This window comes from Siphateles boraxobius, unplaced genomic scaffold (assembly GCF_051911475.1).
Source record: "Siphateles boraxobius isolate OS27281-9 unplaced genomic scaffold, OSU_SipBor_1 118, whole genome shotgun sequence".
Lineage (NCBI taxonomy): Eukaryota > Metazoa > Chordata > Actinopteri > Cypriniformes > Leuciscidae > Siphateles > Siphateles boraxobius.
The window spans coordinates 871995-944083 of record NW_027508720.1 but is presented as its reverse complement, the minus strand read 5'-3'; the positions used below and the strand labels follow the sequence as shown (position 1 = coordinate 944083).

The 72089-nt window shown below is 36.9% G+C and overlaps 1 protein-coding gene and 1 long non-coding RNA gene across 2 annotated transcripts; both read left to right on the top strand.

Moving 5' to 3' along the window:
• Positions 1-19247: 19247 nt before the first annotated feature.
• On the top strand, positions 19248-51703 carry LOC143711023 (uncharacterized). Its single transcript, XR_013194729.1, has 3 exons — positions 19248-19465; positions 44423-44513; positions 49921-51703. It is a non-coding gene; the product is annotated as an uncharacterized LOC143711023 (long non-coding RNA).
• On the top strand, positions 22391-24542 carry sox2 (SRY-box transcription factor 2). The gene has a single exon (XM_077202310.1). The coding sequence runs from the start codon at positions 22695-22697 to the stop codon at positions 23640-23642; it is 948 nt and encodes a 315-aa protein (XP_077058425.1). The 5' UTR covers positions 22391-22694; the 3' UTR covers positions 23643-24542.
• Positions 51704-72089: the final 20386 nt, after the last annotated feature.

The following is a 72089-nucleotide window of genomic DNA, read 5'->3' as shown; positions in this document are numbered from 1 at the left end:
TGTATATTTATTGTAACACTTTATTTTAGTTTGTCATTGTTACAATTAAGTTAGTAATAACTATAAATTATGCATAATTAGAAGCAACTAACCCTAAACCAAACCAAACCAAACCCTAACCCTATTGTAAGTACATGTAGTTACTTAATATTACTCAGTATTTAAATGTATAATTACTGTAACAAAGACACCTTAAAATAAAGTGTAACTTTTTTTAACTTCACACTAAAATAAATATTTGGTAAATATTGGAAGTTTTCATTAATTTTGTTGTTTCATGTGCTTAGTCTAAATGTAATTAATCATAATTATAATAACATTAACTAGAAAATGATTTAGTAGTTGCTGTTAATAATTGTATACTTAATACACGCTGTTCATTAGTTATTGCTTAGTACTTACATATGTAATTACAATGTAGTAAACACTAATTTAATATTTTCTTTAAAACAATACTCAAACATGTCTTATTTGAGAGCATGATATTCCAAAAAAGTTGCTGGGATCTAGCTTTTTCACTTGATATTGATTGAACTCATGTTGTTTATTAGTCATTAATCAGAATGTATAAAATCATTAAAGGATAAATAAGAATACACATATGTATTGAGATGTTTTCCTAACACTTTTGTAGTCTGATCTGATGCCATCCAGTGTCACTCTAATATTTTTGGAAATGGAAACAAAGTTGGTATTTATGAAATGGAAGGATTTTATTGTGCAGTGGTAATTGATACACATTTGTTTGCATGCCGAATGTAGGTGAGAGGTGCGAGTGTGTGTGTGTGTGTGTGTGTGTGTGTGAGAGTGTGTGTTGTGGGATTACAGGGATTCCTCTGATGGTGAGTCCCCAGGGTAAGAGGCAGCACACTAGCTGTGTGTTCCCATATAATGAGGGTCAACAACAGTTGTTTAATTTAGCTTCCACAAAAGGGAAAAGAAACCACTGAGCTTTTCAAATCACAAAGACCGTGACTGTCGCCCAAATCAAGATGTATGGATTTGATTCATGTCAAGTCGGAATTCTGGGAAATATCCAGCGGGTCGAGCTTTTCCCAGAGTCAAAACAAGTAAATGGGACTTTTATCAAATTTTTAACGGTTAATCAAATAATGATATGAAAAGGAGAATAATTTCTCTTACAGAATTTCCCATGTTTTGTGCTTTACTAAGTTTATCAGATATTATTTTTTAATGTTATGTTATTTATGGTATGTGATATATGTGTGCACATAATTATAGAAAGTGTTACAAACTGAAATGTCTGTCCTGCACAATATATAATACTCCTCAAAGAAAAGGTTCTGTGGGGTTCTATATAGAACACTAGGGTTCTTGACTCAATTTTAAAGAAAACTTAATACCAAAAGGCTCTATGTGAAATGTTTTAAATCATTGCATAATACTTTAATAGGTTTAACAGGTTATTTCTGTTTTTTTCTCTTCTGGTGATAAAGTGTTTGGGAGCTCTTTAATTCATCAAATTTAATTAGGATTAAAAATGAGTTGGAACAAAATTAATTAATTAAAACTAAATCCATAAAATGATCTATTTATTGAAAATGTTCTATTTATGAAGTGTATCTATGATGTTCTATTTAAGTGTATTTTAGGTTAAATATATAGGCTAACCCTTTTCTTGGTGCATGTCTACATTGGAAAAAATATATCCAAATAAATAAATAAGTAAATCCACCTAGACCTGGATATTAGTATTAGCATTCATTCATTCCTTCATACAAAGGATGCAAGACACAAGTATATATTGTTATACAGTAACAATACGAAGCTTTAGACTTTGTTGGTAGCATTTTTGTTTCATTGATGTCTAAGTAACACCCGAGTCTCAGCGTTGTCAGTTTAGCAGTTGAGTCTGTGTCTCTGCTGGTATTTATGTAAGGGGGGGGGGGGGGGGGGATGGGGGGTTTAGATGATGTATTTGTTTGTAGGGGGTTTCATGGGCTCTTTAGTGCTCGACTGAGAGGAAGACCTGCTGTAGTGATCTAGCCTGATGAAAAGTGAGGCTACCGCTGGGTGCTGAGAAAATGAGAGCCATTACTGGGCCAAAAACACTGTCATTTGGGTAAAGAATGAGCCAGCGAGGGTGCAGCCGGGCTGGGATACAGAGCTTGATGTTACAAAAGGGGGGCCAAGGGGGAGACGGCAATTTTACCTGGCAGGGCTTTGAGGTGCTTGCGGACCACAGATGAGACTGTAATCAGAAGGCAAAGGCCTTCTCGAGCTTTGTGCCGAGGTGCTCAGAACTGTAACGAAAATGAGTCTGCAAAGCGAAACCATGTCCAGAGACTCTAGAGTCAATATCAATGCAGAACTCAAAAGAGGGCCCACTTTGGCTAGGTTTGGACACCACAAGTACAACAGATCCTTATTAATCATCATATTTGCCATTAAAAATGTAATTTGATGCAATACATCATTTGAATATGTTTCATTATGATGATGATGATAATGATGATGATGATGATGATGATGATGATGATGATGATGATGATGATGATGATGATGATGAAATAATGGCTATACTGAATGAATTCTTACAGTTGTGACATCTTATTATTAATAATAATAATAATAATAATTGTAAAATAATATATATAGTAGTAGTAGTAGCAGCAGCAGCAGTATTATAATTATTATTATTATTACTACTACTACTACAGCAGCAGCAGCAGTATTATTATGATTATTATTATTAGTAGTAGTAGTAGTAGTAGTAGTAGCAGCAGCAGCAGTATTATAATTATTATTATTATTACTACTACTACTACAGCAGCAGCAGTATTATTATGATTATTATTATTAGTAGTAGTAGTAGTCATAGCAGCAGCAGCAGCAGAAGCAGCAGCAGTAGTAGTTGTATCAGTAGTAGCAGCAGCAGTAGGAGTATTAGTATTAGTAGTAGTAGTAGTAGCAGCAGCAGCAGTAGTAGTAGCAGCAGTAGTAGTTGTATCAGTAGTAGCAGCAGCAGCAGTATTAATATTAGTAGTAGTAGTATCAGCAGCAGCAGTAGTTTTATCAGTAGTAGTAGTAGCAGTAGCAGCAGCAGCTGTAGTTTAAGTAGTAGTAGCAGCAGCAGCAGCAGTATTAGTAGTAGTAGTAGTAGTAGTATCAGCAGCAGCAGTATTAGTATTAGTAGTAGTAGTATCATCATCATCAGCAGCAGCAGTATTAGTATTAGTAGAAGCAGTAGTAGCAGCAGCAGCAGCAGCTGTAGTTTAAGTAGTAGTAGTATCAGCAGCAGCAGTAGTTTTATCAGTAGTAGTAGTAGTAGTAGTAGTAGCAGCAGCAGCAGCTGTAGTTTAAGTAGTAGTAGCAGCAACCGCAACAGCAGCAGCTGTAGTATTACTAATAGTAGTAGTAGTGGCAGCAGCAGCTGTAGTTTAAGTAGTAGTAGCAGCAGCAACAGCTTTAGTTTAAGCAGTAGTAGTATCAGCAACAGCAGCTGTATTATTACTAATAATAGTAGCAGCAACAGCAGCTGTAGTATTATTATAAGTAGTAGTAGTATTAGCTGTATTATTATTATTATTATTAGTAGTAGTAGTAGTAGTAGTAGCAGCAGCAGTAGCAGCAGCAGCAGTAGTAGTAGTAGTAGTAGTAGTAGAAGAAGCAAAAGCAGCAGCAGCATTAGTAGTAGTAGTAGTAGTAGTAGTAGTAGAAGTAGCAGCAGCATTAGTAGTAGTAGTAGTAGTAGTAGTAGTAGTAGAAACAAAAGCAGCAGCATTAGTAGTAGTAGTAGTAGTAGTAGTAGAAGAAGAACAAAAAGCAGCTGCAGCATTAGTAGTAGTAGTAGTAGTAGTAGTAGAAGTAGTAAAATCAAAGGCAGCAGCAGCAGCATTAGTATTAGTAGTAGTATTAGTAGTAGTAGTTAGAGCAGCAGCAGCATTAGTAGTAGTAGTAGTAGTAGTAGTAGTAGTAGTAGAACCAAAGCAGCAACAGCAGCATTAGTGGTAGTAGTAGTAGTAGTAGTAGTAGTAGTAGTAGAACCAAAGCAGCAACAGCAGCATTAGTGGTAGTAGTAGTAGTAGTAGTAGTAGTAGTAGTAGTAGAACCAAAGCAGCAGCAGCATTAGTGGTAGTAGTAGTAGTATTAGTAGTATTAGTAGTAGAACCAAAGCAGCAGCAGCATTAGTGGTAGTAGTAGTAGTAGTATTAGTAGTAGAACCAAAGCAGCAGCAGCAACATTAGTGGTAGTAGTAGTAGTAGTAGTAGTAGTAGTAGTAGTAGAACCAAAGCAGCAGCAGCATTAGTGGTAGTAGTAGTAGTAGTAGTAGTAGTATTAGTAGTAGAACCAAAGCAGCAGCAGCATTAGTGGTAGTAGTAGTAGTAGTAGTAGTAGTATTAGTAGTAGAACCAAAGCAGCAGCAGCAACATTAGTGGTAGTAGTAGTAGTAGTAGTAGTAGTAGTAGTAGTAGTAGTAGTAGTAGAACCAAAGCAGCAGCAGCATTAGTGGTAGTAGTAGTAGTAGAAGCAGCAGCAGCAGCATTAGTGGTAGTAGTAGTAGTAGAAGCAGCAGCAGCAGCATTAGTGGTAGTAGTAGTTAGTAGTAGTAGAACCAAAGCAACAGCAGCAGCAGCAGCATTAGTAGTAGTAGTAGTAGTAGTAGAACCAAAGCAGCAGCTACATTAGTAGTAGTAGTAGTAGTAGTAGTAGTAGTAGTAGTAGTAGTAGAACCAAGCAGCAGCAACATTAGTAGTAGTAGTAGTAGTAGTAGTAGTAGAACCAAGCAGCAGCAACATTAGTAGTAGTAGTAGTAGTAGTAGTAGTAGTAGTAGTAGTAGTAGTAGTAGTAGTAGTAGAACCAAAGCAGCAGCAGCAGCAGCATTAGTAGTAGTAGTAGTAGCAGCAGCATTAGTAGTAGTAGTAGAAGCAAAATTAAAATGATTTATTATTATGGTAACGTTTTTGTTTTGGGTCCAATTCACACTATTAACTAGCTGCTTATTATCATGCTTATTACTAGGATATTGGCCGTTTATTAGTACTTATAAAGTTTTTATTATTCAATTTAAATTATTAATGTCTTATTCTTCATGACCATATTCTACATCCCTTAATCCACCCGATACCTAAACTTAACAACTACCTTACTAACTTTTAACAAGCAGTAATTAGGAGTTTATTGAGACAAGTCATAGAAGTCATGTTAATAGTTTCTTCAATAGTAAGATTAATAGTGAGCCTAATCTAAAGTGTGACCAGTATAGTTTTTTTTAATTATTTGAAAAAGTTTATTAAAGGCTTTTTATGCCCAAGCAGGAGTCCCTGGAATTTTTGTTGTTTCAAAATGTGTGGGATTGATGGTGTTCTGAGTGTTTTAGTACGTGTTCAATATGCAATACTAGCTCAAGTCTAAAGGATTCCCCCTTTTAGTGTCTGCCAAAACAAAAATCATATTTGATGAATTAGGGTCAGTATAAGCTATAGCAATACTGGCTTTTATTAAACATTTTGTTCTATAAAATACAAATACGGTTTATGCTCAATATAAATAATAGTGTGTAAAACTATCATTTTGTAGTTTCCTGTGAAACTCCAATCAAAGGTTGCCCATCATTTGTCACCCTCAAGTTTCAATTCTCCAACAATCTCATCTGTACGGAAAAGAAAAGGGATTTAATTCGAGCACTTTTCTAATTGATGGAGCTCATTTAGGCTGGTTGTGAACGACAGGAAACGCTCGCGAGTCGCACCACTTCTTGTTTACAGAGCTGAATCTCAAATCACTCTGCCTCCACATCTGTCATCTTTAGGGTTAAAGGACACAGATGGCAGACTCGCTGGCACTCAACCAAAGCGCACTGTGCCAACTGGATGCCAGGCAGTGAAGAGGGAAACTTCTCATCCCCCTGTTAACTGTCTCAGGTCTCGCTGACACCAGATGTCCCTCCAACGTTCTTGAGCGACAACTTATGTGGTGCAATCTTGGTTTTAATCACTCTCATTTATCTAAACGGGCGTCCAATAGCTTTGAATAGCAAATTAGGCGTTTCAGCGAAGGCTTGAATCGGGATAAATCATTTAAGGGTTTGACATCATCGCACATAAACTTTGTCTCGGCGGAAACGAAGCGAGCGTTTGACACTCAAGCTCTAATCACGCGGCTAAGTCCATTTGTTTTGGTGACTGGCCGAGCATTAGGACTCTTCTGGACTTCAGTCAAGTCGACGCTCATCGTTTTGATCTTCAATATTAAGTCTATTTAAGCGATAATTTAAGTTGGGGAGCGGCTGATAAACCGAATGGCCCTTCGTGTCCATCCAAACGCTGCAGTAAATGATATACCTCACGGTGTAAATATGCGGCTGGTATTGCGCTGAAATTTGAAAGCATATTAGTGTTATCCCTTCCCCTCAGGCAATTGGTCTTTTATGCCGTCAGATTCTCGCTTCTGATAATATTAAGTGGAATTTGGCTCGCGTATCTGCAAAAAATGGCTTTAACCGCTAACACATATGAATATGTTAATGTCGAGTGCATGGGAAATATGCCATTTTACAGAAAGAATGACTGATCCGTCCCAAAGATCTTTTTAGGTAAAATTAAAGCAGCCCTCATATTTAGCATCTATTTTGTCCTTTAGATGGAGGCATTTGAATATGACTAAATTACATTTTCTTTAATATCTCCTCTGGAAATTAGACCATCTGGCTTGGAGTCGTATTCGATTCTGAAGATGTTTTGAGATGCATTCGTTTTTAATGCATGACTTAAAGTAAAATATAATTCTGCTAGGTCTCTTTTCTGAGATTTGTTTCATGCTTTATGCTGTACACTCTTGAAAAGAATGGTTCTTTATTGGCATTAAGGCACTCTTAGAAAAAAAAAGGTTGAAAATTGTTGGTTTAACTTAAAAAAGTTGCCTTTACATTTTTAATTCAATGAAATAAAAAATTTGAGTTAATACAACAAATGAGATTGGTTTGATAGATAGAAGCTCAACATATTATCTCATCTGTTATCAATTAAGTTAATTTGACAAAAGATAAAAAGTTGTGATAACAAATCATGAAAATATTTTTTACAGTGATATATAAACCTTAAAGTGTTCTGTCCGTTTAACATGAAAGTATTGTGCAATCACTTATATTACTCCTTTTTGTGTTGTTTACAATTGAGACATGAACATGAGTTCCATATAGAACCTTTCCGAAGAAACTTTATCATCCATGGAATTTTTTATTTTTGTGTTTTGTTATCGTTTGAATTTTAGTTCAAGTTTTAGTAATTTTGTTGCATTGTTTTATTCATCTTTGTGCATAAATTTAAACTAAATGGAAATTAGAAATGTTGTTTTGGCAACTAGCTGAAATAAAATCAGTTTAAGTTTTCAGTAACAAAAGCTTTAGTTTGAAACTTTACCCCTATTAAGCAAACACACACACACACACACACACACACACACACACACACACACACACACACACACACACACACACACACACACACACACACACACACACACACACAAACACACACACACACACAAACACACACACACACACACACACACACACACACACACACACACATATATATATAGCTTCAACCCACTATTGTTTTTATGAAATGAAAGCAAATCTTCTCCTAATGCATGTCTATATATCTGTAAGTGCCTGAGACCATTTTTGGCAAATGCTGTCTGTGCTGTTTTACAGATTCGAAAATACAAATGATCGAAATTTAATTAGCAATATAAATGCCAGAAAGAGCACATTATGTGCAATTGTCTTGCTATCTTCCCAGAAATTAGTCTTTTTAAATGAATTTGCTGTATTAATCATCTCGAAAATATTTTTGATCACTGAATTAATAGTTTTCCCTCCTGTTTTTAGGTATTCATTGACATAGGTGATTGCCTCTTAATTACTACAACGGCCTCCTTCTATTCTGTCTTATTAATTCATGTTTCCTGGCACAGTCCCAAAAGGCAGTCTCGCCCTATATCTTCTAATTACTTCTGTAATTGAATTTGCCCCCTGTTTCTGGGCGATTTTTTTTTAAGGAACTGTTTGTTCGGCGCTTTATTGTGCCTTTGTGTTTCGGTCCTCGGCAGACAGAACATGTAGGGCCTCTTTTCTCTTTTCTCATTAATTTTCCAGAAGCCTGCCTTCAGTTATTTATTTATTATTACCTGCCGAGGCGGCCCCTAACCGTGTGAACGCCGGCGCAAACAGGGTGGAGGAAATTAATTAATTAGGATTGGTGAAACAATTACCTTGGGCCACTCTCTCTCTCAGTCAGTCAGTCATTTGCTGAAGCCTTCGCCGATTTGAGAAGTACTTTGAAGTGCCATTACAGATACGCCACGCGGGGTGAGACTGCGGCGGTGCGGGCGACGCGGTTTGACCGTGTTTTTAGAGTGAGCTGTTCACCACACTGTTGGTGTAGAGCATAAAGGGATATAGTTTAATCCATATGAGAGGATATATCTGGAAGGCATCTGAGACGCATCGAAGCCCGGGCATAAAAGTCACTCAAGTTAATGCAGAGATTAATGGCGTAATTGAATGCGATGGTGGCACGAGTCGTCTCGGCCCTTATCGGGGCCCATCGCAGTCGCTCGACTGACCGCCGATGGACCCTCAGGGCTCATTGTCCTCGTGTCAGAGGCCATTATCCGGCGGCAGCGGCGGAAAATTCTTCCCTCCGCTCTGACGGTGCATGTGTGTCTTTCAAAAACTTTCCCCCACTCGCCCATTGATTTATTTTTCCTTTTCGCCGCCTATCTCCCCTCCTTTTGTTTCCTTATCGTCGCTTCAGGTTATTATGTGCAAAGTATTGACAGCACTAGAAGGCCTGTGGTCGATGGCGGGCTAATGCATCCGTAATCCCGCCTTTGTCACGGCGAAATGTTTCGCGCGGGTCTCCGATGAGGAGAGAGGTGCAAAGCTGTTGATCCAGGTTTTATTTGTCACGAAGCCCATCCATCAATCAAACCCGAGACCATCTGACTGACTGAATGACACTCCGACTGGGCTGAGGAAATTTGATAACGCCGTATTGTCAGGCAGCTTCCCTGACTTTTTTTCCCCCCTCCCGATAAGAAATACATTTGACTGGAACAGATAAGCGCACAAGGGGTAAAGCCTTAAAGAGAGAGGGTGACACATATGCCATAAGAGGGGGGCTTTTCTTCCTTTAAGAGCCCTGGTGTAAATGATAGGTTTGGCAAACAGGACAAACACAGATTCAAAAGCCTGCAACATCCAAGTGCAATGGATATACCTAGATTATTTAAAAAGATCCCAGATAGTAACAATTCCCCATCTGTTTGTGCCATTATGGAAACGGCATGCTAGAGTACGCAGAGAGAAGCGTAATGCCGTGTTTTGCACACGGGTTTAGGGCTTCACTGCATTATCGCCATGCATTTAATGCACTGCTGGTCAATGTCACAGCATGCTTTATAATAAAGCAGTAAGCCAGTAAGACTTTCCCCCATTGTAAGCGCCTCACGGTAACCTAAATGTTTGCTTATTTAGAGAAAAGGAGGGATTAGTTAAAATAATTTGTGTGGTAATCAACATCGTCACAATTAAGCTTAGCTTGGACCAGAATATTCCTTTAAATTCTGCCAATTATTACTGTAAATTAGATTAACTGAATGCTTACATGAATGTTTACAGTTGTGGTCACTGGTGTACAATTGCTATTTTGATATTATGTTGAAAAGGCTAATCGAGAACTAACCATTTTGTATCAACTTTCACATTTACTTGGTTAGACCTCAAAGAGCCTCATTAATGAAACAAATTTACAATTGGATTTGCAATGATTTACACAAAAATAACTGGCCCTTTGGTGTGGTGTAATTCAGAAAATATCTTTATGTGGCCACTCGTAATATAATCAAAATATGTGTATTTTTAATCCATTTATTTCATTATTAAACAGATGACATACATATTAGCAGAGTTCTTGTTCCCGAACTCATCCGTTCCTGGCCATCTTCCCAACATTAACTGCAGAGGGACACTGACCCATAAAAATATTCTCCAGCAAAGGAGAAGAAAGCAAAGAAATTTCCAGAGGGCAAGAAAATGGACGTTATTGTGACCCGTACATTAACACACTGTATGATTAAGTAAGTTTTTGTGCTGTAATGACCAGAGGCTAAGGAGTCCGAAAAGAAAGGGAAAAAAAAAATCAATGTAAGACTGCAGCAGATTAGCTTGACAAATTACATGCGCTCGGCTGGCCCATTGTACAGTATGTCTCCTATATTCTTTAAGAAGACATCACAAAATGGAGCTGCCAAATGGCGTATGGACTCCCGAGATCATTTTTATTGATTTTGCACAAACATCAATGAAGGACTGTGGTGGTCGTGTGCTCCTCGTGTCTTGGATGTGCGACGGGACGGGGTCCAAATGCCGCTGCATCAATACTGGGTCAGGCGCTGTCATTGTTGCTGCCGATTCTTGAGATCTCCTCATCTAGAGGACAACAACAACTCTTCGGTGACAGAGTTTTGGCGAGACAAATAGTTCTGTTGTTGAAGAAGCCGCGAAAACAGACCTGGGTGTTGTGGCTTGGTTGTAATTATACAAAAATAGCATTTGTTTACGGGCTTATTCAGTGTAAAAATACTGTGTGTAGAGGATATTTGTCTTGCATTTGGTTCGAAAGTCTCTATAACTTCGCCATTTCTCAGAAACAGCAATGCGATTAAATAGAGATCAAATGGACATTTTTCTCCTGAGAAATAGACCCTATAATCTCACTTGAGTTTCAAAAGAGAGCCTAACAGTCTCTCAAACTGCATTCCCTTGCCAAAGATACCAACCAGGACATTTATTGGTCTGAAGATGACTTTCTCAGGATTCTCGACTGAGTCCTCAGTTGTGTGTCATTTAAGTTTCATCTTTGTCTCAGACTTATCCCGAGCAATAACAGAAGACAATATACTCCTAAAAATAAAGGTTCTTTATTGGTGTCAATGGATCCATGAAGAACCTTTAACATTCATGGAACCTTTTCATTACATAAAGGGTTCTTCAGATTATTTACAAGAAAGATCAGTTCACTGAAAGGTGTTATGTGGAAGCCAAAATGGTTATTTCTTGGCATCGCTGCCAAAACCCCTTTTTGGAATCTTTATTAATTTTTAGAAAATAGCATTTGGTTTTAATAGAATTAAAAGAGAAATGTTTAGGCTCTTATTGAGACCTTTGAATTTTGATTGCAGACTTTATTATATGAGCACAGTTTGAGACATCATTGAGATCTCCTCTGAAACTCTGGAAAAGACTCATTTTAAGATCTCATTTGTGATTTTTCTTACAGGAGCATTTGTAAAACCAAAATATCTGAGCTCTATATTCGTATTGTATGTCAACAATTGTCTCATGTGTCTATTTTGTTCAGGAGAAACATTTGTTGATACATCTAAAAAATCTTGATTAAAGAGCAATTAAATTTAGTCTATCATATGATAGAAGCAGATTGTTAAAAAATGGTAATATTGTCATTTGTCAAACAATCCCCTTTGACAACATCTTTGATTGTGTCTTAAAGAGAAAAACGCTAATCTTGTTTCTACTAAAACTATTTTTTTTGAGTCATCTCTTCATGCCAACGCACTCTCTCTCCAGTAGAGCTGTATTAATGCCATCTATCAGCGCATGAGCAGAGCATGTAACGTGATAAGAACTGGCAGCGTGATTCATTTGATTCTATTAGCATGTATCAGTGTGGCAGTGTTAAACGGAGCAGATGTTAACAGTGGGAGGTGATGGAACAGCTTACACACACACACACACAGATGCCGCAAACTGTTGCATGCACTTGTCAGCGAGTGTAAACGCGTGTGTGTGCTTTATGATGCCATTTAAAGGAGAGTGTGGCAACATAGACCGTTTCCCACAGCGGCCCCCACGTCTCGCTGTGTGTCAATGGACGTTCCTACACCTCAATAACTCACGTTTTCTTTGCTTTTCACACACAGGCAAACGCTTGCGATTTATCTTCCCGTGAGCCGGTGGCATTTATGGGCTAGTTGTGAAATTCTACAACTACAGTATAAACAAGTGGGAAAGAAAAGCCCAGGATGGAGAAATGCGTGTGGAGTCACGGCCAGTCCGTCTGAGCACGAGACCTCCCGGCAGTTCTGTCTTTAAGTGTGTGTACGTGAGTGAATATTACTCACGGGAGGCGCTCAAGTCTGACTCCATGCCTGGAGTTAATTGTGTCGTTTTTTTTTTTTTTTACTGTATGAAACTTTTAAAAATCCAATTAGGAGCTTGAGTTCATCAAGGAAGTCTATTTGGAGTTTTGGAAACTATATCTTGAATGTGTCCTAAAAACAGATTAAGCTTTGAAGTCATTTTATTTTATGATAATAATTATAGCCTTCATGTGAGCTTCTCTAAATACACACCTCCCCAGAGGAACATTTATTGCTCGGACGTTGCTCTTTCATTGCTTTCAAGACTTAATGGGGTTCTTAGTGTCGTTCATAGATGTTTTTTCCTAACATTCCTTAGGAATACAACTACAAAAGAGAAAACTGTTAACAAACCCATAGGAAAGAAAAACTATATCTCAATTGTTTCTCCTAGACAGCAATTGTATTCCTGTAAATGAAGAACAAATTAAGACTTTTGCTCTTAAGCTTCCTGCTATTTTGCACCTGAGTAAAAAGAACCCAGTAGTCTCATATGTTTCCTTTAGTTTAGGAATATATCTTTATAATATCTCAAACAAGTTTGCCAAAGATGTTCCAAAGAACTTTTTATTTCTAACATAAATTTCTATGTATGACTCATGAGGTTTTAACTTTGTCTAAACCATATCTCAGATTATATGCTCTTGAAAGAATTTAATGAGAAAAGTTTGAGTTTATTGAAAAACCAGACATTTTATATCAGAGTTTTGGATAACCTGAGTACAGTTTGCAATATTGTTGAGATCTTTTCTGAACATCAAAATTCTCATTTGTGATTTTTCTTTCATACCGGTTTTCTTTTCCATGTTCTATCCAAATATATATGGAAAATACTTTTCATATAAACTCTTAAAAATAAAGGCTGGTGGTTCCTTTAACGTCCATGGAATCTGTCCATTCCACAAATGTGGAAAAAGTTTCTTTAGATTATTAAAATGTTCTTCACACTAAGAAAAATTTTTTTTTAGGAACTGGTTCTTTGGGAAACCAAAAATGGTTCTTCTATTGCATCACTGCAAAAAACCCTTACTGGGACCTTTATTTTTAAGACTTTATATGATTGTTCTTCTGTATATTTATACATATAGTATGTGTTGTCTAAAAATCTGAAAAATGGTTCAGATGATGATGTTGTCTTATCTGACCACACCACTAAAATGTGTTTTCAATGTAATTTAGAACAGCCTAATAGCATCTCCAAAAACCATCCATTGTGTCTTTTTGTCTGAGATCTGGTGGGGGTGCGACACCACATTGATCTCCCTCTATTCACAAATGGCAGGCTTTTATTTTTGCTGGATTTCCCTTCGCTCGAGAAAAAGTCGACAAGATAGCTGTATTGATCCAGTGCACTGGACAGCCATCAAACCCAGTCTCTGCTCATCTCAGATGGTGGTCCAGAGCCAGTGGCCGTACAGATATCTCCGCACAACCTGCCAGTGCTGGAACACTTTGTGTTTCCTCTTCTGGGAACAAGCGGCCCATTCAAACACTTCAACGAGGCCAGAGACTGAGTGAATCACGTGTCCCCAAGTCCATTATGATGTGTGGAAACTCTCCAATTAACAGTTTGGGTCTGAGGGGAAGTTTGTAGGAGAATGCAGTGTTAGGAAGGTTATGGTAGGGTTGGTTCAAAGATAAATGCTGAATAAATATGGAGAATTACTTGTCCTGTACTCTTAACTCTGAAGGTCCCAAACAGAAGTTCCATATACAAGAACGTTTTAATCTTCAAACAATAATCAATAACTTTACATAACCAAATTGCTTAGGGAAGTTTGCAATCTTGAACTTTTTTTTCACAATCAAATATGAAAATCTATTGACATATTAAATGAAAATATTTCTGTTCAAAGAAACAGTGTGAACAAAAGACATGATCAAAGAGTAAGAGAACTCAAGGTGTCCTCAGCGTTTATGATTTTTTTTCTCTCTAAGCCTATATCTTATGATACTCATAAACATAAATGCGAGGGACACCTGCCGCCGCCCTTGTCACTGGAGTCTTAGAGGTATCATCCTGCGGTGTGTCCAGTTCCTCGTCTGGATTTGAAACAACTCTTCACACTTAATTACGGAGGATGAGCGAAATGCCTCATTTCTCTTTGTTATAGGCTAAGCTTCCAGTAATCCCAAACAAAAGGTCTGGCTCTGGAAGCTGTAGGATTTGCTGGTGGGATTATAGTCTCATGGATAATGATGTGCAGTCAGCGAAAGCAAAGCTTTATTTGAATTCAAATTGGCCGGTAAACAAAACCCATCGGTATGTCTGCTGTTGGAGTATCTGTCTAGTAAGCACTGTGTCAATGCATCAGCAACCCCGTGCAATTTATACGGATCTATTATTGCCGTTACAGTGAGCAAGTGTTCTGTTATCTATCCGTTCATTATGAGGGTTGCGGGAGCTCTGTTTCTGTACCTTTTCTCTGTGCTACAGAGCCCGTAACTGGCTTTTTGATAGCAACTCTTTCTTGTGTTGGTGTCTATAGTCTTTGATTAACAGGCATGTGGTTTCAGAGACTCTTTCAGAAGCGTCCACCAATTTTTGTTTTATTTTGAAATGTATTTCTTACTTCTGCTAAGTCAGTAATTATTGATGTTTTAGGCTAACAAACTCACTCACTACTATTGCTCATATTTAGGGTAAGGGATTTTGAACAACCCCCCGACTACAAGTATTAAACTTTGCCAAGTAACTTGTCCCGCAATTTGTGTGATGGACATAAATGATACCTTGATTTATGTGGCTTGTTGAGGAAAGGTACTGGTCTTAGAAAAGTCTGGTTTAAGGATGGACCTGAACTTAAGGGTTATCTCTTTTGATGTAAACTACTTTATAATCAACACCTGAAAATCCCCTAGCAAACATTGAGAACGCTGTCACAACCATATAGCAATGTCCCGAGGGTGGGAATCATCCAGAACATGTTACCATTTCCACAACAAGTTCAGTTTCCATTGGATTAGCTGTTTACACCTTTGATGTGCCTTTTTTGAAATAGACCACAACAAAGTCATCTAGAAACCACTCATAAATCCCTAAAAAAGCCCTAGAATCCACCATAAACACCCAAGCAATGAAACAGCAATGCCTTGTCAAGCATCTAGCATCATTGTAGCAAGTTCCATTGGTTTCTATTGGGTTAGTTGTTCACTCCTTGATGTGGCTTTTTTGACGTAGACCTAGCGACCATCCAAAACATCCTGAAAATGCAACACCATAGCAATGTCCTGGCAGCCATTCAGAACATTGGAGCATAATTGCTTCAATTTCCATCGGTTTCCAGTGGGTTAGTTGTTCGCACCTTGATGATAGTGTTGCATTTGTTGTGTTAAGACAATGAATGGCTATTCAGATATATCAGACTGGTTGGTAAATCCAGTGTATTATAAGGCACCGGAGTGTGTCAGCTTAGTGTCAGGGCACTCTATATTGCCAAGTCAGACACCTTTTAATTGAATTCAACTGGAGCGAGACAAGAGGGGTAAATATAAGCCATATGTTCTTTGCACCTTATTTGCTGTAGGTGGTGATTTCAGATAATGACTTCTGTGTTGTTCTGGAGGTTGGGCAAACTGTTTTCACTCGTTCGTTTCATGTTCCTGATGATGAGGCAAAGTCATTTAATTAAACATTTCAAAAGCAGGAAGACCTTGAGGTCCTAAGACAACTCAGAATACCTAGAAAAATTAATATGCACGCAGACCTGTTATTCACTGCTCTGCAAATGTCTTTGCACTCGTACTGTGAATCTGACCTTTGAGATCTTCCTTAATAAAGGTGTTCGATTTTTTTGTTCCTACTTAGAGCACATATCGAAATAAAGAACTTATAGCTCTAAAGCATCTCTCTATACTGGTAGCCTGAACCGTATCCACAGCCTATGATGTTATTCTGCCGATAACGGCGCCTGCATTTTCTCCTGACCGTATATGAATCTCAAAGCTTTCATCACTTGGTCTTGGCTCGTGCCTTTAACTCAAGGAAGTGCTTGTGATACTTTTGATACCGTGTTCTCCTGCTGTTAAACTGTTTTCAGGATGTTTAGTCTATGTAGCAGTTAGATCACACACAGAGAAGTGAGAATCTCAGTGAATGACATGTATTTTCTGTCATGTGAATGTAAAAACATTGCCGGCCTTTAGTTAAGCATGATGAGCTCCACCTTGATCATCTGGAAGAGTGTTGTCACCATGAAAGCGTGGAAACTCTGAAACATCCGTCATGTCTTAGGACTAACAAACCTGTCTTGGCTTTTTATTTAGAAAGGTGATGGATTGCCTCAAGTGAATTACGATCAATTTCCACAATTACTTATTCCATCATACATTATTTAAATGTATTCATTTAGCAGGCACTGTTTTATCCAAAGTGCATTCAAATGATATATTTTGCTTTTTGTATTTATTTTTATAAAGTTCTATTTTTCTAACCAATTATGACCCTTTAGGACCCTTATAATTTTTTTTTATTTGCATGCGTTAAAATAAATATCTTTGCCTTTTCATGACGATTTCCAGTTTCTCAAATGCCAAATTTCCATTTTTTTGTACTAAAAAAATACAACGACGATGTATTATTTAAATGATATACAATTTAGTATTTGTACACCATGGTTGTATTTCAAAGTTTTTTTGTTTTTTTTGCTGTAGTTTTTAAATAAAGTAAAAACAAATTCTAAAAATTTAACAGAAAAATGGTGCAGAAACAATTTTCACTCAGAAATTGCTAGTAAATTTCACAAACATTTACAAAAAAAAAGCCAAGTAACACTGAATTAGTAGAGACTGAAATAGTATTTTCATGTAAAATGTACTTTTTTAATATAGAATTCAAAATTACAAATATAAGTATTTGTTTACATTTTTTACAGTCTAGGCTTAATTTTCTTAATGAAAAATATAATTCCATGCACATTTATTGTGATCGTGTGCTGTAATGCAAGCTAGACCTTTTGAGATCCTACATTTCTGATATCTGTTTGCATGCACAGACCACACACAAATAAATGCATTTATTTCATCAATTTTATGCCTAGTATGTGAATTATGCAATCTACTCCAGTTTTCTTTTCAGATTAAGCAATTTGTGTAACATGGCCACAAGCTAATTTGATTACACAAATGTTATTATGGACCATTAATAGCACATGGGGAGTGTCTGGTGGTCTCGTCCCACTGGAGCTCAGTTCATTCAGCCCTTGCAGAAGTTCACACGGAGGTTCACTCGGGCTGTGACTGACAGGTCTCAACCCTGAAACGCTTCCCCTTGATTACAGATTCAGCGGGGCCCAAAAGGAAGAGCACAGGGGTCTAAAGTGTCATCCTCCCATTAAGCTCAGCTTGTGTAACCATAATGCGCACAAAATAGCAGTGAGAACACACTCATGCATATGGAAATGAACGGCCATTCATTCATACATCAGCGATGCAGACCGACTCCATCATTAGTATTCTACGATGGCAATGCAGAAGTGAACAGACGCAGAGATTCGTAAGTTTTGACTCATTTCCGCCATTTGTTTAATGGTTGTTGAAGACATCAGCCCGTCACTTTGATTGTAGCCATAAGATCAGTTTAATAAGGCAATCTGTGGCAAGCCAGTAAATCTGTTAATCCTATTACCAATTAAAAAAGGAGAGGGGAACAAAATTATTTGACAAAAAGGATGATCAACTATTGATTACTATTATATCTGTTCTCTTTTGCTGCACCTTTGCAGGATCATTAGTCAGGGTAGTATTTTGATTGAAGTCATTATTGCTTTTCTTTTGTAGCAGCACCGTAGAGATTAACACTGAACCATGTTGTATGAGCAGACAAAGCCTCCACAGTCAGTGCAGTGGATTACTGTCAGTGCGGAGGTATAGGAGGACGAGGCAGCCCATAATTCCTATAGAAAGGTAGACAAACACACAGCCACCAACCAACAACTTTCCCCGCAGAGGCCTTTTGTCTTCCCCTTGTTCCTTTCTACCCCAGCGCCCTGTCAAAACTGATAAAGAGCGCTGACCCGACCAGAGCCCAAGTGTGACACCGACACCGAATGTGGCCCGGATCATTGCTTCAAAGTGTCCTTTTCAATTTAAGCTTCTGTTGTCGGATATTTGAGATCTTATTATGTAATTGGACTGAGCAATTGCAAATTCATAAGTGCATTTAACTGCAAATACGTTCAAACCGAATACCGACAAATACTAGAGAATGCATGACCACTGTTGTGGAATTTGTCACTGTGTACTATTGATTTTCTGAACAGGAATTAGGATTATGTGAATCAGTAAAAGTGCTGGGTTATTTAGCTGTCATTGTTTTTGTCACAAGTATTACATCATGGCCTATTTAGAACTTTTACATTAAATACCTTCACTGTAACAAAATGCTGCATTCAATTTTTAAGTGCAATCAACTTGGATGTTTAAGTCACTTCAATTTAAATTACATTAAACTGGTTGAATCTTAGATAACTTGTAGAATAGGTGCGTAACTTATTTTGTTTAAAGCAATGAAAAAACAAATGTTGTCATAACTTATTGATCATGTATTTTTTTTACAGTGTTGATTGATTATGAAAAGGAAATATTATTATTATTATACATTACTGTATGTACAGAATGTATTTTTACAGTGGTTTCATGTTGCTGTTGTTGTGATAAATGTATGGAAGCAATGAATTTTCCCCGGCTATACATGAGATGGCAGTGTATTTTTCTGAAGTAAAATCTTTATCAAATAGCCATTCTTTGCGTTTGAAAAAAGCCAGCCATTACCTCACGACTGCTTTTGTTGGCCCTTTACAAGAGCGAACAAAAAACTGTTATTCAGGAGAAGGCTTTAGATTTTTATTGTTGGTGGAGCTCGCAGTGTTATTGTATTAAAAAGAGCCATCTGTGCCAGAAACAATGGCTTGAAATTATCTCTGAATACCCAGTGAAAAAAAAATATATAAAGCTTTCTCCTTCTCATTATGTTTTGGTGGGGGTTCTGTAGACTTGCTATAAGTGACTTTTGTTGTTCTTGATGCATTCTTCTTCTTTTTCAATCGGCCCCTTTTTCAGATGGTGTGGAGCTTTAGAGGGACTGAGGCGGGCGAGTGTAGCCGCTCTGCGAGCACTCTGGGCGGGCGAGCGTCGCGAGTGGACGCTGGTGGATCATGAGAGCGGGCGCTGGAGGAGAGCGCGCCGGGGAAGAGCGTCTGCTCGCCGGCTCGCGTCTGAGGATCCGCCCGGGACGCAAGCGGGACTGTGGATGTGTCAGTCAAACTGAGAAACTCTGTAAGTAACTCTGGTATTATGGTCTGTGTGTGTCTGTCTGCCGGGACAGGGTATTAATTAGCGATTCTAACGGCTTTAAATATCGTGTTATTATTTTAAAATGTTGATTTAATATAATATTAATTATTTATTCAAGCTATTTGTTTATATTGGCTACACACAGATGTCTACTTGTTGACTGTTCGCGGCGGTTTAGAAAACTTTTAGGGGGAAAAAACGTTTTTTAGATGGCTTTTAATTTTAAAATAAAAGTGAAATTAACACACACACACTCACAAATTGTTAGTATCTGCAAAATTATGTCATGAGAATTACAACAACAAAAAAATCTTAAGATTATGTTATAATCTGTTATCATCTGCCAAATTTATAAATTTCAAATAAGATCAAAATTTTTATGTGTTGATGAATTGTTTAATATCTTTTTTTTATGTTTTACGTTTATGATTTCGGTCCCCGTTTTTTTCTGAAATATTAAAACTGGATGCCGTTATCATGTTGATAGAAGAAGCCTATATAAAGTAGTGTGTTATTTGTCCAATTTTGATCTGCAGTCAGCGCGGCCCCTAGTGGAGAAAACACACACACACACACACACACACACACACACACACACACACACACACACACACACACACACACACACACTCTCTATCTCTCTCTCTCTCTCTCTCTCTCTCTCTCTCTCTCTCTCTCTCTCTTTTACTAATTAATATCTCATCATTTTAAGACTAAATGCTTGAATAAATCTAACTCTCCCTTTTCAAAGAATGTTTTGTGTTTGTTTCTGTGTACATATAAATGTATTAAGATGGACTTAATTTGTTGTGATGGGCCTATATTGAACGCAAACATAAAAAAAATAATTGGCCGAAACATTTTTGGTAGTTATTTTCATTCGTTTAGATCCCATGCGTTAGTTTAAATTGTTAGGATAAAAAATATGCAAGAAATTAGATCTTTTTTTAATACAGATTTTTCAAATCAGGGTTGACAGATTACGATTGTTCTATTTATTTTGCTTTTTAATATTTATTAATTTTTATTTATTTATTTATTGTCTTTATTTTAAAATAAAAACATCTCAGAACCAATCAATTGATATCATTAAACTATATTTTAACTAACATTAAGAGACTTGCCTTTTCACAACTATTGTGAAGAACTGTGACAATTAACAATTTAGCCAAAGCAGGAGCCACTCTGGGATGTTAGAGATTCCCCGCTGTTCTACACATTTCCATAAGCAGATTAAGGCACTCAAATGCAGATCGAGAGAGAGAGAGAGAGAGAGAGAGAGAGAGAGAGAGAGAGAGAGAGAGAGAGAGAGAGAGAGAGAGAGATGCATTAGAATGGCGCATCGTGTTCAGATTATCACGTTCTTAGAAGTTGAAGTTGAAATGGACTATTTGTTTATTTATTTATTTATTCATGCGTCCATTCTTCAAAAGTGCATTTCAGAATCGTTCGAATCGCACGTTAGGCTCATATATCTTTGTATTTTCTGTTGTGTTTGCTCTTTGTAATTTAGGCCAATTTGTATTCGCTGCAAATTATATTCGCGTAGTGTGGCCTTTATTTTTAATAAAACAAATTTATGGAAGAGTCTGCATAAATGTGGTGCTGGGAAATATTCTGAAAGTGTCTACGATGAGCCTTTTCATATAGAAATATCACCACAAGAGGACGCTATTGAAACATAATACGATCTGCCTTCGTGCATTGTAGAACAAAAAAAAATATATATATATATATATATATATATCATCCGGCGTGTTTTTTCTGACATTAAGCCTGTTTGGATATTAGTTCCACTTTTTCCGTGTTGTCGAGCAGCCTATAGTCAACTTCTGCTGAAGAATGAACGACTCTTAACTCTTGAAGAACAGTTATTAATAGTTATTATTCGGGTTTAATGAAAGTGTCTGATTATCAGGCTGTCCTGTTGGTGGATGTTATTTTGAAGGAGGTTCTGCTGAATAAACCCTCTCCCCTTGTCACTCTTCATGAAGTGGATCGTAATAACACAAATCCTCAGAACTCAGATGGTCAGTGTAGTCAGCTTTTGTAGTGCTTTTGTTCAGGGTGATGTAATGACAACAGCCCAGACAAAACTGCCTGTTCGTGATGATTGACGGCTCTCCATTTTATAATTCGCATTAAGCTTGAGCCAGTTGAAGTGTAGGCTACTTTATAAATAGCCTACAGAAGTTTTACCATATATCATGGATATTGTTTCAAAAAATGGGAAGAAATAAAATAACAGTTACAAGTTTAATAAATGCAGTTGTTTATTAAAGGTAGGCTACGAATAATAGGTCACAACCGCGAGTGATCACAAAATTAATTATAACTATAATATTAGAACGAAATGAAATTTAATTTGTTTTTAACATACTTCTACGCCTTTTAGTGTTTTACGAAATGTTCAAGCAAAACTTTTTAATATTATAAGACTTTACATGATGAACTTTCACTAAAAAAATGTTTATTTTACTTATTTGATTGTTTTTAACAGTCTGTTCATTTAGACGTTATTTTATGTATGCTATATTCTCAAAACAAAGCGACGAACCCAAAAAAGTTTTCACAGAAAAAACACAACTGCGTTCCAGTGTTTGATTTTAGGATCATCCGGCCTTGTAATATACTTTGATTAGAAAGTAGTTTGTGTGAAATATTCTCACTTTAGTTCTTTCTCTGATAAAACACACACACACACACACACACACACACACACACACACACACACACACACACACACACACACACACACACACACACACGCGCACAGTGTTCATTGGTGGAGAAGTGCTGCCTGTGGCTCAGCGCTGCACTGCTGACCGCGCGTAGCCCCGCCCCTTTATGCAAATCCAAGAGACACACAGTCTTGGCTGACGGAGCAGACGCGCTCTGATTGGTCAGCGACAAACCCATTTATATTCGCTGACAGTCGCTCTATGAATGGTTGTCTATTAACTTGTTCAAAAAGTATCAGGAGTTGACAAGGGCTCTGGCGAGGAGGGAAACCGAGTTTGTGTCGATTCCTCAAGACTGAGAAAAGAAGTTTGTGGAAACAAGCAGGACCTATAGCGCTTACTTCCTCAGCAAAGTTACCAGAACTGCTAAGGTAACTTCAGCAGCCTCCACTTTTTGGACTTTTTGTTTTGTTTTTATTTGTTGTTTTTTTAACTGCTGGTGGGGAAGACTTTCATAAACTCGTTTTTAAATGTACAACATGATGGAAACCGAGCTGAAGCCCCCGGCGCCTCAGCCCAACACGGGGGGCACGGGGAACACCAACTCCTCAGGAAACAACCAGAAAAACAGCCCGGACCGGGTCAAGAGACCCATGAACGCCTTCATGGTGTGGTCGCGGGGCCAGAGGAGGAAAATGGCACAGGAGAACCCCAAAATGCACAATTCGGAAATAAGCAAGCGACTCGGGGCCGAGTGGAAACTTCTGTCCGAGAGCGAGAAGCGGCCGTTCATCGACGAAGCCAAGCGCCTTCGGGCTCTCCACATGAAGGAACACCCGGATTACAAATACAGACCCCGGAGGAAAACCAAGACCCTCATGAAGAAGGACAAGTACACCCTGCCGGGCGGGCTCCTGGCGCCGGGCGGTAACGCCATGGGCGCCGGTGTGGGTGTAGGGCCCGGCTTGGGCGCAGGGGTCAACCAGAGGATGGACAGTTACGCGCACATGAACGGCTGGACCAACGGGGGCTACGGCATGATGCAGGAGCAGCTCGGTTACCCGCAGCACCCGGGGCTCAACGCGCACAACACGGCGCAGATGCAGTCCATGCACCGCTACGACATGAGCGCGCTCCAGTACAACTCCATGACCAACTCGCAGACCTACATGAACGGATCGCCCACCTACAGCATGTCCTACTCGCAGCAAAGCACGCCGGGAATGACGCTGAGCTCCATGGGCTCGGTGGTCAAGTCCGAGTCCAGTTCGAGTCCGCCGGTGGTCACGTCGTCCTCTCACTCCCGGGCCGGACAGTGTCAAACGGGGGACCTGCGGGACATGATCAGTATGTACCTGCCCGGGGCCGAGGTGCAGGAGCAGAGCGCGCAGAGCAGACTGCACATGTCCCAGCACTACCAGAGCGCGCCTGTGCCCGGCACGACGATTAACGGCACGATCCCACTATCGCACATGTAAAAAAACCGAACTTTTCTACACTGCTGGACTCCTTTGGACTATTTTTGTACAGAACACTTTTTTGGGGAGGGGAAAGTTGTATAGAGCTCAAGGAAAGAACACAAAACTTTTGCTTTCTATTTAAAAAGGAACGGTAGGAACTCCACACAGTTTGTCGTTCTGTTGTTCTTTTTTTCTTCTTTGCCTTTCTTTGCTTTATCTTTTTTGTTTTGTGTTTTTAATTCCAGAAGGTGTATGAGATTTGGAAAAGTAGAAAAACGGGGGGAGAGTGAGGCAAATGTTTTATTATTGCAGTCGACTTTTTTTGTACAGTATTTATCAAAGAAACATAATAACAACCAGATGTAATGTTTGTAAACAGCAGGAAGTTACGTTTTTATAAAAAGGCAATTGTGCAACAACAAAAAAAAAGAGGAAAATATGGCACAATAAATGATGTTTACTGCTTCAGTTTATGCTCCAAAAACTCTGCAAACGCTGAAATGAAAGAACGGGATAAAAAGAGTTTCTCATTGAAGGTACACAGTAATAAACCATTATGATTATTATTATATTATTCAGTTTTAAATGAGAGAACAAACAGAGGCACTCTCGCAGGTTAGACCTTTTATTTGATTTGATTATTTTCGGTCTCCCACTCTTCATCTGTTAGGTATATGAAGTTTGTGTTCTTTATTTTTCTCATGGTTTGTAAAATTTTCTGTACATTTTCTGTGATATTTTAAGTTTTTATTTTAAAACTTTCATTTTTCGTAGTTGTATAATGTGGCCTGTACGCAGTTGCCAACGCTCCATGTATATATTTTAACTAATAACATCATTATAACAGTTACAATCTGAGTTTTTTTTTTCAATATGCAGTTTGAAATGAATAAATTTTTGAAATTTGGATATTTGAAATTGTTTCTGGTTTTGATTTTATTTAACGTTTGGCTTGAATATCAGAATCCGATGTTTGCTTTTCTTATCTAATTATCCTACATTCCAAATTCACTGTCACTTATACGGTTTAATATGCATTCACAATCTCTAACTCAAACATAATTTTATGAATTAATTGTCTGAATAAGATGACACACTTACACATGGGTGCAGCTCTTTGAAAGTAAGTATATTGGATTTGAATGTGCAGAATTATGACAGCGTGTTTTTTGGTGTTTGATTCCAACAAATGCAATGTTAGATGCTATTTAAATGTAGTGAGGATTAAGTTAACACCGTCTCTATGTTTTTAGTGGAAACGAGGACTGTGAGCGACAGCACAGCGTTTAAGTTTCTTGCCTGTAAATCTCTGCGCTGCTCGGGGAGATAAAACGGCCCAAACGAAATGAAGACGCACGTCAAGGTAGTCACTTACTTTATAACTTTATTTCACATTTTTATAAGAGTGCTATAATTTATTATTATTATTATTATTATTATTATTATTATTATTATTATTTGCGCGCAGATTTTTTTAGAACGACAATAAGTTTTTCCATTTCATATTTTTAAATTTCATAATTTCAAAAATAATATTTAGACTTGCGTTTTTTGGATTGTGTTTTTCGATAGCAATTATATTGTTGATTATAAAACAATACAAATAAAAAAAAACTATTACCCCGTTATAATGTATTAGCCTATCCTATAACATACATGATGTTATATACATTTTTTGCATATTGATATACTGTGAAAAAGTAGGCTACAACTTGGTTGTTTAAGTCATTTCAACTTAAATTACATTAAAACTTAGTTGAATCTTGTATAACAAAAGAAGTTGAAAATTGCTTAACTTATTTTTTACTTTTGTAAAAACATATTTTGTCAACTTATTGATCATATATTTTTTTTACAGTGTAGTTTTTAAATTAATAAAAACGGTTCACATTCGAACGCTGAAAATTCGATTTGGGGTTTTGCAGAATGAAAATAGAATGACAGTAAAATATCAGGCGTCTCTCTGCTCACTTCACATGGCATTAATGTTCATGCATTAAACCAGGGTTAGTGTTTGACACAGTTTCGAGAACATGCTGCTTGTTGTTGTGTCAGTCTCGAATCCAGCTCGAGATGAGATGATGGAGATGAATGAAGTGTGTGTATATATTTCTCTGGTAGATGAGTGGTGTTTCTTGTCCACGGCACCGAGGCATCTCTTACAGCGGGTCTCGGGGGAGAACGGCTCACATTAAGCGCTGAATGAATATTTGACGAGGGCTCATTCCGACAAACGTGTCCCTGCCGGACTCTCAAAGGGTCAGGGTGCACTGCTTGAATCCATTATTTATACAAGCAGAGGAATTGGTTGTAATGGCTGAATCTGTTTGATAAACTGGGAATTTAAGTGAACTGGAAACGCGTCTAAAAAGGAGCGTTCCTAATGCTTCAGTGTGTAAAGAAACTGTTTTTTTTTCTTGAAATGTTGAGACTTAAGGTTCATTACACATATAGGCTACCTTCAAAACAGGGTTCTTATGTATCCTAGAAAACTCCAGTTTAACGATGGAAGTGATGTACTATTGTAGAACCGATATTTGTAACCACAGATTGACAGCTGAAAAATACTGATTAAAATAACTGTTATGAATGATTTTTGATGATAGACATCTTAATACACTTATGGGGAAAAACAGAATGCTTTTATGAAAAACAATATGAACTGCAGCGGTTGGGGGGATTAGCTATATTGATACAGGCTATCAAATAATAGGTTGAGACATGTAATGAGACGAATAAATAATGGCATCTTATTTTTGTAGTTCTGTTGGGAATGCGTGGTGGATTCTGTTTAAGAATAATAGCATGAAAAGAGTTGCTTTGGCTCTCGTGTGTGAGATTTTATTGCCTAGTTATATTACAAAAAATCATTGTAAGTGCTTTTGTTGAAATCGCTCGTTTATCGGTAGGTATATTATATGGGAAGATGGGGAAACTGCTGTTGTGGAGAAGCAGATATAGCCTATATCTGTAGAGCAACAGGTGGTAAGCGCGCGCTCGAGGACTTTACTCAAAACTCTCATCTCTGAGAAACCTTTTCACGGGAACATCTGCAGTCTGAGCTTTTTAAAGATTTTATCTCAGGTGACAGACAGTAACACGGAATATTTTTGAAAATACGGATTTAGGCCTAATAGAGCACCTCATCCCTTCAAATGCAATTTTATGATGTTTTGTCTCGGCAAAACAAGTCTTGACGATGCCAATTTCATTATAATATGAGCAAATATAAGTTGAATAGAGGATTACATATATGTGGGCGATTGAGCAATGGGAAAAGCCAAAGAATAAACCTCTATACTACTACACTGTAAAAAAAAACATATTGTTGGTTTAACTTAAAAAAAAGTAAGTTACCCGGTTGCCTTAACATTTTGAGTTCATTTAAATAAATAAAAAATAGAGTTAATACGACAAAGAGATTGGTTTAATAAATAGAAACTCAAAATATGAGGTTATCTGAACCACATTAATTATCTTAGTTGATTTGACAGAAGATAAAAAGTAATGATAAATATTGTTTTCAGTAGGCCTATACTAATAGTACTACGAATACATATGCAATAGATTGTGATTATTATTAATAATAGCTATTTGTTGTTGTTGGTTATTATTAGTATAATAATAGTATAAAAATATGCTATCAGTATATAACAGTTCATTAATCATTAATTGATTTGATTAAAATGTCGGCTTCATAAAAACATTGTTATTATTATTAGGCCAAATCATTATTACTCGGTTATTTTTAGGTTATTCTCATTATTTTAATTCTACAAAGAATAATGTAATGCATCACATGCATAAATGACTTAAATTGTAAACATCTATAGCGTGTGTCTTTGTGTTTGTAATGTGTTGTCTGTTGGCGCTGAGAGTGAATGGGTGGAGAAAGGCGCAAACTATTTGGAGAAAGTAATAAGTTGTTTCTTGTGGCCGTGTTTGCGGGAGGGGGGCCAGTGATGGAGGGGGACTGCGCTGAATTGAGGACTGTCAGAGATGTCTCTCATTGGGTGAATGATCCAGTGCAGGTGCAGGGAAACAGGGGGATGGGGGTCTCAATGAGACCACACACTGTCAGCCAGCACCACAGCAGTCTCGCGCCGCGACCCGACCCGAACCGAACCGATCCTGAACAAACACCGCGGCGCATTATTATTTTTATGCATTTCATTTATTTTCATGAATCCAACAAGTGCGTTTATATGAACAGTATGAAAGCAGATGTTTTCCATGGCATTGCTTGTTTGTGTTGATATTCGTTAATTGTTCTGTCCAATGGAAGCATTTGAGACATCACTAAAGAAGTTATATTTTAAAGATAGCGATCGTTTGTTTACGCGGGCGCGTGACATTAGGCTACTTACAGTCTGAAAACGGGTGGATTAAAACAAACCCGTTGTTTAATACCACTGTGCATTCTGTCATAGTTTTACCCATGATCCTGCTGAAGACTTTGGCACTCAACTCCAATTCAACTTCCGACAACTGCTTGTCATCATATTCACGCATGCCAGTCCTTTTTTTTAAAACTGTCAGAGTCTTTGTTGTGCAAAGTTACATTTTAGTAGAGCCTTCTTGTTTGCAGATGCTAATAAGACTTTTTCTCAAGAACCCTGTTTATCCCATAACATACTGTTCAAAGACACTAAAGTGCACAGACCTTTTTTTATTGTTTGCATGCAATTATATGTTCATATATGTAATTGTGTGTATGGTGCGTGTTTATACTACATCAGCAGCTTTGATTTGCTACATTTGTCAAACCTGAAAAGTATTGTGATGCGGTCTTGAACATAAACTATTTGTTTTTTTTTACAAATGCACACGTGATTAATGACAGGATAATTGGTGCTTTCCCTCGACATCAATGTAAATCATCATCTCTATTAAAATATGGATTGGGTCTTTGCAGAAGAATCCAGCCTCATGGTGGAGAGATCTTTAGAGTCAGAAAATGTAGTTTTATCATCATTACATTTTGTATATGCCAGACAATGAAAATCTTTCAGTGTGCATTTGGACAGTTGTTCTGATTTGTCATTGCCTTGATCTTCATGCACGATTTCAAATGAAGTTTCAGATATTCAAATTCAACAATTCAAATGCAATAATTATAGCCTATAGTTTACGCGCGTTTTTTTATGCTGATAACGGATCGAACAGTTCAGATCAATCTTCAAGCAGATCACATGTGTCAGTGTGCAACAGATGACACCAGTCCGCGTGTTTCTGTCCTGTATCATTATGCGGGGCAACATGCTTGACCATATGCAAAGCTGAGGTGCGAGTATTTCATCCCACGCGAGGAACAATCTGTGCTTTTATACAGCAGATCAGTCACAGCAATGCGGATCCTTTTAATGCACCACTGAGTCTCATAGTCTGGGATTGACGGGAGATGGGGACACGGCACTAATATTAAGCTGGAGGAAAGTGTTTGTTAAAATTTATTGAAATAAAAATTTAAACCAATTTTGGCTCATTTGTGCGTGCTGTATCAAAATTGCAGGCTTTAAAAACTAGCGATTTTCGTTCGTTCGGATTTATGGTTTAAAACTAGCCTACTTGTTTTGTTCGCAGCAGCAAAAGCTATATGCGACACTTTCAATTAACACAAATAAAATACTTTTAGTTTTGGAAAGATCTTTAAAACTCAGTAAAAAATATCCGGAATAAGATGATCACTACGATTTTAATGTGGATCGAGCTGCGGAAACACATCAACTGCTTTTCCTGAAGTTTTTCTTTATTCCTCTTCAAATATAACAACATATTCAGAATCAGAATCAGAATCAGAATCAGAAAGAGCTTTATTGCCAAGTGTGCTTGCACACACAAGGAATTTGTTTTGGTACTGAGGCTTCCAGTGGACATATACAAATACAACATGAAACATAATACTACAAATTATAAGAATAAAAAATAAAAATATAAATATATGAGAATAAAACTATCACAGTTGGGTTTAGTCAGAATAGACATTTTCAGATTTACCGATTATGAACCTATTTACAGTGTTTTGAATATTATAAATAAATAAATCTACATATAAGTATCACCTGAGTTGTGGGATATTGCACTAAACAGTGGGAGTATTGCACTTACAGGCATATATAACAACATATTCAAAATCTGTTCGTTCTTATTCCCATTTCCGGAAATGTCACCAGGTGAATGTGTGTATCTATGACGCACTTTTTGCATGGATGATCTCCAGCATGTGAAATCATTTTTTTTCCTGGTTTCCCAGCATTAGGTTTGGGGGCTGTTAGGAGGTGGTCATTAGCTGACCCTCAGAAACAGCAGAGCATTGTTCTCCTCATTCCGCCAATTTCAAGCTTCACTTGTACATAGCATATATGTTGATTAATGACACTAAAAGCAATTGGGTCATCCTACTTAAAAAGATCGTATTCATCATCATTTACACTATTTAAATCTGTTATTTGTTGGTAAAGTGTGTCATTAGGCTTGATTTAGACAAGAAGTTCCACAAGCTGAAGATATCAAGGGGCTAAAATGGATTGATGAAATCGGCGATTGGACAAGGATAGGACTTTTTTGGGTGGGTGGGGGTGATATTCTCAGGCACTCGTTTCTCTTCTCAGTTTTGGATCAAGCAGAGGTATGTGTGCTTACAGAAGAAAGGGTTTGTCTGGACGTTGAATGGCCCCCTCAACCGGCCCATTATGTTTCTCTGGTCACCCCTGTGTCATCTGAATGGAACGCGTGGGCTTGTTGACAACTAATTTTCTCAAAATGTTCACATCTGTGGCTCTTCCTGCCCTAGAGGTGTCTGCATGACGCGGACTCCCCAACACTTTCACTTTTATCACTTTTAATCGGAGCCGTTAAATCGAATCGAATAGGCGGGAAATTCGATTCTAATTCGTAAGCCTTTACAAGAGCTCGTTATTTAAGGATCACATTGTTCGAACGTTAAGTCCACAAAACACAATTTAAACGCTATATTTAAATATTATTTATATTATTTATCACAACTTAAATTTCAACATTAGAATAAGAAATAATGTGTTGTTTCAACTTTAAAAAGTAAAAAGTAGGCTACATTCGTGCTTGACTTAAAATATTACGTTAAGTTAACTTTGGTTTAGTTAAGTTAAGCCTATTTAATTTAAATCTCATCAACTTTTAAGTTGTTATAACTAATTGCAGCAAGTAGTAGCCTACTTTTCGAATGGAAAAAGTGCATTTATTATTCCGTTTGTCAGTTTTAATATTAGGATGACATATTACAATACGTAGTAGTCCTCAAAAAAGCCAGTAGAGAGTACAGAGCTTAAAGAACAGAAAACAAAAACACGCTTCTCATTTTAGGTCACCCCATATCTTGCATGAGTCTAATTAATTCTCAAGTATGGTTAGTGGGTCTAAAATCTTTGAATGGCCCCTGTGCTCTCGTCAGAGACCCTGCTGGAATGTAAAGTTTTTTTTCTATCTTTCGTTCAGTCTCAAAGAGCTACTCCAGCGTTCCTTGCAAGTGACAGAATGTCATGCTTTACATAGGACACACGTTTGGAGCAAAAAAATAAATAAAATAAATGACAGTTTGAAATTATGCATATTATTTTTAGCGCACGAGATTTCGTTCATGTGTCAAACGTCATGAAACGAATATGCTAAGAGAGCTGCCAAATATGTCAAGTGGTGTAACCGTCAAGCAAAAAGTACTACAATAACCAAACTAAAAATTTCCTTGCACCTTGAAAACACGTTTTTTTTATTTTTACAAATAACGTGTTTTGAATATCGACTCATCTGACATGAGCGAAAAGTGATATGCTAGTCATAAATAATGCAAGTTGGTTATAGCCTATACCACATTAAATGATTTAAGAAAAATTAGAACAACATTTTTACACATAATTTTTCTTCTTCTTTTAATAAGACTTTCCCCCTCTCTTCTGTGGAGAGTTGCATCCCCGATTCATCCTATGATTTAATTGCCACAACAATATCAGTGTAAATCCTCACCAGGCATTATAGAAGACGTGTAGGCTAGCTATTCAAGCTATTTTTTAGCGCATGCAGGCCTACATCTAATAAATAAAGTTTCTGACAACTACCGGATTTAAGGAGATTCTGGACCCGTAAATGTACGTTTAAATGGTTTCCATAAATGAGCACAGCCTAAAATCTGCCCAATAGGCTGGTGTGATGAAACGCGTGATGCGAGTTAAAAGAGGGTGTTGTTGCCTATATGCAGTGAAACGGGAGCTGCTGAAGTGTGTGTTGCCCGGTCAGGCCATTTGATTGTAAATAAGAGAGTTCACACGCCGATCGAGTGACTAGAGGGAACAGGCAAACCATTTGAATCAGGTGCCTATCTCCCTATCGAGGAGATCAGAGCTCAGCCAAATGACATCTCCCTCTGAAAAGCCAATCTAGTCGCAGGATGAGATTTCACTGTCTTTGCGCTCAACCCGCCCAATTAACATAAGAAACACAGCGAGTCCCATTAAAACATGCAACAGTTGGTGGGCAGTTATGGCATTATCTGCCAACAACCCAAGTGCTGGGTTCCCTCTGAGCATTTGTGTCCTAACAAAGCCTGAATTACCACTTTATTTTCTATTGAGTTATTGGTAGAACTTGCATGTTACACACACTGCTCATGTAGGCTATATATAATTAATTACTTTATCAATAGCAATAACAGTGTGTAATTACAAGGTTTTCAAGACATAATGATAGACTTATATATATATATATATATATATATATATATATATATATATATATATATATGTATGGTGAAGACTTAACAATAAGGTTAATTAATTAATGTATTAAGTAACATTAACTAACAATGAGCAATACATTTGTTACAGTATCTATTAATCTTTGTTAATGTTAGTTGATAAAAATACAGCTGTTCATTGTTTGAACATGTTAGTTCACAGCGCATTAACCAATTTAACAAATACAACCTTTGATTAATATTAACTATTTATAAATGCTGAAGTGGTATTGTTCCTTTTTTTTAGTTCATGTTAACTAGGTAGTTAACTAATGTTAACTAATGTACCTTATATTAACACTAACATATTTGCAGGTCAATCTAGATAGCAGAGCTTTTTGTATTGATTATGTGTCAGAGTAATCTTCGTTCTATTGCTTTCTATAGAATATGACATGACATTATCATCTTTTTGAAATTGCACCTGTCAACATATTATGAAGTTCATAACTCAAAAGATGAATGTGTAATGACAGCTTGTGCTGTACAGTTTTACTATATGATCTGATCTCACATCATCTGATAATGATTCTAAATATGTGAAGCGACTGGTCAAGTCTAATGCGTGATCAATAATTGTGTATTTGTAGAGCTTCATAAGAGGCGAGACATTAATAAACGCATTTGGGTTATTGAATGGCCATGCATGGGATAAGGAAACGGGACATGTACAGACACTTTTATTAATCTCATGTTTTCAATAACACCTGGTTGAATCTTGGTAAGTTCTCAAGCAACCAGTGTTGAAATAAAGCTCAGTGTGACAGCTGAAATGTGATCTGAATGGTCAGATTTTTAGTGACTGATTTACCAAATTAGCAAAAAAAAATGTATTTCATACATTGTTTCTTAATGATAGGATGTTTTACATCACCTTTGATGCGTTCAGCCTCTTTTATTCAACTTTTGTATCATCGCTCGGCAGATTATAGTAAAGTTTGCGCCCCTTTTCAGCCTAAGCAGGATAAGCTTGGAGTGGCCTGTCACCGTGGAAACTGCCAGAACAATTCAGTTGAAGTTTGAAGAGGTCAGCTTGCAGGGTCAACAACCCCAGCCTCTGCCTGTGCCAACTTCTGTTGAGCCTGGGACTTTTCGGGGGAGCGCTAGCTCAACCTAACCCTGGGTGGTAGGCAATTCTAAGACTGATATAAATTTTTTGAGTCAGTTTGCGGACTAGGCTCTCCAGGTGGCCTGTGAAATCGATTTTAACCCCGTGACCCTGTCTTGGAGAAGCACGGTTGACAACCTGGGTGAGAATGTAGCTGGGCCTGACAGATTTGCAGCTCTGAGAGTAAAGAGAGAGCGAGGGGTGGAGGAAGGGCCGAGCATCTCTTCAGCGCTTTAGAAGTGGTCATTAAAACCTTATTAAAAGTTGGGATGGTTGGGAGAAGAGCTGGTGGACATGTGTACGGCCTTACAAACTTCACTGACTCTGTCTTCACTGTCGGTAAACTTCAGTTCTGAAAAGCACAACAAGCTGTTCAAATGCCAAAGATCTGATGAGTTACTCTGAAGTTGATGTTTAGTTGTTGTTGTGAAATGTGGATAAAGGGAGTTTGTAACTGTGGCGCTTAAAGGATTATGTTAAAAAAAACTTTAAAAACACTCAGTTTCAGTAGTACAGGAACAAGATGTGAAACAATTTAGTGTGAAAAAACAACCCTTTCTAACCTTTTATGTGAAACTTTATATCCAGCTTTACAACTTTCTATGACAACATAAAGCCTAAAACCCTAAAAATGACCATACAAAATACGAGTGACTTTACAAACCCAACTCATGCACATGTTTTAACAGGAAAAAAAAGAAACTATTTATATATATATATTTTCGAAAATTATTAATGAAAGTGCTTCCCAGTAACTGGGAACCTTCTTTAAGAAAGCGAAGGATGAGTCTGAATCATTTCCGTAGTAATCAATGTTATCTTGAATCCAAAATATTTCTTTAAGTTTGTATAATGACAGAAAATGTGTCATGTAAAGAACTAACGATTTAACGAGGTGCCGATTTCGTGTATGAATTCATACCATGTGATACAATGTGATTCGTACAGAACTGTATGATTTTTAGGAAAAAAACGTAAGGCCCACCCCTAAACCTAACCATAGTAAAATGTTACGTAAATCACATAACATGTTATGCTATATATGTTATATTTTATGTTATGTTAAATGTTGTTATGTTACATTTTATGTTGTTACGTTATGTTACATTATGTTATGTTGTTATTTTATGTTGTGTTATGTTGTGTTGTGTTATAACATAACAACATATAACATAACAACTAAGTAAATGTGTTATGTTATATAACATAACATAACACAACATATAAAATAAAAACATAACAAATCATTTAACATAACATAACAACATAACATAACATAGCATAACAAAATAACACAACTCATAACATAACATAATATAACATAACATAACAACACAACATGACATAACATAACACGACACGACACGACACATAACACAACATAACAACACAACATGGCATAACATAACACGACACATAACAACATAACATAACATAGCATAACAAAATAACACAACTCATAACATAACATAACATAATATAACATAACATAACAACACAACATGACATAACATAACACGACACGACACATAACACAACATAACAACACAACACAACACATAACATAACACGACACATAATATAACATAACATAGCATAACATAAATAACACAACATAACAACATAACATAACATAACACAACATAACAACATAACATAACAACACAACATGGCATAACATAACACGACATATAACAACATAACAGCATACCATAAAATAACACAACACATAACAACACAACATAACATAACATAACATAACACAACACAACACAACACAACACAACACAACACAACATAACATAACATAACATAACATAACATAACATAACATAACATAACATAACATAATACCAGAACATGGCATAACATAAATAACACAACATAACAACATAACATAACAACACAACATGGCATAACATAACACGACATATAACAACATAACAGCATACCATAAAATAACACAACACATAACAACACAACATAACATAACATAACATAACATAACACAACACAACACAACACAACACAACACAACACAACACAACACAACACAACACAACACAACACAACACAACATAACATAACATAACATAACATAACATAACATAATACCAGAACATGGCATAACATAACACGACACATAACGACATAACATAACATAAAATAACACAACACATAACATAACAACAAAACATAACACAACATAACAACATAACATAAAAACACAACATGGCATAACATAACACGACATATAACAACATAACATAGCATAACATAAAATAACACAACACATAATATAACAACATGGCATAACATAACATAACATAACATAACATAACATAACATAACAAAACACAACATAACATAACAACACAACATGGCATAACATAACACGACACATAAGAGCACAACACAACACAACTCATAACACATAACATATAACATAACATAACATATAACATAACATAACACAACACAACATGGCATAACACAACACAACACAACACGGCATAACACAACACAACACAACATGGCATAACACAACACAACACAACATGGCATAAAATAACATAACATAACATGTATGATCTCCGTCCCTCGTCACGGGGAGATAGAGGATTCATGTCTACTCGCGTTCAACAAGGCCAAACTACATGTGGCCCTGAAAATCTGAGTCAACCTGTTGTGTGATTTGAAATGATTTGGGCCGGTCACAGAGGAGATGGTGTGATCAAAGGAGCGACTCACACACACAGATCTCCTCTCGGGGGCCGATTCCATCTGTCACATTTAACAGACTGAGGCTGTCCGCCGGGCACTCAGAGAGAGAGAGAGAGAGAGAGAGAGAGAGAGAGAGAGAGAGAGAGAGAGAGAGAGAGAGAGAGAGAGAGAGAGAGAGAGAGAGAGAGAGAGAGAGAGAGAGAGAGAGAGAGAGAGAGAGAGAGAGAGAGAGAGAGAGAGAGAGAGAGAGAGAGAGAGAGAGAGAGAGAGAGAGAGACAGAGAGAGAGAGAGAGAGAGACTGCTGCTGATTGTGTTTGATTGCGTTTGAGTGCTGCGTCGACGATGGCTGTAAGAGCTGGTATCATCCCACTCTTGTCACATCACGGAGGACACAAACGGGAGAAACGTTTAAAAAGTCGTTTCTGCAAGGCCTTTCTGCATTTGGAGGAGATAATGCTCCGAGAAAGCCAAGAGTGTGTGATTGTTGTGTGTGGTTATGATAGAAGTGAACCGTGATATACTCATGGCTCGGGTGCAGAACGTCTTGTCTTTACTCCTGTTAGGAGTTCAAGCTGTTATTACTCCGTCAGACTCGTTCCTGGATGAAATGAGTGACAGAGTGTTTGCTGGGTGTGTGTGTGTGTGAGCACGTAGGCTTGTTTTTTTCCTCAGAATAATGTCACCTTTGCCACCATTTTTAGATTCATTAGCTGTGCCTATAGAGAAAAACCTACATGGCCTTCGACTACACATTTCCAGGGTGAAAGTGTTTCTATGTAAACTTTTCTGCAAGGTTTTGAGTAAATGGAAATGTGGCCTTCCATTTTCACATCTCAGTGGTTATTGATGTTACAAAAACTAATACCATCTTTACGGATCTGAGTTCTGGTGAATAGCGAAGGAGGAATTTTCTGAAGACAGTTGTGTAAGACAATGTGAGACGAGACTTGATTTGATCCATTATGAGGTGATTGGATGGTAAAACCTTTCTCTAGGTAAAAGGGGAAATATTTAACTTTTATTTTTAAAGAATAAGACCAGGAACATGTATTTAAAAAGTAAGGGAAAAGATTCATAGGTTAAAGTTTCTTTAACAGCAAGCTAAAAAAAAAGCAATACAGGACAGTGCTATATTATTCTATACTATTCTCTCTCTCTCTCTCTCTCTCTCTCTCTCTCTCTCTCTCTCTCTCTCTCTCTCTCTCTCTCTCTCTCTCTCTCTCTCTCTATATATATATATATATATATATAGGCTATACATAATATGTATAAATTGTATTAACAATGTCTTTATATACATAGTTTATATATATTATATATAAACTATGTATATAAAGACATTGTTAATACAAACTATCAAGGTTATACATATGCTAAAGTTAATTAAAAATGTTTTATATACATAAAATATAAATTTAAATAGTATTATGTAAAAACAAAAATTTCATTACATAAATACTAAGGAGCTACATTTTGATGAAAAGAAGATCTAGTGCTACATTATATGTCAGCTAATAGTTGTAGTGATATACAGCAGCTGGTGAACGGATGTGTTATGTCATAGCTGTGACTATATTGGATATTTTAGCATGTCATTATAATATTACACTCAGGATGTTTTTAGCACAGACTGTGATTATGGTATCCAATATCGTATATGGTATATATAGGATTTGGCTGAGTTGGGCCGTGTGTGTGTGTGTGTGTGTGTGTGTGTGTGTGTGTGTGTGTGTGTGTGTGTGTGTGTGTGTGTGTGTGTGTGTGTGCTAGTGTGTGTGTGTGTGTGTCTGTGTGTGTGTGTGTGTGTGTGTGTGTGTGTGTGTGTGTGTGTGTGCATGTGTGCTAGTGTGATGATTAATGAGGTATTTTTGGCAAGTTGGCATTACTCATCTGTCCCATGGCAGTTTTGTTTCGAAAGTGCTGGTGCTGGAGAAAGAGGGATTTTAGCCCATCAGCAGTGTGTGATGTCAGCACACAGGACAACAAAAGAGAAGTCCAAATCCGTGGTGTTTGCAGCATTACAGGGGCCCAGGCTGGGATGAACACAGGCCCTCTTTTCACAGGGACAAACATACCAGAACACACACACACACACACACACACACACACACACACACACACACACACACACACACACACACACACACACACCATTGCTGCAGTGTCTCTCAGCAGTGGCATAATAACAAAATAATAAATAAATAAAAAAGATCACAAAAAATCCATAGTTTTTTGTGTGAATTTACACTGTAAGTTGTGAAAAAGTGCATATGTTACATTAGGGGCTATTTTACCTGATATAACCTGATTAAACCTACTGTATCATATCTAATACACACATTTCTAATGCCTAAATGATCAACATGTGATAAAAAACCCTGTCACTCACAATCTATACAAGCCTTCTGTCGTCTGACTGATCGTTTATACTTTTTTAGTATTAAAAGGCCTTGTAGTATAATTGTAAAAATGTCCATTTTCAGCTCATGCTTCAAGTGTCTTTTTGTTGTGAAGTCTTTATTGATTTGTCTTAAGTGTAAGAATAACATATTTTGTTAGTTAATATGTCAAGATCACGTACTGGACTGAATCATCTTAGATTTACTTGATTATCCATACATAATTTTTTAGAAAAAATCATGTTCTCAAATATGATCATCAGACCTTTGAGGAAGGTTTGTCTGTTAATCTCTCAATTATCATTGTATTGCATTGCATTATATGTTTTAAAACTACAGAGCTTTGACCATAAAACTGAGCATTTAAATAAATACCATCTTACTAAGACACATTATTGGCAGATACAGAGTAACTTTTATTTAAGTAGTCAGTTATAAAGATCTCAGTGATTTACTTTACAAGTGATCAGAATTTCATCTTACGTTTTGGCCATATAAATATCAGCATCTGCACCAAATTGCATATTTTTGCTCAGTTTGGACCTCTGAATAAAACTGATATATTCTCGCTATGTGTGATTTTCGGCCTATTATTTCATATGTCAGACTTAAAATAACTTTTGTTACTGTAACCTAATGTAGTTATGGTTGATTCAGGAATACTAAGTAATATTTTTTGACAAATAAAACCAATACATTTAAAAATGTTTTTCACAATAAGTTCTTTAAATACAAAGCTTTTTGTTTTGTCATTTTTCAGAAAGTAAAGATATGTAATTTGAAACAAAGAGATTGTCCCATTATCTAAGCAAATTCACTGCTATAAAAATGCCCTAGTATTTTGATGGGTAAAAAAGGGTGTCAGAAAGTAATTTTGAGTGCAAAGTATTTTATTCCTCTCAAAATATAATGTAAAAAAAAAAGAATAACAAAAATAGATGTTATGTCATTGTAGACATGTATGCGTGCCTTTTATTAATTTCTCATCCGCAAGTTGAAACGTTAACAGAATTTGCGCATTCAAACGTGACACACACCTTTGTTTGTCTAATACTGCCGCTCTGACACACCAAAGCCTCTCGTGTTTTTACTTGCAAATCAGGATTACACACTGAATGACGATTTCTAATGGTGAGAAAGTGAAATTACAGTTAATATGCCAGCAGACCAGAGACAGATTTACAGGAGTCCTCAAATCCATCAAGGGTTTGCTTCACAGGACAAGTTAAGCCAAAAATGAAATTGTCTCATCCAAACCTGTTATTATTACAATGAAACACAGATAGAGAGTTTTTGAAGAATCTTTACGCAGCTCTTTTTCATAAGAGTTCATTTTAAAATTGTAAATGAAACAAAAAAATTACTATTTCAGTCTTTCTACATCACATTTGCATTTTTAATTAAATGTTACTTGCCATTTATTTATAAGTATTTGTGAAATTTACTAGTAGTTCCTAAATGAAAATTGTTTTAAAGTAAATCCTTTTACATTTGTAGTCAGCACAAAGCAACCGATAGCTTTGTATGAGGAAGAGAGTAAACTAATTTGGCCAAATCTTTGAAATCTCAGTTACTATTTACAAAAATTGTTGTAGAGACAATTTATATATAGTGTATGTTTAGATAATAAAAATACTATTTTGTCATTACTGGAGCTTGACATAGTCATGAACTTGCATACTTGCATGATAACAGCATACCAGATTGAATTAACATGATTGTTGATAAATAATGACAGAATTTGTTTTTGTGACATAATCTCTTTCCCCGACAGTGTTTTTTAAATTTTCACAAAAGTTTCATGGCCACCAGAATTTTTATAAAACATTTCAATGAACTCTTAATAATAATGCAATTAATGTCCATTAAAGTTTGGTTTAAAGTACTTAATCAATGTAATTTTCCCATTTTACATGACGTATCTAAAGTGAGAACTATTTAATGTTAATACGTTAACAAAACATTTTCAAATTCTTTACATATGATCTACTGTAATTAAACAACAACACTTTGTTAATTACAGTGACAATGAATGAAGAACTCACTATTTGTATATAGTCTATTAATGTATTAACTGCAGTTTATAAACGATTAATTAACTATTTGACAAATTATTTGTAAATACTTTATTACACTATACTTACTATAAAGTGTTTTCAAACTTTTTATTCTAGCTTCATACATTTTTTTATCAGCGCTTGAATAAGTGTGGATAAAATAACGCAACATTTTGAACAAAAAGCTGAGAAACAAGTTTTTTTCTTCAAAGACTACAATGTGTGTAAGCAATACTTTTATTGCTTATTTCTGCTGCTTCTTCACCTGTGTTTTGATCAGAAGATTCTGCACTCTTTCAGAAGATGTGTAATAGTGTCCACTACCGTATAACAGTGAAAAAGCCAGGAAATGATGTCAGTGGCAGGAAAGTTGTGTCATAAATGACGGAAAATTCCGCCAATGGTGGGTAAAGAGTTAATACCGAGTGACAATTATATTTTGACTATGTATCACAATATCAAAACGGCAAGCTCTGATAACCTTGCATGATTGACCTACCCAGAGCTACCCAGACCTGATTGACTCATGCCGTTGCAATGTTTACCGGTTGCGTTTCATTCCTTTTCTTTTTTCTAAGCAATTAGAAACAAGACGTCCGCTGTAGACGTGCCAGGGCTGTGCAGTTTCCGCTCATGTCAGTTGTAAAGGGCTTAACCCTACTCAGGCCTGTTTATTTGCATCCCTCAGTAAGTTTCGCCCATCAACAAGAAAGCCTCATGCTACTGTACCCCAATAAAACCAGAAAACACAGTCAGGGATGGCATGAACTGACTCTGAAGGACAGCTATTGTGGATGCTGCCAGTGCCCAACAAGCCCTCTTTATGATAGCAGGAATTATGATGGCCATGGATATGTGAGATCGCTGGTGGCGAGCAAGATAAGTCGAGTAATTGTCACTTACTGTAACAGCGACTCCCATTCATTAAAGGCCCGTGTCTAATAAACTACTGGAGGAAAGGAGGCCAGCTGTACTGTGAAGCCTCACACAAGGCGGCTCTTTCTCTGCGGCCGCAAACTTTGTCAAAAGGCGAAACTGTCTATGGTGCGCTCTGTGATTCAACAGAGATTCCAATAGAGGTTTGTCTTGGGGAGCAAACAAGGGCTTCGTTTTGTCAAAATAGGGTGTTCAAGAGGGACAGCAAAAACTGATATAGCTTCTTCTTTAGACCAGTTCCAGTTATGTAAACTGGAAAACAAACAATTCAAGGGCTGTTCCTATTATTACTTTCAGCAATAGTTGATCACAAAACTTGACCAAATTTGTCAAGGGGCAAAGATTTTTTTCTAAAAGTATTATTTACATTTCATGACAATTAAGCACATTTCCACCCAAAAGTCTCATTACTGAAATGCAAAACAATAATTTAATTTTATGATAGCATTTTGAAATCTTATTTATTTTTTAATTAACTATCAATATTTGTTAAAATAGTAAATATTGTTTGTACATAATTTATACAATTATTTGTTCTGTTGCCTTCAATTTATGCTGATCGTTTTTTAAATTGCCTCTAATTAATTATCGCTCAATTGTCAGTCAATAATAGAAACACTCCATAAAAATAAACAAAATTAAAGCAAGTTGACTTCATTCTCTTCATGCTATATATACAATATATATATATATATATATATATATATATATATATATATATATATATATATATGTCAGTATATATATTATATATCACAGTAACACATTTTGCTGCAATTAGTTATAACAACTTAAAAAAGTATGTGTTTGTGGTTGACTTAAAATATTAAGTTTAATTAAATGTAGTTTAGTTAAGTTGGATATTTAAGTTATCTCAACAAATTTTAAGTTTAAACAACACATTATTTCTTATTCTAATATTGAATTTTAAGTTGTGATGAATAATCACAGCAAGTTGGTTAGTTGATTCATAACCTATCATAAAAAGTTAGTACTTAAATTACTTAGAGTCCTTGCATTACAATGGCTTCCTCATCTCTGAATTCTTACATTTTCTCTTCTAGAGAGAATAAGAAACCAGATGAATTGAGTAATCCATAAATAGAAGCCCTCCAATTCCTCTACCCCAAATTGTTCTGTACAGTGAAGTGAATTCCAGAGGTGCTTCAAGAGGAACACATGTCCTGAAGTATGCTGACATTTGAATGCATTTCTAGGGTGACAGCAGAAGGAACCCTGTTGAATTGGGGTGTCTTTGCTGGATCATGTTGAGCCATTGTGTGTCCTTCTCAACTTCCTGTCAGTAACTGTCTAAGGGGGACATGTACTAACTTTTTGGAATGTATCAAGTCCTTGTGAACTATTTCCTTTCTTTTCCAACCGCTGTTTGCTTCTTTATAAAGTTCCTTTTTCTAGCCTTTTAAACTGAAGCAGTGGACCCTGTATAATGGTAAATATAGCATAGGAACAATGTCCTTCTGTATAATCTGCTACATTTTTGCAATCCATTGCCAAACAAGCCATTGCAACTTTAAAAAAATATAATTTTTTAGCAACTTTACTTGCTGTAACTCAGCAGCTAAACCTCTTCCTAAACTCATCCGGAGAGACGTGGGTTTATATTTACAGAGTTATACCAATTTTGCAGGGACTCAAACAGAACTCCCATAAGGATATTTGCTGTCATTAACTGTGCTCATGGCGGTTTAGCACAGACCAATTAAGACTCATATTTGCTTATACAGTTGTTATGTTTCTCCATGGACCATTGTGATTGGGGCCATACATCCCATTGTTTTCCAATAATTAATGATACTTTTGTTTACTTTGGACTTTACAGGGATATGAGTATAAGAAGGCTCAAAGAATGGGAAAGATATAAAGTAAAGTACAATTCAAACACACAAGGCACTAATGACAAATGACTAACTTCAGAAGGTCAGAATAAAAGTCAACAAAGAGAGCAGCTTCACTCCTGAATCAAACCAAAGATCCGTTGAGGAATACAAGGATAAGGTTGAGGGAAGTGTTGTAAGAGAAAGTTGGATTATGGAATCCAAGGGTGAAGTGGGATTGACTCCATCTGTCGAGAGGGTCTTCCAGTCGACTTTGGCCCACATGCTGGATGCTGGCTCAGGAAGCTCTTTCACACTTCCTCCCGCAGTCCTAGACATGGTCCTCGAAGGGGGAGTGTACCAAAAGGCATAGCCTCTATCTAAGGGTCTTTGTCCCTATGGGGGGCAAACAGTGGGATCCTACAGGAAAGGAAACACACGCCCCCTCCTTCAACAACAGCAGGAGGAGAAAGAAAGCACATTACATGCTTGAAATCAGCCCTCTTCCATTATTTTAGTGGGGGGACACTTTCGCTTTCAGACGTGCTCTAGAAGTTGGGAGTTGCGAGATGGGCAGATGAGATTTTCCTTGGCTCAAATCACAGATTTCATGAATGCACCTGCTATTGTGCCTCTCTGCATTGTTTTGGTGTATTGTTGAGTGTCACATATCAGTAATGGAAATGAGGCAATAAAACGAAAGGGAAGTTGATATCAGTTTCCCCTGTACACAAAGTGTGCTACAAGCCTGGTTTTCAAAAGGAAGTTGGTTTACTCAAAACACAGGGCAGAAAAAACTTATTAGCTACTCGATTATCAGACTACTCATTCATAAGTTGCGGCAAGCATGTAAATGTACAATAATAGACACACCTCTACAGTCTACAATAATACCGCTGTACATGCACACTTGAATGACAGTCGATGTTTGACTTGATCTTTCCCTCTTCTTTTTCCCTCTTCTTTTTTTCTAGTATTTTTTCTACTCAAGCATGGCGGTGATAATTGGATTGTGTGGACACCTGTATGAGTGCAGTATATCCAGGGGATTAGAGAACGGGATGGGTAAGTCAGCTCAAATTATTGTCATGCTAACCCATACAACTGGCAGCCGTAGCCCCCTACTAGTGACTAAAATAAGGTCACAGCGGTCCCAGAACCTGTCCAACCTCAACAACCTCTAGAGCCATAAATGTACAGGGGATTTTACCAAAACTAGATCATAACTCAAATGGTTATTTGAAAATCCACACAGTTCCAACATTGTTTATCATGCAAAAATTTACTTATTTCTAAACTGGAAAGAAATTTAAAAAATTTACCTTTGGGGTACAACAACTTGTCCATTGTCCCAGTACCCTCAAAGGGGCATATTTGTATCTTATCTGCCTCTAAAATGTACCTTAAGTGTACTCCTCTGAGGAACCAATATGATACTTTTAGGGATAAAAATGTATACAAATGTGTAATTTTAAGGGGTCTGCCTTAGTGACAAACTGTTGAACCCATAAAGGAACAAATTTTGCACATTATAATTTTCTGATAGTGTAAATGCCTCTTGAATTTATATATTCACAGAAGCCAATTATTCACCACACAACCTGTTGTGGGCAGCACAAAGCATATATTTATCTTGTATTTAAGCCGTATTTAATTCAATCTGGTTTGTATACTCATGTTGGCATTAAAGTCAATGATGTGACTAAATGTTTTTATTATATCTATGAAATTATTCAAAAATACATCACAAATATTGGTCACACATATAATGACTTACCTATACCTCTTTTATTAAGCATGTTTTTAATTTCCATATTAAACATTTACTTAGATATTTTTCTGGGTTATTGAGTAAAACATGCCGGGGTTACACAACTGTTCTTATATTACAATGAAGAAAAAAGCCTGACTGAAAGAATTAAATTCTTAATATGAAAACCTTATTAAGGTAAAAGATGTTATTACTTTCTACTTGATGGTTACACCACATGCCATTTTATGATAACTTCTTGAAAATTATATTTTAAATTTGGTCACAAACCAAAATTATTATAATATTCAATTCAATTCAATTCAAATTTATTTGTATAGCGCTTTTCACAATACACATTGTCTCAAAGCAGCTTTTCAGAAAGTGCATTTCGGAAATGTAAATAGAAAAATACAGTTAGTTAATCATGTATTAATTTATGGCATAACATATCGCCGGCTTTGAGTCGTCTCTTCACAGGCGTCGAGTCGTCTCTTCACAGGCGTTGGGGCATCTGAAGTCTCCGTGAGAGTCTGGATACAAACTGGAGCTGACGAACGCTATTTACCTCGGGACTAGCGTCCCGAGATAACAGCAGAAAGGCAGATGGGAAATAATTAGCATAGCTGATGTTCATAATGTTAATGCATTCGAACTGATTCAGCAGTAGTATTAAAGGTTAAGCATTAAGTGAATGCTTGGTTAAAGAGATGCGTCTTTAATCTAGTTTTAAACTGGGACAGCGAGTCTGAGTCTCGAACAATATCAGGAAGGCTATTCCAGAGTTTAGGAGCTAAATGCGAGAACGCCCTCCCTCCTTTAGTGGACTTAGATATCCTAGGAATGACCAGAAGCCTCGAATTTAGTGATCTTAAAGAGCGCGATGGATTGTATGGCGATAGAAGGTCTGTCAAATACACAGGAGCAAAACCATTTAGGGCTTTATAGGTCAGTAGGAATACTTTGTAATTGATACGTAACTTAATAGGTAACCAGTGTAGAGATGATAAAATAGGTGTTATATGATCATATTTTCTTGATCTAGTAAGAACTCTAGCGGCTGCATTTTGCACTAACTGTAGCTTGTTTATTGAGGATGCAGGACAACCAGCTAATAAAGCATTACAGTAATCTAGTATCGATGTCATGAATGCATGAACTAGCTTTTCTGCATCAGAAACAGATAGCATGTTACGTAGCTTAGCAATGTTTCTAAGGTGGAAAAAGGCTGTTTTTGTAACATATGAAATATGATTTTCGAAAGTCAAGTTGCGGTCTAGTATAACACCCAGGTCTTTTACTGTAGTGGATAAAGTAACAGGACATCCTTCTAAATTAAAGTTGTATTGTAAGGGATTTTGTGGGTAGTTTTTTGGACCAATAAGTAGTACCTCCGTTTTATCTGAATTTAATAGCAGGAAATTACACGTCATCCAGCATTTTATATCATTTAGACACTCTGTCAATTTAGATAAGTTAGTGTTTTCATCTGGTCGTGATGAGATATATAATTGAGTGTCATCAGCATAACAGTGGAAATTAATTCCATGTTTTCTTATAATATTACCAAGTGGCAGCATGTATATTGAGAATAGCAGAGGGCCTAACACCGATCCTTGCGGCACTCCATAGTCTACTGGCGTTATCTTTGATTTTTCCCCATTTAAACAGACAAAATGGTAACGGTCTGATAAGTACGATCTAAACCAGCTTAATGCCTGTCCCTGAACACCAGTGTAGTTTTGTAGTCGATCCAAGAGTATTTTATGATCGATAGTGTCGAACGCAGCGCTAAGATCGAGTAGAACTAGTATTGAGATACAGCCTTGGTCAGAAGCTAAAAGTAAATCATTTGTAATTTTAACTAGCGCAGTTTCTGTGCTATGATGCGGTCTGAATCCCGACTGGAATTTTTCATAGATATCATTTTCTTAATAATCATTATCATTTTCAATAATACAGTTGAATGAACTTTAACTAGAGTTTTAAAACCTTTTTCCTAGACATTCTTGAATGTCATTGATCCATTAACCTAACTGACCCAATAACCTGACAGACATCAACAAAATATTTGGGAAGTGTTTTCATTTATTTATCCTAACCATGCACAAATATGTGGTTAGTTGCATTTTAATGTTTGCATTTAGCATTTCCCCTTCACTTGTGAGCCATTTTGAGGTCCCAACCAACCAGTTGAGTACCACAGCTTTAGTAGATGAGCTTTTACACAAGATTAACTTTTATTTGTTAAGAAAGTCTAAGGTATATTGTATCGTTTAGTTTCAGTATCACATTCTGTCCTTGGTGCACGAAGGATAAATGTTGGACGCCACTGCCAACAGCCCTTGTATGAGCTCGTCAGGGCGGCCATCGTTAGCAGGAGTTGGTAAACAGAGCGTGGAGTGTGTGGAAGGGGGGCAGAGGTGCTGAAAGACGAGACGGCAATAGTGAAACTCAAGCTTGTTGGAGTAGGAAAGGGGGTGGTTGTTTGACCACCGGGATGAGCGATGAGTCGACGGTCCCATCAGAAAGCACTGCCACGGCAACAGCGCGGATTCACTAGGTGTCGTCTAGGCAGGTAATTCATCAGCCCATGCCGGGGCTGGGCCTCCGAAAAACTTCCCATGGTCACTTCAGAGTGCGAATACGTAATGAGCTGGAGGGCTCCACATTTGCCACGGCTGATTAGACGAGAACAATGGGCCCAAACAGAACTGGCAGCCCTCACAATGGGGACTGGAAAGCCTCAAGGCGTTGCCTCCATATTTCTAGGGTAAGAAGAGAGAGAGAAAAGTGAACAAAACTGTAGTTTATAACTGTCTGCTCTCTTTCGGATGGCTGTTGATCATGTACGACACTTTGTCACTAGACTTCCGAGAGTTTGTATGTGTGGTAAGGTTACGCTAAAAAGGCTAAAGAATGATGGGGAAACGAGGTGTCCTTAATATATTTTAATTAATAGACAGACAAACTGTAGCCATTTTTAAAATAATGCAAACAATAAGAAAGATTCGGATCACGATTATTAAAATTAAGTAAAACCGAAACCATAAAAAATTGTTGCTTGAAATAAATAAACATTAACTCAAAATAAGTATTAATAAACTAGATAACGCTTTAGTTTAGGGTCCAATTCTCACTATTCACTAGTTGCTTATTAGCATGGATACTACTAGGATTTTGGCTGTTTATTAGTACTTATAATGCACATATTAATGCCTTATTCTGCATGATCATATTTTACATCCCTTAATCCACCCGATACCTAAACTTAACAACTACCTTACTAACTGTTAATACACAGAAATGTCGAATCGATAAATCGCATTTAACATAAAATATTGTTTATATAATATATGTGTGTGTACATACACACACACACACACACATACAGACACACACCAATATAAATATATATATATATATATATATATATATATATATATATATATATATATATATATATATATAACATATATTTTTATGCATTTAATATCATTTGAAAATAACGTTATTTGAAGAAAATGTTAGTGGTCAAAAGAATTCGCCCCAAAATCTGTAGACATGGAATTATTTGCCCATTTTATCAGCAGCAGATGAAAACGAACACAACCAGTGGTTTAATTTGAGATTTCATTCATGTCTGTAGCAGAAATTGTTCAGGACGAGTTGAAACAGTCAATAAGTATGAGCAATATTAACATGGATTTAGCAAACTCCACTAATACTTAAATAAAAAGTGTCACTTAATTCCTATGAAATTGTTAAATTCTTTTCGTACTGATTATTTGTGTGCAATATTAACATGATGTTTATAGCTACAGTACATTTAAATTAACAGTCCTTTTCTGACCAACCAAAAATGTGATAATCTTAACTAAGCAATTTGGCCTGGAAAGAGATCAACGTCATTAGTGTCTTTTGTTTGACAAAGAGGAACTGGCTTGTGCAGAGCGTTCAATCTCCACAGTAGGCATATCTCTTTGAACACACTCTATGAAATGAGTTTCTGTATCAGTTGGAGACAGTTTCGCTCTCCACTTAAAAAATAGAGATGATGGGAGGGAAGCCCCTGGAATATTTATTGGGAGGGAGGAATAAATCCACAGCCCACTGACAATGTTCTCTTTTTGGTCACATGTTCTTCCCGTTCATCACTGTTTTTCCAAGTACTTAACGGTATTTACATATTATTTCAGTGTAGCGCGGCAGATACGCGCAGTGGCGCAGCCCAGCAATGAGCCGCTGAAAGAATTCACGCTTAATTGTATTTCATAAATCATATTGGGAACCCCTTCAGAATAAGCTCCCTGTAACAAAATGATAAAATGGCCAATTATGAGAAAATTCCAGGGTCCTTAATTTACTAAACACACTCCGGAGAGACTCTTTTGAGAGCAAAGATAGACTCCTTGTTGAATTGTTTTCCTTTAGTAAATGGAGTGGCTTTATATTATATTACTAAATAAATTATCATTCATGTTTGTGATCATTGGTCCTTGTTTTCGATGCTTTCTCTGAACATTTACACTCACAACATCCATCACTGTGACCAAATGACCACTATGACCTTTCCCCTTCCATCAGGAGGATTGGACCTAAACTAGTGTTTGCAGTCTAAACTATAGTCTTTTGAACGCAAATAACTGGAGTGATAGGTAGAGATAGCAGCTCCATCACTCTCAGAACTGCTCAAATTCCTAATCAGAGTATTTGTTTTAGGTTTTGCAGGTTCTGACCAAACCTGCGGATCAGTTCTCCTGATCTGTCGTCTCCCGAAGGGCCAGATCTGCACACTGGGGATGGCAGTGTCGGCAAACTTGCCGCTTCAACTTTGACCTTTCAGTAAACGCATACGTTGGATCCAGACTACATATGGAACTCTTTGGACTACTTATACCAAAAGAAACTCAAAGTGTTACTACATATTTTTTATTATAAACATGGATTTATTTTGATGGTCCCTTTTGAACATTTTGTTGACTATAAGTAACTTTGCACCTGCATTTCAAATAGCAGTCATTAGAGTATTAGTGTACAGTCTGCTTAATATCTGATAACTCTTCATTGTGATGCTCCTCACAATCATTCTACTGACTATAGTAACTTTGCAACTACATGTCAACTAATCATGAGTGATTTCTCTTTTTGATTGCACAAAGTCTTGTTTTTTGTTTGATACATCAATGAGATGTCTTTATTTATTTTATTTTTGAGAGAGAAGTTTAATGCACTTCATATGTTTATTCAAACACAATAAAGTTTTATACGTTTTTATTTTATTAACACAAAATAAAGCCATCCTTACAGATTGATATTCTATTGATTGTTAACTGCACTACTACATCCACTGAATTATAATTTTTTTTTAGTACAATCAACTTGGCTATTTAAGTCATTTCAACTTAAATTACATTAATCTGACTTTATGAGTTGAATCTTGTATAACTTACAAAATGTTTTTTTGATTAATTAAAATAATGTAAAAATATATGGTATTATTGGTCACATAATTTTTAGAGTGTCATTAAACTTCAATAGATCAATTGAAGCTGAATAATAACTTGAAAAGCTGAAGACATATAAGCTTTTAAATATTTTGTTGTAACAAAAAGATAAAGGGACTCAAATGAGTATGTGAATTGTTTATATGAATTGATTCTTTGAAGCGAAACAACCTAATGAAGTGATTCACTAATATCATCGGCACTTTTCAAGACTATTTAGGATGGTTTAGGAGAGTGTTAGATTATCTCATTTAGATGGAAAGCTTAAAACATGCTTTGTCATGCTGCTCGTTGGAGAAAAAAAAATAGTTTGATACTTTGTTAGTAATACTCATTTGTAAAATCAAATGTTGTGGACCGTATACATGACTTATGTTCAATGGTATGGAAATAAAACAAAAAATATATTTAGCAACTTTTTGTTTTTCAATTATCTTAATGTTAGGACTTTTGTCAGCAAATATTGATAAAAGCAATCAATTGAGGCATTTCATGTATGTAATTGCATTGAAATAGTTTATCTCTTGACAATTGTAAATCAAGTATTCAAGAATGTGTAAAGAGTAAAAGGGTCGAAGACATATAAGAGTGTTCATCACAAAGAAAAGGAAACAAGATTTTAAAAAATCTGTTTATGTTGGTTTTTACATACGTTTATACAATTTTAAAGAAAGATTTTAATGTCATTAAAAAGTGTTATATTTTCATTAAACCTTGAATAAATGTATGTACACTTTACATTTATCTTATTTAGTTTTAGAGTTTTTTTCTGCAAATATGAATGCTGAATGTCATTCAGGTTTTGGGGAATCGCAACCCCATGACATTTTACTAGCTGAACTAACCTGTCTTCTGTTATTATAAGAGATTTGTCAATATAATTTTGTTTCTACATGTTGGTTGCACCACATGACTTTTACTTGGTGGCCAAAAGTTTTCAAATATTAATAACAAAATGTTTGTTTTTCTAAGTAATACTAATAAAAGACAATGCCAAATTACTTTATTAGGTTTTATTTTCAAGAATTCCATTTTTTTATGAGAGATTGTTTAATTGAGAAATTATATCATGCTGAACATAGTAAAGGTGCATTCAAGTCAATGAATTCAAGTATGAATCGCATTTTTAGTTATAATTTCCCTAAATGATTAGACCTTATCCAAAACATAAGTCATTAAAACCTATATTGATCAACAACTATTTTAAATAATGGAGGGGAAGTGTATATGCCTTAATGTGTTAGAATTTCTACTGCTCTCTACACTGTAAAACAAATATATGATTATTATATGATTAATACATTATGACAACATTTGTTTTTACATTGAAAATTGCTTAACTTATTTTGATGAGTTAAAGCAATGGTTTTTATAAGTTATACAAGATTCAACTCATTTTTTAGGTCAGTTTTAATGTAATTTAAGTTTAAATGACTTAAACATTCAAGTGGATTGTAAAATTTAAAATTGAAGGCAGTGTGTATGTAAATGAGGAGAGTTTATGAGTCATAATTTATCTTAGTGTAGGGCGTCCCATTGGAATACAATAGAGTAAGGGACGGTGTAACTGTAGAGCTCTTATGCAGTATCAGTGTTGCAGGCCTGCGGTGCTGAAACTCTGTCACATCGCTGTCTCTCTCACTCTCGAAGCTCCCAGGCCAGCGCTGGGCTCTCCGCATTCAACACTCTCTTTATTTGAACACAAAGTGCTGTGACACGATTCTCTCCATCAGCTTCCACTGCTTCCTTTTACCACTACCTGCATTTATATTTGGGCACATTCTGGCGTTTGCGGTCACTTCTCAAGTACTTTTTGTGAAAAAGGATATTACCTCACATAATTGACTGGCTTTTGAGCAAGCGCTGAGCATCCATTTGTGACAGAGTGGAGAAGGCCCTGACAAACCTGAGCTCCATCCGTGTTAGGACCAGATTGCACTTTACGTTTTCCCAGGTTAACATCGAATGTTATTAAAGCAAGTTGACCGTGGGGTCAGCCCGAGAGCGGCCCATGAAAACAAACAATTAATTTGGCATGGAGGTGTAATGGGATGATCTCCTGGCAGGGCCGGATCCATTGTTCGACTGGAATTAACCGTGGCAGGTCATGTGTCACTGGGCACTGACCTCAGTCCATTCACTAGCCCACACTTGCATTAGCCATGGCCCGGCGAGGGGTCAAACACAGTTACAAGCCAGCCAAACACCCCTCCCAACACACACGCACACAAAACACACACTGCCTTCCAGTTCCTGGCCACTTCGGACCTCTGCTGGACTTGCCAAACAAAGGAAGGACATTACCAGGAAGGGATATGTGACGGCATCCAGGCCACTTCACTGCACTCATCTCCCAAATCAAGCTTTTTAAAAGTGAAAAAGTAAAGTAACTTTTGTTGTATGTATCGTGGCATTTTAAGGCCGGCATTAAAAGTGCGTTTGGTTTTATCCAAAGCCGATTAACATGTTTCTCACAGCTTTTCATTGTACCGGTTGTAGTATGCGGCACTTTGGAAATGTCCAGTAGGTGGCGCTAAAAGTGCGTTTGGTTTCATCCAAAGCAGATCAACGCTATTCTGGCAATGTCATTACGACGATTGTTGTAAAAAGGAATTGTCCACAGAGTGGCGCTAAAAGCACATTCAGATTCATCCTGAACATTTGAACGTTAATCCTGCAACGTTTTATTACGCTGGTTGCAGGGCTTGAAATCAACTTTTTCGCTTACCAGCCACTGTGGCTAGTGGTTTTCCAAAGTTAAAAGCCAATCAGCATTTTCACTGGCCATAGTTTTGACATCGATGTCATGGGGAAAAATGTCATATATGTATTTTTAATTATATCTCATAATTTGACTGCAGGTTTGTCTGCAAGCGTTTTCTATCTCAACTGTTTACATTCACTGAAAACAGAATTGACTGTGTTTTACGTAAATACTCGCCATTTTGACATTATTTTGTCTGACAGGCGGCTTTACGTATGCACTCACTTTGGGTGTGAATAGGCACAAAAACTGTGGGAAAGACTAAAATTATGTACAATTTTCGCTGAAATTCAAGCCATGTAACACCCAAAATATTTATCCATAGCAAATGAAATGAGTGAGTGTATGGAGGCGGGTTTGTGTGTCAACTCCCTGTCAGAGAAATCATGAGAGAGCAAGAAAGCACAGGTGATATTGTGTATCTGTTCTGCGGAGAATGAGTATTGGAAGCATTTCAGATATTTCAGTGGATATTTCAGATATTAAAGGTGCAGTGTGTGATTTTTAGCGGCATCTAGTGGTGAGGTTACGAATTGCAACCAACAAAAGTTACGGTGGCCGACAGGAGAATACGTCATCGTCTGAGACAGCAGAGAGTAGCAGTTCAGCAATGAGGTTTCTTAACAAGGATAAATTAAGAAATTATGTTTACTTAATTATTCAGTAAAACTGCTCATTCTAAGCTAATACAAATATAATACAATAATACAATATATATATACGAATACAATACAAATATATAGTTATGGATCTTATATTGCATTTCTGTCAATAGATCCTCAGAAATATTACACATTGCACCTTTAATTGTACTTAATTTAAGGCAGCAACTTTTATTTTACAGTATAAGTTTTTTTCCATTTCGCCTATGTTGTCATCTCCTCCTGTGCAATGGAAGATGGCAATATGCCTGTGACACCTTCGAGTGAATCATCACTTATGAAGGTGTATTTACTCAAGTCAAAGTCACCCAGCGCTCAGAGAAGAGTGTTTTAGCACGTTCGCTCTGACATATCCGCCACGGGCCACCCATCAGGACGGCTTTATGTTGTCCTTATGTTGCTGTTATTTCACCGTCTCCCTCAGGCCCGGCTCAAAGTCGCTGACTTCATTTAACGTCAGTCACCCGAGGCGCGAGTGGCTTCGGCGTATGTGGGGGACAGTCAGAGGTGGTTAGCGCTAGTGCACCTGACAGATGCGCAGTGCAACTGTGGCATGTTCGAAAAACATCTGATCCCATAGCCTCGGGCCACAGATACCACAGAAATGTGTTGTGTGGATGTTATGCAAAATGATATTCGTGCTGGTAATCCTATTTAGCATACATCTGGGATGTGACTGCGGGTATTTGTTCTAGAGCGTTTCACAGGTATATCATCCATATTTAAATACAAGCAAACAACAGCTGCAAGTTGATGTTACTCATTCTCATCCGTTGTGATGGGCAGACTTCAGGAGACTGGCGTCTCGTTCTCCATTAATTGATTGGGTGTTGAGTGGGTGGAAAAGGCCGAGCCGAGGCCCCAAAGCGCAGCGCCTGAATTAAAACTTCAATCCCCCATGTAAGACTCAATTTCATCCGTGACCCGACATTATACAAATGAGAAGGGAACTGATAGATGCCTCCTCTGTAGATGGAGTCCCCAAGCTTTTGGCCTGCAATGGGGGAAGGGGATTGACCCGACTGCTCATCTCGTCTTTTCATTGTGAAACAGCAGAGAGAGTTTGAAGGATCCCTTGAAACACTATCATTTTGTAAAGCGTCAACAAGATATCCGGAGTTAAATTATCTCTCCCACAAACGGTTTGATGGAAAGAACCTTCACGTTCAAACTCAGGAGACTCATTTCTTCAGATTGGGATATTTTCACATTTGATCCAATCCTGAGTGTGATTCATAGCGTATTATTTGATTCCTGAACCATGGTACTTCAATGTGAAGATAAGCAGCAACTGTTTACTTCTAACACTAAAAACATTCATGTTTTGCCTGGATTTATGAAGCACTTGCATCTGTTTTTGAGAAGAATAAGGTGCGTGTTGAGGGGAACTTCAACATGACTAACAGCAATGATAAATGTATTATAGTATAATAGGCAAATTACACATCATTAATAGTGGTTCATTCCGCAGGTTAGGATTGCTTTCAAACCACAAAATTGTGAAATATTATTGTAATTTAAAATAGCTGTGTTCTATGTGAATATATTGTTAAATGTAATTTATTCCTGTGATCAAATAAGATTTTTTTATCATTATTACAGTCTTCAGTTTCACATGATCCTTCAGAAACACACACACACACACACACACACACACGTATATATATATATATATATATATATATATATATATATATATATATATATATATATATATAAAAGTTCTGATAAAAAATAATGCAAATATTTTTTTCAGTCTAAATATATATATATATATATATATATATATATATATATATATATATATATATATATATATATATATATATAATGAAAAAATATTTTCATTAAGTTTTATCAGAACTTTCAACTTAGATAATTAATGTGGTCCAAATAACATTATTTTGAGTTTCTATTTATTAGTTAATCTCCTTAATCTCAAATTTTTAAGGCAACCAGGTAACATTCATTTATATATATGTATATATATATATATATATATATATATATATATATATATATATATATACAGTGTATATATATATATATATACACACACACACACATACATATATTAGTTAGAACTGGCAGAATAAACAACCATTGGCAATGTATAATTTCCTGTTATAATTCTATTAATTTCTAAGGCAGCTGGTCATTTACAGTAGCAAGTGCAATAGTGCAGGATAAGGTTTGGCTGAAAGACAAAAACATGATTGAAACACTGATTGATTGATTGACTGAAGAATAACCGATCATATGATCATCTTGTTGATTGCAGGACAATCGGACACATCATCTCGCAGAAGTGGCTCCTTAAAACGGGTGACAGTGCCATTTGAACGGCACGGAGGGGCCGCTATGAACCGATTCGTACATCCTTTCATTGGCGTGATGACTGGGCATATTCTTTATTCTTATGGACACCATGGGGTAGGACGATGTGAACAGTGCAGACTTCATAAGAGCCCACACAAGATGACTGTCTGCTCTTGACTGAGGAATTGTTCGTGCTATGAAAACTCTCACAGCAGCAAACTGTAAAGACGGAGGCATATCGCTGCCAGCCGAGATTTGATTTGTTGTTTGGAAACAGTGATGCTTTTGCCTTTGACAGTAATCAATGTCTCTTTTAGGTTCTGGTGCTGGACACGGACAGTTTTGATAGTTTGTTTGTTTTTTGTTATTATGTACAACCCTTTAAATCATATTTCAAAAAGATAATATATTAATGAGTATTATAGAAATGGTGTGGTGAAACCTGTGAAGGTATCATTCTCTCAATATTAGCATTGTGTCGTCCTCCCTGGAGACGGCTGAGTCGGTCACTCAGAGAGTAGCATATCACTGGAATCTTTGTAGTCGCTAGATGATATCTGGACTGCAGAGGACTACTTGCCTTCTGGCGTGGCCATACAAACTCAATGAATGGAGGATGTCTGGACTCTGATCCAGTAATTTGAACTCCGAATGGACAACAGCATCAAGTCATCCAAAACTCTGCTTGTGGCCCTTAAAAAAGAGGTGGAGAGAAACTACCAACAAGGGGTAAAATGTGCTTGTTTGTCATTTTCTTTAGGCAAAATATGATTTTTTCCCCTTGATTTTATATGTTAGGGTGACTTGGGGTGAGCATCAGTTTACAGCAGAAACAAAAAACAAAAACAAAAAATGAATACATTTTCAAAGAAATAAAGAATTGGGATGTTTCTTTCTGACCAGCCATCATAAACCATGCATAGAAATTCCCAAATGGCCTTTTCTTTAGATTTATTATGTTTTCAGATTGTACAGACCTAAATATGCACGCAAGTAAGTAAAATATATATCTACTCTATAATTTAAGCACATTGAGCAAGGTCACACTACACTCTGGTCATAACTTAAATGTCCACTAGGACAGGACCGGGTTTGCTCCATGTTTCTGTTTAATTTCCCAGTTGGAGTCAAAGCTCTTTTTGTAAATGCAGAGGGAGAAAAGGCACACATTTTGGAAACATAAGGGCTGACTTCAGTGTGATCAGGCCAAGATCTCAAAGAGAGTCATGGGAGTGATTCAGTGAGCATATGGCCACACCACCAAATCCAGCATCTGCAAATCTCATCCCATTCAATTAAAAAAAATCTCTTGGGATTATATTCTTGGAACAACAGTAAATAAACTGGAAAAAGTTGTTTCTTTTTGGTCCTGGGCACCCCTTTAATTTGATCATTTGATTGACTCTGTGCCAAGAACAACAGCAGCTGTAATGTTCGGGAAAGTCATAAAATGTATCATTCATAATACTGGCTTCTGTAAGTTTGAAAGTACACCAGGCCTTGGCAAATGTCTTCAAATTAATGACAAAAAAAATAAAAAAATAAAAATGAAATGCACTTTATTCTTCGTTCACCTTGACTATTTTTCATTAGTTAGCACAGCCAGTTAGCAGTTAGCCTGAAGGCATTCACAATTAGCAATTAGAGTCATGTGCCAGCTAAGTAACTACAATTGAAACAATTTTGAAGGCTAACCGATAACTTCAGCGTCCATTTGATGTGGATAAGTTATTGTTTATTCAGCCAAAAATGAAAATTCTCTCATTAATTAATCTTTTTTTTTTTCATGTAGAACTCACATGGCATATTTTCTACAGTGGAACAAAAAACATACGATATTTTTAATAATGTTTCAAACGTTTTTTGTTCGTAAGATTACCAATGAGGTCCAAAACTTTCCAAAAAGGATATAAAGGTAGTGTGAAATTAATCCATACAATTTGACTGGTATTTTTAAGTCAACACAATTATTTTGTATGAAGAACAGAATGAAATTTAAGCCTTTATTCACTTTCAAATCAAGGCATTATAGTGATCTGCACACAGACTTTAAATTTGGTGACAACATTTTTGTTTTGTCAAAACTCACTAGTTCTTTGATTTATTATTATTTTATTTAATGTGTGTCCTGCAGATGTACAAAGTCATACATGTTCAGAATGACTTGAGGAAAGGATGGTGAGCATAGTTTCAGCAGGGTTTATCTTACAAGATCTCGTAGCCACTATTTTCTCTAATGGACCTGTTCTGCTTCAGGTTGAGTCGACCCAGTTTGAACCAAGAATCATGACTAAGAAAAACATATCTTGAAGTTTTAAGCCTCGCGTCTATTAACTTGAGCACCATTACAGTCAAACTGGGTCGGCTCAAACCCAAGCAGAACTTTTAGGTCCATTAGAGAAGAATGTGGCTATGAGTTCTTGTGAATTAAACCATGCGAGGAACAGCCATCCTCACCTGTCATTCACCCACACCATCCTTGAGTTCCCATTCATGGAACCTCTCTAATGAGAGTGGAAATGTCAGCTATGATACACTCGGAGAGAAGAAGAGAAACAGGGCATTGTACAAAGAGCTTTTATGTGGCCTGCCTTGTGTTTCCTACACACTTGTATTCTAGCTGCTTTGTGACTTGATTAGTGGATCCTCTCACACATTCCCACATGTGAAAAAGACCACAATTTGCTTGGAATTATTTTTAGTAAAGCATTGTTTGTTGTGTGGTGGAGTGGTGTGTTACCCTGAAATGTGACGGATTGGGCTGGGTATTGGAATAGTGTCAAACTATTTAGGAAAACAGGCAAGCATGTGCCAAAACCTGTCTGTAAAACCTAAAGGCACTCCATGTACTATGGTGTTGTCATGCTCCTCTAACATACTTTAAACAATAGAAAGGTATAAAACAATATTATATAGACATGTTACATTTCCAAAACTGTACCAATTTAGTATTTTTTTTTTAAATTGTATTTTTTTGTATTTTTTAGCGACCACAATTTCCAGTGTAACTGGTCCTACTCGAACCACTCCAAGCGGATTCGAATCGGGTCAAGCGGCATAGGAGGCATCCTAACAAAGGTTGAAAAAGTCCGCAGCCTCCAACATTAGTTGTTAGTGCACTTCTGAGGGCAGGAGAGTGAAGTTACATTAAACTCACACCTCTAATCCACACTGGGTCAAGTTCTACATGCACCATGATGAGAGGGTTTTGATCCAACATTGACCAGCATGGCAGGTGAATGTCCTAACAAGGATGCTAAAAACCACAGTCTCTAGCATCAGTGTGTCTCTTGAGGGCAGGGGAGTTAGGATTACTTTACTGGCACTTACTAGTTGGCCTCTATTATACTCTATTATACTATACCCTGATATGGCATGGCAGCTGGGTGCGTTAAAAAGGATGCTAAAGACCATAGGCTCTAATGTAAGTGCATCTATTGAGAACAGGGAAGTGAGGATTACCTCACATTTCTTACTAGCTGGCCTCTATAATAGCCCCCCTTAACATCACTACCATCCGGGTCATGGCACCAATGTAACTGGTCCTACTCACACCAATCCAAGCGGAATTTGAACCACTGGCATGGCAGGTGAATGTGCTAACAAGGATGCCAAAACCACAGTCTCTAGCATCAGTGTGTCTCTTGAGGGCAGGAGAGTTAGGACTACCTTACCAGCACTTACTAGTTTGCCTATATTATACTTCCCCTCCAAACCTCACTACCAACCGGGTCACGGCACCAATGTAACTGGTCCTACTAGCATTACTCCAAGCGGGATTCAAACCACTGTCAACTAGCATGGCAGGTGATCACACTAACACGGATGCTAAAGATCATAGGCTCTAGTGTCAGTGAACCTACTGAGAACAGGGGAGTGAGGATTACCTCACAGCTCTTACTAGTTGGCCTCTATTATACTTACCCAACAATCCTCACTACCACCCGGGTCATGGCACTAATGTAACTGGTCCTAATCGCATGGCTCCAAGCAGAATTTGAACCACTGTCAACTACCCCCCCCCCCCCCCTCCCCCGCCAAAATAAATAAATAAATAAAATTAAAAAACGCACTACCATCTGGGTCATGGCACCAATATAATTTGTCCTACTCACACCAATCCAAGCTGCATTCGGACCACTGTTAACTGGAATGGCAGGTATATATGTGCATAAAAGGATGCTAAAGACCACAGCCAATAACGTCAATGCACCTCTTGAGGACAGGGGAGTGAGAGTTACCTGACAACTCAAACTAGCTGGCCTGCATTAGTCAAGTCATCCTCATTTATATAGCGCTTTTAACAATGTAGATTGTTTCAAAGCAGCTTTACAGAGATAAACATATAATTTAAGGTTACAGAGATTGGTTTATTTTTATAGTGGTTCTTGAAAAATGTTTTTTCCAGCTAAAGTTAGTTTTGATTCATTTGTTATTAAATTAGGGGCCGCTAAGACGACACCGTTCTCTCTAAACAGACTTTAAACGTGAACCTGTGATAGACGCTGATGGCGTTCACATGCGCATTAAGAATTGATTCTATAGTTATGTGCGTTTGATTATATGTGCGCAGGTTTGTAATTCTTACAAACCATGCCTAAACAAACTACTTGTCTTGTTTATAAATTTTGATGCAGAATTTTATTTTATCTTATCACTTCGGGTAGGTACGCAAACCAAAAAATTCCACAACGCTTTATCTGTGGAGTGGTATAGGGATCCTCCATAGGGAGAGGCTAGTTGGCACTTCAGCACTGCATTGTCATCGGGTCCAGGCGAAAGTCCTTCGTCAGATCTGGAAACGGCCTGGATCCGGCAGGCTGCGGGTAAACCTTGGGATAAACAAAGACACTAATATTAGCGTAGATTCCATTCTTCTTATGATGTAACGAGTACATCAGGATTTAAGGGAAGTGTTCCACATCAGGATTTAAGGGAAGTGTTCCCAGTTCCGGCTGACCTAATCTAAGCAACCTAATATTGAATTATAGAAGTCTATAGAGTGTTATGTGAATGCTAGGTCAAAGAGATGTGTTTTTAGTCTAGCTTTGAACTGACAGACTGTGTCTGCTTCCCAGACAATGTTAGGAAGATTGTTCCAAAGTTTTGGTGCTAAATAGGAAAAGGATCTACCGCCAGCAGTCGATTTAGATATTCTAGGTATTATCAACTGGCCAGAACTTTGAGATTGCAATAGACGTGAAGGACTATAATGCGTTAAGAGCTCGCTCAAGTACTGGGGAGCTAAACCATTTAGTGCTTTGTAAGTAATCAGCAATATTTTAAAATTTATACAATGTTTAATAGGGAGCCAATGCAGTGTTGACAGAACCGGGCTAATATGGTCGTACTTCCTGGTTCTGGTAAGAACTCTAGCGGCTGCGTTTTGAACTAGCTGTAGTTTGTTTATTAAGCGTGCAGGGCAACCACCCAGTAGAGCATTACAATAATCTAGCCTTGATGTCATGAACGCATGAACTAGTTGTTCCGCATTTTGTCATTGAGAGCATATGACGTAATTTAGATATATTTTTAAGATGGAAAAATGCGGTTTTACAGATACTACACATTGACTTTCAAATGAAAGATTGGTATCAAAGAGCACACCCAGGTTCCTAACTGACGATGAAGACTTAACAGAGCAGCCATCAAGTGTTAGACGGTATTCTAGGTTATTACGTGTGGAAGTTTTTTGTCCAATAATTAGAATGGCCAATAATCAACTATGCATTCCGATAATTTTGTGAATTGGTGAGTTTCGTTAGGTTTGGAAGAAATATAGAGCTGAGTATCATCAGCATAACAGTGAAAGCTAATTCCATGTTTCCTAATGATATCTCCTAAAGGTAGCATGTACAGAGTGAAAAGCAGCGGTCCGATAACTGAGCCTTGTGGTACACCATACTGAACTTGTGATCGATAAGACATCTCTTCATTTACTGCTACAAACTGATAGCGGTCAGATAAATATTATTTAAACCCTGCTAGTGCAATTCCACTAATGGCGACATAGTTTTCTAGTCTATTTAAGAGAATGTTGTGGTCAATGGTGTCAAATGCAGCACTAAGATCGAGTAGCACTAATAGAGAGATACAACCCCGATCGGATGATACGAGCAAATCATTTGTGACTCTAATGAGAGCTGTCTCAGTGCTATGGTGCGGTCTAAATCCTGACTGGAAATCCTCGCAGATATCATTTCCTTCAAGAAAGGAACACAGTTGTGAGGATACTGCTTTTTCTAATATCTTTGATAGAAAAGGTAGATTTGAGATCAGCCTGTAATTGACTAATTCTGTAGGATCAAGTTGCGTTTTTTTAACAAGTGGTTTAATCATAGCCAGCTTAAAGGTTTTTGGTACGTATCCTAGAGACAAAGACGAATGAATGATGTTAAGAAGAGGATCTATGACTTCTGGAAGCATCTCTTTCAATAGTTTAGTCAGTATAGGGTTTACACTCACCTCCCAATGTAACTGGTCCCACTCAAACTGCTCACACCAGTATGGCAGGTGGGCGCCCTGACCAGGATGTGGCCTCTAAAGTCTGTCACTATTGTGCCTGTTGAGGGCAGGAGAGTGAAGTTTACCTGCACAGCTTTTACTAGCTGGCCTCCGTTACACTCAAAACCTTACTATTATCTAGGTCACATCACCAATGTAACTGGTCCTACTTGCACATCTACGAGTGGGATTTGAATCACCATCTTCTAGCATGGGAGATGTGTGTGCTAACAAGGATGCAACTTCTAGCATCAGTCGATAATGGTAGCAGGAGAGTGCACAGATCTTACCAACTGGTCTCTGTTACACTCACCTCCCTTAAACTCACTATACCGTCTGGGTCATGGCACCAATATGGTCCTACTCGCACTGCTCCGAGCAGGATTTGAACCATTGTCATGGGAGGTGGATGCACCAACAAGGACTTTAAAGATTGCAGCCTCTAGCATAAGTTGCTAGCATGGTGTTCCTCTTGAGGGCAGGGAAATGAGGTTGACCTGCAAAACTCTCATGAGCTGGCCTTGCTTACTCTTACTTCCGTAAACCTCACAACGACACAAATGCAATCTGTACTATTCGCACCACTCCTAGCCGGATACGAACCAGTGCCAACTGGCATGGAAGGCAAGACATTTTCATCATCAACCAAAACCTTGAAGAAATAGTTCACCCAAAAATGAAAATTCTGGCATTATCACTTCAGGTTGTTCCAATGAAAGTCAATGGGTACCAATGTTGTTTTTGGCCCCATTGACAGTACAAAAATAGTTATTCAACGTTCTTCAAAATACCTTCTTTTATGTTCCACAAAATTAAGAAAGTCAAACAGGTTTGGAATAACATGAGGGTGAGTAAATGATGAGAGAATTTTTATTTTTGGATGAACGATCCCTTTAACCTCACACTGCCAAAGAAAATGCTTAAGCCTTAAAGCTATGTCAATGGATTGGCTGTACACATGGGTTACATAGCTAATTAAGAAGCCTCAACTCTAAATCCTTTAAGTATGATCAAATTACTCCTTTTAGAGACTTTGGAAATAAAACTATGAGATAATAAACCTCTAAATCCAGTGTAAAAATTACCAAAAATTGGAGACCTGTCAAAATGAAACCTCCTGAGTGGTATTAAATAAATGAACCTTCTCATGAAGGCCATGATGCACATTGATCAAGTAATGAAGATGTCCATGTGAAGCTAACTGTACAGGGCTCATTGTTTGAGAGCGAGTGGATGAGTGAATGCTGGTAATGGAATCTCCTTCCAGTGATTTCTCAACTACAAAGAAGGAGAGGTGATCTTAGGTGTGACACTGGACATGATCAATCACACACAGACAGTTCCCTCAGGACAGAATAGAAAGGTCCATCCACCTGTCTTAGGCATCGAGATACGGTAACACATTCTGTGTCAGCTTTAGGACAGTTTCTTACACCCGTTTGCTGTTCTTCATCATTATAGAACAAAGAACAATACAATACAAATGTATTGGCTGCATGTGCATGTGTTATATAAAAATACAGTAAAAAGCATCATGTTGTGATTTCTCTTGTGATATATTGTGATATTATGATCAAAGCTGAATTTTCAGCATCATTACTCCAGTCTTCAGTGTCACATGAACCTTCAGAAATCATTCTAATACGATGATTTGATGCTCAATAAACATTTCTGATTATTATAAAAGTTGAAAACAGTTGTGCTGCTTCATATCTTTGTGGAATTTTTTGTTGTTCAAGATTCTTTGATGAATAGAAAATTCAGAAGAACAGCATTTATTTTGAACCATTTTTGTTCTTTTATAGATGTCTTTACAGTTACTTTTGATACATTTAACGTAGCCTTTGCTGATACATTTAATGTTTGATACATTTATTGTTTAACAAAGGCATTGATTTCTTTCAAAGTCAAATCTTGATATATACTGTATATTGTATATAGATTAAAAAATAGAATATAGAATACACAATAATAGTACAGAACAGAAGCAATCAGTTCAACATATCTGGGCAGATCTCACAAGAAACGTATTTTTTATGTGGTATGTTTGTTATGATGTTATTATGATTGCGGTTAGGCTAGTTTAAGCCTCAGACGGCGCGCCTACAATTCATTCACTGACAGTGAACAAAAAAAATAGCTTGATCATTTTCTTGATCCAGATTTATAATATGATTGATTGATTGATTGATTGATTGATTGATTGATTGATTGTTTTTACGCAACTTTCTGAGTGATGAAATAAGTGTTTACTCCTTTGGACGGAGAGTGGAGTTTGCTTTTCTTTAGCTTATTATATAGCCATTATGTACTCTTCTCATGAGATCTTTTTCTTCTGTTGTTGTCTTTTCCCAATGAGCTGGAGGTGAAAAGGTGTTCTGTTCAGTTCTGGAAGCGAGTCCCTGTCTGAGTCTGAGTAAGTGGCTGGATTTTCAACACAATCAGTCCCATGATAATGTTTCATGCTCACCGGGTTCACCTGTGCTGATGGATTAGCGTGGAAACTGGCCAGGTAAAGAGAGAGAGAGAGAGAGAGAGAGAGAGAGAGAGAGAGAGAGAGAGAGAGAGAGAGAGAGAGAGAGAGAGAGAGAGAGAGAGAGAGAGAGAGAGAGAGAGAGAGAGAGAGAGAGAGAGAGAGAGAGAGAGACCCATATGACATATATGGGGTGAACGTTCACCTGTTCTCTCACCTATAACGTTTGACTTCATAGCACAATAACTTTCTACTCAGACTATTTCTACAGTGTATATTATTCATACCATGCACATTTTCTGTATGTAAATCCCAGATGACCTACTACATTTATCAAAATGTGCATTATACAACCAGAACACACTATGTCCCACAATGCAATGCATTTTATGTGTAATATGTCTATGACACTTCTATACAAAACTGTATTTAAAAACAAAAACAAGAAAATCAAACGATTGGCATTCTTTTTTTTCCAAAACAGCGTATATAGTACTGCACAGTATAGTCATATATATATATATATATATATATATATATATATATATATATATATACACAGACAGACAGACAGACAGACAGACAGACACCAAAATGCTACCAAAATTATAGATTAATTAATTAATAATTGAAAATCATCTGTTATTCATTTAAATTTTGATGAACAAGAAATCTGTACCAAATAATAAATATATAACAACAATGCTACCGAAATAAATAGATTAATTTATAAACCGATACTGTATACAATTTTATAGGACACTTAATATGTGAAGTGAACTATGCTATCTTTTATGTCATTAAAGAAGCATTTGCCTTAAAAAACAAAATCATCTGGGATATTTTTTAGAAGCCTGTACTTAGACCTCAACACTTGACACAAATCCCAAGAATGGTGACAATCAACAAATATAAAAAGATGAGCCCTTATAACGACAGAACAACAAGAAATGTTTAAATAAAATTAGCTAACAGTAAAATGATATAGTAGTGCATCATTTTTTCATGATGCAATGCATGCTGGGAACTCACAAACCCTTAACATTTCAGCAATGCTGTTCAACTGTCTGACGAGTTGGTCTAATATTTCATAAACTACATTTGATGTAATTTCAAGTAATTCACATTTATTATTTGTGTATTAGTATTTGTGACTCAAAAGACTCGAGTAAGCTGGAACCTTCTCTCTTTTGGAAGCTCATTGAACCCTGACTGTCACACAAACATCATGGAAGTTCTGACCAAACCACCTGAAACCTGCGTGGGGTGTTTTGGAAAGCTCTAGGCCTCTCGTGCCTGTTGTTACCTGTTTGGGATAAACAAACCCCATGGCAGGCTGAGCAGGAGTTCGCCGCTGCGCACCACGCTCGCTCACTAAGCAAACTATCACCAGGTGTGCACGCATAGAGCCCATCTTCCGTCAGCGTCCTGTCAGGCAGAAGATGTTTATCCAATTTGTCAAGATAATCTTTCCTCAAACAAGGCCTGGGCCGAGGCCTCTCAGCGCGCGCACAAACACACACACACACACACACACACACACACACACACACACACACACACACACACACACACACACACACACACACACACACACACACACACACACACACACACACACACAGAGAGAGAGAGAGAGAATGAAAAGCAAGCCGTCTCCTCCAACTTCAGTTTAGAACTAAAAGTAATTATATCTTTCTTAACGAAATTATCCAGCATTTCCCTTCACTTGTCCCGCATTCTCCACCATATTTTGGAGTCGTTTCATCTGTCCTCGGATAGATCATCCGGCATATTACACAAATTTAGACTCTTAATGGAGTTGCGATCTGTTTATTTCCCCCCCTCTGGATTACTGATTTATTAATGATGTCAGTTCTACTAAAATATAAAAAGGCATGCAAATTAGCATAAATAACACACAACCAGCGCACGCTGACACACACTTAAATTACGGCGTAAGCAAAAAAAATCCTAAAGCTGATGATTTTATAATGGATCTTTTCATTTGCCATGGTGTGGATTACTTTAAACGGATTTCAGAGGAATATTTACATGTTTCATGATTCTCAAACTTTATATTTAGCGAGGGGTTTATTTATCAACGGCTATCATCTTAAATAATAAGCTTTATAATACAAGCTTCTTAAATGATGTGCACTATAATTACACAGCTGTGGCACATATGCGTTTTAACTTTGTGACAACATCTATGAACTTCATGTGGAGTATTTTAAGACTTCAGAGAGCCAGAGATGACAGTCTGAGAAATGAAGTGATCCACAGAACTAGTAATTCTGCAGTTGGTTAGGTGGCACACAAATACTTTAGTATGAAAAATTAAATAATAAATTAAAAAATTTTGATTACTGAAGGCAGCCTCGCACACAAACAGATTTAAAACAATGCAAGAAGCAGAACTTTACGCAATCCAATGGAAAAAATCGTAAACAAACAGAACAGGAACAGTGATAAGCATCCAAAGAATTTCAGATCATGGATAAATTACTGGAACTAAAATGACAGAATTTTCCATTAAGTTTATTTGATTATTCATTTTTTATCTAACTTAATGTATTAAAAGTTTGTTTACATATTTTTTTTTACTTTTTTATAAATTTAAAATCTATTTCAAGTTACACAATTTGTTTATATACATATATTTATAGTAATACATATAGTAATATATATAGTAATATATATATATTACTATATATATTACTATATATATTACTATAAATATATGTATATATTTATATATATATATATATAGTAATTTATTTTTAAAGAAGATAAAATTAAAAAAAAGTAAAGTAGATTTAAAGAAGCATTTTTAAATGCTCCCCAGTCTGCCTTTGGTTAGGAAAACAATATTCTTGCCACAAACTCATGCCATTGATTGAACACACACACACACACACACACACACACACACACACACACACACACACACACACACACACACACACACACACACACACACACACACACACACAGACAGACAGACAATTTTGAAACTATTTTAAGTAATGGCGGATTGGTGGTTAATTTGTATGAATTCATACAATCCATTTGTACATTTTTGATCAATCTGCTTACACCCCACTAACCGATAAATGCTTACTTTTCTTCTGAAAAATTGTATGTTTCAGAATCACACCATACAAATTCACACAAATCCATAAAGTCACATTTTCAAAAGCGATAAATCAAATGTCTTACTAGCAGTTGCCTGCAGACTGCTCTGTGAGGGAAAGTATACCATTGAAAGTGTAACACACTTCAATTCTATCTTCCTTAGTGTTTCAAACCAGCAATGATGTTACAGTAAAGGCCCGTTCACACTGAAAACGATAACTATAAGATAACTATATTAGCGTCCACACCAGCGGATGGTATCCTTCTGTTTATTTTAAGCACGCGCCTGCCACTTTAAATGCTCGAGCTCGTTACAGCAGGATGGATTCTGATTGGCTGTGAATGTTTTCATCAGTTCATCAATCATCAGCTTGATAAAATCGTTCTGAAAGTAATTCCAACTATATTGTTTCTCTTTGACATTATTGGTGATGTGGACTCTGCAATTCTTCAATATGTATAATGATTTTTAGAACTATATATTTATCGTCTAAGTTATTATAGTTACAGTTATTGTCCTCGGTGTGAGCGGGCCTTAATGCCATTATTTATAATAGAAGTATTTGGGGTAACACAACACACATTCAAATACAAAGGCTTAGCCACAAGATTTGAGTGTAATTACATTTAAGAACTGAGTAATATTAATTAACAACATGTACTTACTATAGGATTAGGGGTTTGATTTGGGGTTAGTTGCATGTAATTAGGCATGATTTATTGTTATTACTATAGTATTTTAATTACATGAAACAAGTGTAATATAATGTGTTACCCAAACTAGAGACCAATGTGATATCCCTTTACGAAAATGAACCATGGTTTTACTACAAATAAATCCAAAAAAACATGGTAACTATTGTTAAACCACGGTAACCACAAATTAACCAGGGTTTTGCTACACTAACCATAGTTTAACCATGGAATTTGTAGTAAAACTGTGGTTATGCAGATGGTAATCAATCTGCCAAAAAAAAACACAAAAAAAACATGGTAACTAGACTTTTACCTCAATAAAAACATGTTTAATATTAAGGGAAAATAATGCAATATGTCAAGTCTACATGGGAACTTTCACATGATTCTTACAAAGATATCAGAAAGGGAATGTTTACAGAAGGAAAAATCCACAATAATTACTTTGGTGTAAAAAAACTAACCAACCAAGAAAAGTTGAGACTCACTGTTTAAAGGACAATTTAGACAATTTACAGGTCAAATGTTTTCCCTCACTAATTCACAAAAATATAAGTTTTATATTTCTTCTTGAATGCTTGCCCCATTTTGTTAATCAAAATTATTGTCGATGTTACCTGGCGTTAAGCCACAAATGATGTCCCTTTAACTTGTCTTGAACCCGGAACATTCCTTGAAGTAGACCTCAAGATATGAGGTAATGAGAAATGCATTAGCCAGCGGCGTTCTTTGTAATGCGTCTGGGGTCAAAAGGCACAGGTATCTGCTCCCCCGTCTGCATGTGTGTTCACCTCCCCCCCCCATCCCCCCATACACACACACACACACACACACACACACCTGTGGGCGGCAGATATGGTTGACTGGAAAGGTAACGCCCCAGGACTGCTGTTCGGGCACATCACTAACTTTCCATGTTATTCTCCAGCATGCTGCCACCCAAAGAATGGAGCTGAGCTCTACTAAATTCCTTAGATTTCCTTCTACATCACTGATCGAATGCTTAATTGAGGTCAAAACATGGACAGGGATTTCCTCTGCGATGCATTTTGTGCTTTATGATGGATGTGTTTCATGCTCACGTAGACACACACAACACTAACCGTCCCGTATCTCCAGCTGCTGTTTTCTCCTCTGTTTTGAGAGCGATCGGATGTTTTTCCCGGGTCTTGCGAGCACCCTCATGGAGGGCACCGCTGCAGCCTGCGGAGCGACTGGTCGTGCCCGTCGACTACACTAGCTTTCCCAGCAGACCAGGACTAAACAAGAGAACACCCACTAACTTTTATCGCAGGCTCTGGCAACCGGGAATGTTTTCACATATGCAATCGCTTCAATCTAAGAACCACCTTGCTCGATAGAGGTGCAGAAAGCCAAACTAATGACAAGATGCTACTTGATGCATGTGGGACGATTGCATGACTGAATGATAATTCTCAGGAATAAAGCTGATGCGTGTCATTTTTTTAGGGGGATATTAGAAGTTTCTCATATCCCAGTTTAATAGGCCGAGTTAATCAAAAGTAAGCCTTTCGTAGGTTGATTCCCAAGACAAAAATTGTATTAAAAATAATGGTAACACTTTGGGGAACACATATTCACTATTAACTATGACTTTTGCCTCAATAAACTCCTAATTACTGCTTATTAATAGTTAGTACGGTAGTTGTTAGGTTTAGGTATCGGGTGAACTAAGGGATGTAGAATTTGGTCATGCAGAATAAGGCATTAATATGTGATTTATAAGTACTAATAAACAGCCAATATCCTAGTAATATGAATGTTAATAAGTAGCTAGTTAATAGTGAGAATTGGACCTTAAAATAAAGTGTTAACAAAATAATTGCTGTGACTAGCAAAACATTGTATGTTTGAACATTCTGGGGTGCACCAAATTAAACAAAACCTCACAGTTTTTATAATTCATATATCACCATGTAGCAAGTTGGTTATATAGTAAATCATTCTTTACCTGTGTACCTAAAGCTATACTAACTATATAGCAAAACTTGTGAGTGCCTGATTGTTTATATTGTAACAATAAAAATGTAATTATATAATTGCCCAGCTATTTATGTAAAGTTGAATATATAATTGTGTAGAAATTTATCCGCAAACAGTGTTCGCCGATATACCATATGGCAAATCTCAACTCGACAGCAGAAAAGAGTACGGTCGTTGTTTGCTAAAACAGCACATCTATAACACATTAAAATGTTGTCTAGGGAGTATCTGCCCCCTCATGTCACATTCACCTTTACCGATGGCCTTAAAAGATGCAGAACCTGATTTCACCAGGTAAGACATGTTCCTGGAACAACATTCCAATCAACCAATCAGATTTGAGGGGCAAGTTTACAGTTTATGTCAAGTTTAGGCTCACAACCAGGGTTTGGTGCTTCTACATCTGTGTTGATCACCTGTCATTTCCCTCTGATTTTAGAGAGAAGTTATAGGTAGGGTTAAGGGGTAGGAATAGGGTTTCGGGTTAGGGTTAGGACTACATTTCCGGACAGGAATGTGGTTCCGGGATCAACAAAATACCTAGAAACACGTCTGTTAAAAATGACTGATAAGGTGTTGAAGTGTGTAAATCTAATTCTTGAACCCGTCATGCGAAACGCACAGAGAGACAGTGTTCAAACAAGGGATTCATCTGTAAATTTCAGAAAGACTGACAGCAGATGTCTGCAAGTGACAACTGTGACACTTATCCGCCGTTTACTCTTTATTTCATTAGTAGTTTTAGTCCAAGATTCTTCTCATGTCAAAACTGATATATGGTAGAAGAAACAAGACTAACATTGTGAAAATGTTTCATATGCGTT

What these genes read in the sequence shown, in the direction of transcription:
- sox2 (XM_077202310.1), top strand. Translation starts at nt 22,695, where the DNA reads ATGTACAACATGATGGAAACCGAGCTGAAGCCCCCGGCGCCTCAGCCC.